This window comes from Canis lupus, chromosome X (genome assembly GCF_003254725.2).
Source record: "Canis lupus dingo isolate Sandy chromosome X, ASM325472v2, whole genome shotgun sequence".
Taxonomy (NCBI): Eukaryota; Metazoa; Chordata; class Mammalia; order Carnivora; family Canidae; genus Canis; species Canis lupus.
The window spans coordinates 29,807,075-29,879,163 of record NC_064281.1 but is presented as its reverse complement, the minus strand read 5'-3'; the positions used below and the strand labels follow the sequence as shown (position 1 = coordinate 29,879,163).

Genomic DNA, 72,089 nt, shown 5'->3' with positions numbered 1-72,089 from the left:
AACAAAGTACTCCTTTAAGGCTAAAAACTCTCCATGGTTTGTCCTTGGAAGAATGCTGGTCCATCAATACAGAAGAAAAAGTTTTGTTGCAAAAAAATTGTTGCAATCAGGCCCAATGAATTTCAAACATACTCCCTTAGGATATTAATGTCAGGAATGCAGCTCCTTGTGGAGACCATGGAGACCACAGTTAAGGCATGGAAGACAAAGGGAAATTGTAGGAAAGCACACTGGCAAACCATGAGGAATGTAGCATTGTTTGGTGGCAGGAGGAATATATTCTCAGGGAGTAGAATATTATGACATGCATTATTATTTCATTGAGCAAAGACAAGACTGAGTTGTCTAGAAGATAAAAACAGCAATTGGGAAGTAGGAGGAATATACAAGTATCTTTCCTAATACAAATCAAACAATAGAATTTCTTAATATGGCCTAAAATAAGGCTCACACATTACTCTTAGATTGTGAACTAATGACTATGCTCATAAGCTTATCACAGACTCATAATGATAAGACAGTAAGCCATCAAAGGTTACTTCGAACATCCTCTCAATCTGGGCAGTCATAACTTTTAATGGATAACCATGAAGATTAAGTTAAGAAAATTTCCAGAGACGGGAATAAGTGACTTATCTGGAAAGGCAGTGTAGCTTAGTGGTAAAGAGCATGTTTTCTAGAGCTAGACTGTCTGGATTCAAACTGTAATTCTGTTACTTGCAGGCCATGTGATCTTTGAGCAAGTCACTTAAACTTTCTGAGCCTCCAGCTCCTCATCTGTGAAAAGGATAACAATTTCGTCAACTGTGAGGATTGTTGTGATAATTCTTAGTTACTACAAGGCTTAGCTCAGTGTAAAATCTCGGTAAACTGACTAAAAACAATCATCAGAAAGATCTTCATTACACCAGTTTTCAAAGTATATGTGTTTCTTTAACCGATTATTCCTAGTAATGAAATCTGAAGCAACCTAAACTATTTCAGTAATTCCTTCCTCCTATGACCTCCTACCGCTTTTCTGGGCTGTTTTTGGTTGAATTTACACAATTACAACATGAATTGTAATTGTTACATGTATTTCTTAAAAAGAGCACCCCCTTCTTATTCATGATTGCTCCCTTCACAGCTCCATACTTGCTGTGGGATATTTGCTCAAGGACTGTATATTGAATGACTGGCAACGCTTCCCATTTTTTTAATGATAACTCCATTTTTTTAAGATTATTTATTTATTTATTCATGAGACACACACACACACACAGAGAGAGAGAGAGAGAGGCAGAGACACAGACAGAGGGAGAAGCAGGCTCCATGCAGGGAGTCCAATGTGGGACTCGATCCTGGGGCTCCAGGATCACACCCTGGGCCGAAGGCAGGCGCTAAACCGCTAAGCCACCCAGGGATCCCCCAACACTTCCCATTTTTAAAGACAATTCTTATGTGCCTTCTATGTGTTCTGCTCTTCAAGCTAAACATTTCCAAAATTTTCACTAGTTCCTCACATGTCATCATTTCAAACTCCCACTCAGCTTCCTTTGATCATATTCCAGTCTTTCAAAGATCCTCATAAAATGTGGCAGCCAGGACTGAACCCAACATGCCACATTTGACCTGACAAATACTGAATATTCTGGAATTATCAGTTCCTTAATGTGGACATTATTCTTCTATAAATACAACAAAGAACAAAATATGTTCTGAAGAGTAGCTGATTTATTAGTATTCCACCATGAATGTGTTATCTCAACAGATATAGTTCATATGAAAAAGCATTCATCATTGACACTCAAAATGTACCGCATAGCTTTTTCTTTTTTTTTTTTTTTTTAAAGGATTGAGGTTGACTTGATATCTAAATATCTACATGCTTCTAATTCACCTTGCTAAGGTCACTTAGAGAGTCATATGATCATGAATCACTATTAAAGTATCTATAACTATGAGCTGTGCCTGTCTTGAGGGCATATTTTCTGCCACTAAACATACATATGTAATAGATTATATAATCTATTGAAAAATTGAGCTATACTCAATATTAGCTCGTGAGTTGCACAGGCTAAGATATTAATCAGACAAGTTAAGGTCTCTTCATTTCTTTATTTTTTTCAGCTTTGCTAAACTATAAGAGACAAATAAAGCTATATATATATATTTAAGATGTACAACATGATGATTTGATATATATTATGAAATGATTACCACATGATCGCATGACTCTCTAGGTGACCTTATCAAGGTGATTTAGAAGCATGTAGATATTTCTTTATGTATTAAGATACTTTAAAAGTTTGTGAATATAGAAATCCTACCATGTGAATTTCTTTTGTGAGAAATCAGAGCTTGGACCAGCACCAATGAGATCAAAAGTGTCCTTAGGAGAGTAGTAAGCACAGGCTGAGATAATGCTCTCATTATAATGCAGAGAGTTTTCTATTATTTTAATTTGATCACTATTAGAAGATATCCATTTTATCAGTTAGAAGATGGATATATATAAATTATATATATCATATATATATGAAGAACAAACTCAAAATCCCTCTGGGACAATCATGTATAGTGACAAAACAGAATAGAAACATTACTTTTCAAACAGGCTTATGAGGATATTATTGAAGTGAAATCTCGTGTTAAAATTTCTCCTGGACAGAGAAACATGAAATGCTATAATCAGAAAATGACATAAGTGAAAAACATTACATTTATGGGCCTTAAGCCAGGGTTTTGAAAGTAGACATTATAGGGGGGAAAAACATAAAAGTGGAAATTAAAGTATCAATGCCTTTGGCATCCATTTAGGGCACCATTCATGGAATAGTGTGATTGTATAATGATTTAGGTCATTCTTCCATAGGATACCATTAGGTAAAATGACAGTATTTTCCCCATGTCACTGATGAAGAGATTTGAGAAGCATTTCAACAGCCTCACTTCAACTAGCAGAAAACACAATCCTGCTTCTGGTAGCCGTGTGCTGAATGGTGCCAATGCCCCTTCTACTCCAGGAACGTGAAAATCCTGGACAAAAGCATTAATTCATAGCTTAGCTATACAGGGAGAAAAAGTGATCTCCAGTTTCCAGAAGCAGAAAAGAAGTCAAAACCAGAGTGTTAACTCTACAGGCTGATATCATGGTGCTTTAGGAGGTTATCAAATCTGAAAATATTCCCTGGTAGCATGAGGCTAAGGTTGTAATGTCCACAGAGGGTGTGGCATTGTGCCCATATGAAGTCTGATATGAAAAAATGGAACTGAAATCTCTACATCAACCCCTGAACTAAATGGAACTGGAAAAACTACACTTTCTGGAGTAGAGAGGCAGCAAGGCAAATGGTCATCTGCCCAGTCTTCTGGCTGGGAAATAAGAGTTCTCTGAGAAATCAAAAATCCTAGACTCTGCCACACATGTGCGGAGATTCAAATTATTGTCTCCCGTGAGACAGAGGAATGCCATGGTTGGACATTAATATCTAACATGAAACCCCTGAGGTCCTGTCGGAAGACAAGACATATACTCACAAATCCAGAAACTCTTTCAAGAAAAACAAGTGTTCTTAAAAACAAAACAAAACAAAAAGTAATTTCTCCAATATATTTTCTAAAGCTAGGGTAATTTTGATTTCCTAATCACTAAAAGATAATAAGGGAAAACAAAATCATTATACCAATATCATTTAGGAATATAATGTTAAACCCTAAATGGCATATTAGGAAACTGAATGTATCATCCTATTAAACAAATCAAAGATTCCATTTTCATTAGTATGTTGAACAACCCTACCACAGAAAGCCAAACCAATGAGTGATATTTGTGTTTCTCAATTATCACTGAGCTAAGAAAAAAGGAATAAATCATCAAATGCCAAACACAAATTGAAAGAAGTACCACAGAGAGGTGGGTAACCTCATAAGGCAGTTTTTAGATGGAGGCCTGGCGCTGAACGTTCGCTTGTTGGAAAAGGAAAAAATAGCCCCCTTGGAATTTCTAAACACACACTGATTCTAAATAGTTGAGTTTACAGCTGAATTTCACACTACTCACAAGGAAACAACAAATCTCCCCACTTTACTCCAAGCCTAAGGCATACCCACACAAATACAAAGTCGCAAACAGTATATGCATATAACAAAAATTCATAAGATGCTACACTTGGAAATGAGGCACCATGATCAAGCCAGAAAAAAAGTTAGAATCAGATACACAAAAATTTCATAGGTAAGAATCACTGGATATGTAATATAAAACAATTATGTTTAAAATATCTAAAGGCATAAAAGAAGGAATTTAAAATACCAGCAAAAGTAACTAAACAAATTATTTAAAAAAACAATCAACTGGAATAAGTAGAAATTAAAAATACTAAAAATTTGAACTTTAAATGCTCAGGATAAGCTAAACAATATATTCAATAGAGATGAGGAAAAACTAACAATAGATATGAAGAAATTATCCAAAATGTATAATAATAAAGGAAAAGGGTAGTGAATATATTGGAAATTAAGAGAAATGGAAGATAGAATAAGGCCTAGTATCTCTGAATAATGCTATTCCATTTTCTCTATGCTCTCCATCTTGAAATCCAGTTCTAGATATATTAAAAGAGAATTTTCCAGAATTGTTGAAATATACCAAACCTCAGAGTCATTCAGTTATACATAAAACCTTCTTTAATGGCTGTACATTTTATCATGAAGCAAATAAAAATTTTAATAAATTGTACTCATACGCAATATGTTCTCTGACACAAAGTAAAAATCAGCAATAAATGCTAAGTAGTAAAGCCTTGTATGTTTATAAATTATAAAACATATTTCAAACAACTCATGAATGAATGAATTAACCATGCTGGAAAGACAGTTAGATGATAGGTACATGGGAAAAATACTTAAAATGTTCTAAGTCAAGCAGCAGTACTGAGAAATAGCAAGGCTGAAATTTATGATCCGAACATACGACTGAAAAGGTTTGAAAACAAACAACAGAATCTAAGGAAGATAATATGAAGACATAATACAGGTACAAACACAACTTAATAAATTAGAAACAAATAAAACAATAAAATAGAGGAAATCAACAGTATTATTTGAAAAGATTAATAAAAGTGGCAAAAAGATAGGAAAATCAAATTAAAGCTAATTAAAAAGAGGAACATAAAAAATGTTACAGAAAATAAGAAGTTGAGAAGATGAAATTAACAACTACACATCAATAAACACAAAACTTAGCTCATATAAGCTCACTTATACAAATATTATTAAACAATACTGACACAAAAAGATATGGGAAATATGGTCTTTCAAAATAGCTAAATAGTCAAAGAAACTGTATCAGAGTTTTAAAATTTTCCTACAAATAGGGCAGCCCTGGTAGCCCAGTGATTTAGCACCACCTTCAGCCCAGGGTGTGATCCTGGAGACCCAGGATCGAGTCCTATGTTGGGCTCTCTGCGTGGAGCCTGCTTCTCCCTCTGCCTGTGTCTCTGCCTCTCACTCTCTCTGTGTCTGTCATGAATAAATAAATAAAATCTTTAAAAAAAATACCTACAAATAAGATTCCATGCTCAGAAAGTTCACATTCAAAAAATGTGAAATAAGAGGGAACATTCCTCGACATCTTAAAAGCCATCTATGAAAAGCCCACAGCAAATATCATTCTCAATGGGGAAGCACTAGGAGCCTTTCCCCTAAGATCAGGAACAAGACAGGGATGTCCACTCTCACCACTGCTGTTCAACATAGTACTGGAAGTCCTAGCCTCAGCAATCAGACAACAAAAAGACATTAAAGGCATTCAAATTGGCAAAGAAGAAGTCAAACTCTCCCTCTTCGCCGGTGACATGATACTCTACATAGAAAACCCAAAATCCTCCACCCCAAGATTGCTAGAACTCATACAGCAATTCGGTAGCGTGGCAGGATACAAAATCAATGCCCAGAAGTCAGTGACATTTCTATACACTAACAATGAGACTGAAGAAAGAGAAATTAAGGAGTCAATCCCATTTACAATTGCACCCAAAAGCATAAGATACCTAGGAATAAACCTAACCAAAGATGTAAAGGATCTATACCCTCAAAACTATAGAACACTTCTGAAAGAAATTGAGGAAGACACAAAGAGATGGAAAAATATTCCATGCTCATGGATTGGCAGAATTAATATTGTGAAAATGTCAATGTTACCCAGGGCAATATACACGTTTAATGCAATCCCTATCAAAATACCATGGACTTTCTTCAGAGAGTTAGAACAAATTATTTTAAGATTTGTGTGGAATCAGAAAAGACCCCGAATAGCCAGGGGAATTTTAAAAAAGAAAACCATATCTGGGGGCATCACAATGCCAGATTTCAGGTTGTACTACAAAGCTGTGGTCATCAAGACAGTGTGGTACTGGCACAAAAACAGACACATAGATCAGTGGAACAGAATAGAGAATCCAGAAGTGGACCCTGAACTTTATGGGCAACTAATATTCGATAAAGGAGGAAAGACTATCCATTGGAAGAAAGACAGTCAGTCTTTCAATAAATGGTGCTGGGAAAATTGGACATCCACATGCAGAAGAATGAAACTAGACCACTCTCTTTCACCATACACAAAGATAAACTCAAAATGGATGAAAGATCTAAATGTGAGACAAGATTCCATCAAAATCCTAGAGAAGAACACAGGCAACACCCTTTTTGAACTCGGCCATAGTAACTTCTTGCAAGATACATCCACGAAGGCAAAAGAAACAAAAGCAAAAATGAACTATTGGGACTTCATCAAGATAAGAAGCTTTTGCACAGCAAAGGATACAGTCAACAAAACTCAAAGACAACCTACAGAATGGGAGAAGATATTTGCAAATGACATATCAGATAAAGGGCTAGTTTCCAAGATCTATAAAGAACTTATTAAACTCAACACCAAAGAAACAAACAATCCAATCATGAAATGGGCAAAAGACATGAAGAGAAATCTCACAGAGGAAGACATAGACATGGCCAACTTGCACATGAGAAAATGCTCTGCATCACTTGCCATCAGGGAAATACAAATCAAAACTACAATGAGATACCACCTCACACCAGTGAGAATGGGGAAAATTAACAAGGCAGGAAACAACAAATGTTGGAGAGGATGCGGAGAAAAGGGAACCCTCTTACACTGTTGGTGGGAATGTGAACTGGTGCAGCCACTCTGGAAAACTGTGTGGAGGTTCCTCAAACAGTTAAAAATAGACCTGCCCTACGACCCAGCAATTGCACTGTTGGGGATTTACCCCAAAGATACAAATGCAATGAAACGCCGGGACACCTGCACCCCGATGTTTCTAGCAGCAATGGCCACTATAGCCAAACTGTGGAAGGAGCCTCGGTGTCCAACGAAAGATGAATGGATAAAGAAGATGTGGTTTATGTATACAATGGAATATTACTCAGCCATTAGAAATGACAAATACCCACCATTTGCTTCAACGTGGATGGAACTGGAGGGTATTATGCTGAGTGAAGTAAGTCAGTCGGAGAAGGACAAACATTATATGTTCTCATTCATCTGGGGAATATAAATAATAGTGAAAGGGAATATAAGGGAAGGGAGAAGAAATGTGTGGGAAATATCAGAAAGGGAGACAGAACGTAAAGACTGCTAACTCTGGGAAACGAACTAGGGGTGGTAGAAGGGGAGGAGGGCGGGGGGTGGGAATGAATGGGTGACGGGCACTGGGTGTTATTCTGTATGTTAGTAAATTGAACACCAATAAAAAATAAATTTAAAAAAATGTGAAATAGTCTACTTGGTTATAATAATCAAAATTATTATAAACTTGATACCATAAAGCAAACCAACAAACAAAAGAAAGTGTTTTTAAAAATGACCAATCTCAATATCAAGCTAGATAAAGAGTTTGAGATCTTTTTCTGTAAAGGACCACATGGAAAATAATTGAGGCTTTGTGAGCCAAACAGTCTCCAATACAACTACTCAAGTATACACTTGTAGCACAAAAGCAGCCCAAAACAATATGTAAATGAGCGAGCAGAGCTTTGTTTCAGTAAAACTTTATTTACAAAAACACAATGTGGCCATGCCCAGCCATCCACATGCCCTGCACATACCCGTGCTGCTGTACTGGGAGTAACCCATGATGAACTGATATATTACAAAAGCTCAGCCCACTTGTCTCCAAGCAGAAAGCCTCTGGAGTGGTACCCTGAGAACTAACTTTACCAGAGACTACATCGTTGCTTGGTTCTGTCCCTTTCCCTCCCATAGAGCACTCTCTCAATAATTTATTTGCAATCAAAGTCAGTCTGCTTTTAGTTTCCTGAACTAAGACACAACTGCATCAAGCAATGTGAAAAAGCATAAAATATAGTTAAATTAGGCTTGTTCAGGGATATAACCCACCCATGACAGAATTAAAGAGAAAATAATATGAATTTCAGTAGCATTTAAATACATTTACTTTTCTTAAAACCTACTAGCAAATTTGGTACATAAAGGAACTTCTTTAAAAGCAAACAGCAAATTCAAGGCAAAATGAAGGAAATATTCCTTTTAAAATAATGAGTAGGATAAGAACGCCCGTTATCACCACTTTTCTTTAGCACTATAATGGAGGATGTAGCTAGTACCACATAGAAGGAAAAACAAATTAAACATCGAATAATAGGAAGACAACACACAAAATTATCATTATTCACTTAAGAAAATTGTCTATATAGAAACTCAAAAGCAATTATAGTTAAATCTACATAATTAATAGGAGAATTTAGCAAGTTTGTTGGGAAATAATATACAAAAACTATACCTCAACTTATACATACATAAATCTTATAGTTTTTTTTAACTTTACAATGGCAACAAAAATAAAGCTAAGAATAAATCTAACAAAAGTTGTACAAAGTCTTTTTAGAGGTAATTCCAAAGCTTATTATTAAAGAAAACCTAAATGAATAGAAGTCTGATTTGGAAGACATAATATCATAAATATGGAATATATCCCATTATTTTATAATCCCAATTTAATTTCAATGAAAATTCCACCTGGTATGAAAGAACAGTACAATATTTATTCATGTCATTAAGGTTATTTCACCATTACCAGATAAAACCAAAGGGGAATATGTTCAAGTGTATGGATTTGGCAATTAGTGGGCCAGGGTTAAAAGCCCAGCTCCACCACTGACTGACTATAAGACTTCAATAAAGTTATTTAACCTGTCTGTATTTCAATTTCTTCATATATAAAATGAATATTAAAGTATTTATCTCAGGGATGTTGTGAGGATTTAGTTAATAGGTGTAAACCACTGTGATAGTTAATTTTATGTCAATTTGACTGAGCCAAGTGATGACCAGGTAGCTGGATAAATGTTAATTTCTGGGTCAATCTGTGAAGCTGCTTCTGGAAGAGATTAGCATTTGAATTGGTGGATTTAGTAAAACAGATGGCCCTCCCCACTGTGGGTGGACATCTTTCATTATGCTGAAAGTCTGAATACAAGAAAAAGGTGAAAGAAGGTTGAATTTGCTCTCTGCCTGACTGAGCTGGTTTCTCAGCCTTCTGACCCAGACTAGAATCTACACCATCTGGCTCTCAGCCTTGAAACTATACCACTAGCTTTCCTGTGTCTCCAGTTTAAGGGCAGATCATGGGATTTCTCAGTCTTCATAATTGTGTGACCTGATACCTATATATGCTATTGGTTCTGCTTTTCTGGAGAATCCTGATTAATAATAAAAAAAAAAAAGAGTCTTGTATAACTCCCGTTAGCCCCAAGATCTATTCTGGATCCTTCTATAATCTGTGCCCCATGAGGCTATTCTTTATGGACTGAATCCATAGCTTCCCTAGTGCGCAGGCTTTCAGTTGGGCTCAGCCAATGAGAGATGGATGAAAAGATGGCAAGAAAATGGAGGGAAAAAGCAGCGTGAGGGCAGAGTACTGTTTTCCCTGGCGCAACCCCCAACCTCACCCCCCCAGACCTCTGTGGATTGCCTGATTTTCTCTATGGAAGTCCACAGCTCCTCTCAAGCAGGTATATCCATATCCTTCAGGCCTGTGGCAATATAAGCTCTCCACAGAAGTACGGCACTATCATATGTTGATTTGCCTAAAGCATATTCACAACTTTGCAAGCAACCAATTGCTGTTCTATAGCATTAGAAAATGCACACAAGCAATTAGATCTATTATTTTTTTGTTTAAGATTTTATTTTTAAGTAATCTCTATACCCAACATGGGGCCTGAACCCAAACCCTGAGATCAAGAGTCGCCTACTCTACCAACTGAGCCAGCCAGGCACCCCTAGACCTATTATTTAAAAAGAAAACATTGACAATATTTAAAAGACATCTAGGAATATATCTAATAAAAGATGTCAGGCATAATGGGAAAATTAATAAAAGTTCATTGATACAGACAGACATAGTAAACGCTAACATTTTTAGATGGGTAGATTATGTGCATGGATAGAAAGACCATATATTGTAAAGTTTTCTTAATCTATGAGTTCAATGCATTTCAAACAAATAATATTTTTGCGGGAATTAAGAAACTGATCCAAAAATGTATATGGAAATTTAAAAGGGCCATAATGACAAGATAATTCTGAAGAACTAGGAGGATTACTCTGTATAAGACATATGGCTTATTAAAAGCAATATAGCAATTTTTAAATTGTGATGTTGGCAAAAATTTAGCAATAATCAATAAAACAATGGGAAAAATCTATAGGTGCGTTAATATGCATTTACACATATGCATACACACTAAGAATTTGGTATAAGACAGATTACATTATGAATGCATGGTGGGGAGAATGTGCTATTTGATTTATAAAGGACACCGATACATCTGGCCATTCATACAGAAAAACACTTTTTTTTTTTTTTTTACTGCTTATACTCTGCAAATCTAATATAATTCAAAACCTGATGAGATGAATTAAAACATAAAAATATTAAAAGATAATATAGGAAATATGTTAATGACATTGAGGGAGTAAAGGAGAAGACACAAAGACCAAAAAAAAAAAAAAAAAAGGAATTGAAAATGAAGAGGGGCACCTGGGTGGCTCAGTGGTTGAGCTCAGGTTGACCTGCCTTTGGCTCAGATCCTGATCCTGGGGTCCTGGGATCGAGTCCTGCATCAGCCTCCCCAAGGGGAGCCTGCTTCTCCCTCTGCCTATGTCTCTGTCTTTCTCTATATATCTCTCATGAATAAACAAATAAAATCTCTTAAAAAAAGAGAAGAAATAGAAATTATGAATTTATCTTTGGCAATATTAAAATCCTCTTTCAAAAGCTGCCATTAATAAAGTTTAAATATATGCCACAGTGTGAGAAAAGATGCTTGGAATGATCCTAATTCTTAGGAGTTTAGTATTAGTATATAAAATACAGATAAAAATATATATAGATAAAAGTATTTACTGTATGTATGTGCATATGCATCTGTGTGTGTATTGAAAAGAAGAACAATCCTAAATGACCAATGGCATAAAAAAGTTACTCTACTTCCTCACCAGCCAGAAAATTAATAATTTTAAGAAAATTTTGATGTCATTGTATATCAACAATCTGATCCACATCTACTTAAAGTTTCTGATATTACTAAGTGTTGACAGGCAAATGCAGTAACAGACACTTTTACACACTATTTTGGAACACGTAAAATGGTTGTTTTATAAAATTGATAGCCCGAACTTAGGGAAGATCTTCTTCCTTCTGACTCATAAGTTAAATCTCAGGTTCTTATAAGGCAGTGAATACAAGTTTCATAATTCTAAGATACAGATACCAATCAGAAAGATTTACAAATATATTTCTTGTTTGTTATTCAACATAACATTAGGTAGTATTATGATTTTACACTTTGAGCTTTCTCTTGACATGGTCCTTTCCCTTAGTAATTTTATACTTGTGAATAGTCGAGTTGTTTAGACTTCACTTTTTAAATCAAATTACCTGATATTTATAATCAGGTGATATTTATTTATGATAACCTCATATTTATAATGTGGCAAAAACATAAAATACCATTAAATGTTGTGGACACATAAAATTTACAATAATAATGCACAAGTTGGGATGGAATATAATTAGGTCCTAAAACAAAATAAGTGCTTAAGCCTGCTTTCTATCTACAAAATTATTCTGCCTTTCAATGCTGATATGATGGTAGTAATTTCATAAGCCTGGTTGAAAAACTAATCTGAATTTGAAAGAAATTTCCATTACTTTTCTTTTAGCTCCAGAATGCAGTACATAAATTGGAAATATTCACTTGTCAAAAATACCATTTCCCGTTTTCAGTTCTGTTCTAATTTCCATCCTAAAAGTCAATCTATGTGTGTGATACCATAGCAGGACTTCGAGTTGTGCAGCCTGACATTAACAGAAATAAAAGATATCAAACTTGACAAAGAAGGAAGCTCTCCCTGGCACAGAGGCATTTCTAAAAATTGTAGGACTCCTCCATATATAGTGTCATTTAAATAATCCTTTTAATAAATGTCAATATCTAGCACTCTACATAATATTTTCACCTGCTTTTATTTCCCTAGTCCCAGCAACAAATTACAAAGAAGCAATAAAATCAACAAAATCCACTATAGTCCACTTACCCAGCTTGAATAAATTCTCAAGACAGTTAAGAGGTTTGTAGATGTACTTCAAGATGTCAAATTGTTTCAAAAAGCTTTTTAAATGTTCAAACAAAACAAATGTAAATGGAGTAAAAATATAAAATCTCCCTTCCTTCACAGTACCAATGCAGCGTTTTGGTCAAAATGGTTACTATAGCAATCCCGTGATGAATATCAATAAAACAGCCTATGTATCACCAAGCACACTGTGATTTTCTTTGAGTTTCTTTTTTAAGTAGGCCTCATGCCCAATGTGGGGCTTGAACTCACCACCCCGAAATCAAGAGTCACATGCTCCTGCCTTGTTAATTTTTCCCATTCTCACTGGTGTGAGGTGGTATCTCATTGTGGTTTTGATTTGTATTTCCCTGATGGCAAGTGATGCAGAGCATTTTCTCATGTGCATGTTGGCCATGTCTATGTCTTCTTCTGTGAGATTTCTGTTCATGTCTTTTGCCCATTTCATGATTGGATTGTTTGTTTCTTTGGTGTTGAGTTTAATAAGTTCTTTATAGATCTTGGAAACTAGCCCTTTATCTGATATGTCATTTGCAAATATCTTCTCCCATTCTGTAGGTTGTCTTTGAGTTTTGTTGACTGTATCCTTTGCTGTGCAAAAGCTTCTTATCTTGATGAAACTGGAGGGTATTATGCTGAGTGAAGTAAGTCAGTCGGAGAAGGACAAACATTATATGTTCTCATTCATTTGGGGAATATAAATAATAGTGAAAGGGAAAATAAGGGAAGGGAGAAGAAATGTGTGGGAAATATCAGAAAGGGAGACAGAACATAAAGACTGCTAACTCTGGGAAACGAACTAGGGGTGGTGGAAGGGGAGGAGGGCGGGGGGTGGGAGTGAATGGGTGACGGGCACTGGGTGTTATTCTGTATGTTAGTAAATTGAACACCAATAAAAAAAAAAAAAATTAAAAAAAAAAAAAAAAAAGAGTCACATGCTCTACTGACTGAGCCAGGTAGGCAACCACTGTTACTGATTTTTTTTTAAATTTTTTTTAATTTTTCTTTTATTTATTTTTGATAGTCACACAGAGAGAGAGAGAGAGGCAGAGACACAGGCAGAGGGAGAAGCAGGCTCCATGCACCAGGAGCCCGACGTGGGATTCGATCCTGGGTATCCACGATCGCGCCCTGGGCCAAAGGCAGGCGCCAAACCGCTGCGCCACCCAGGGATCCCACTGTGATTTTTAAGGTAAATTTCCAGAACTGAAATTACTGAATCAATGCAAACACATTTAAAGCTTAAGGAAATTTTGGCAAAGTCCCACACAGGGTTTGTACCAAGATATACTCAAATCAACAGTGTATAAGAATCAGTATATGTTTGCCCCTTTGCCTCTACTGTCAATTTTTAAAAACTCTTTACTGTGTGACAAACATAAATATGCATTCTTGGGCTTATAAGTGATGTTGAAGATCTATCAAGAGATGCACCAGCCCTTTAAAAACTCCTGCTCTCTTCCTGATCATATGCTTCAACCAATTGACTATTGTAACTTATGGAACTGAAATGAATCTTACTGCTTTCCCTAGTGTGATTCAATAATGTCTCAATAACATTATGAATGTTTATCCTTTCCTGAATATGCGACAAATATTTTCGTTCATTTTACGTGTAATTTTTAATTTGGTGTTTGCTTTGATCAGACAAAAATAGTTCCTTTTAATAGAATTAAATTTAAATCTTTGTTTTCCTTATATCTTTGAGATTTGGAGTGTCACTTAAGAAATCAAATTCAGAGGCACCTGGGTAGTTCAGCTGGTTAAGCATCTGACTCTTGGCTTCAGCTCAGGTCATGTATGATCTTATGGCCCATGGGATCAGATGGAGCCCTGAATCGGGCTCCATGCTCAGTGGGAGTCTGCTTGGATATTCTCTCCCTCTGCCCCTTCCCCTGCTCACATATGCACACTCTCCTTCCCTTTCTCTCATATAAATAAATAAATCTTAAAAAAAAGAAATTGAATTCAAGAATAGTAAAAATAATGTCCCATATTTTCATCTAACCATAATAAAAATTATGTAAGCTTAGAATCCACCTAAAATGTATTCTCATTCATGAGGTGAAGTAGACAATTAACACTACCTTTCCAAGAGTATGGCCAAATTATTACACCACTGACTGACTATACCCTCCTTTGCCCACTGATAAAAAAATAGCATCTGAAACACTTAATTAAAATTTATATATACACATATACATAAAATACATGTATATATGTATATGTGTCTTTCCAAGTGGTTGGCCAAATTATTATACCATATAATGATATATATATAGTGACATACATGTATACATATATTATGTATATACAAATGTATGTATGGGTATATATGTGTGTATGTGTGTGTGTGTATGTAGGAATTGGTATCTGAATTTTCTACTCTGTTTCACTGCCCTATTTTTTATACATTTAGTACTATAAAATGTTTAATGTTTCTTTATAAAATCTTTGTATATAGTAGAGAAATCTTCATTTGTTTTTTCATTATATATAATTAGTTAGCTTTATGTAACCTTTCTTCAAGATAATTTGATAATCCTATCAAGTTGTATACAACATTCTTTTGTAAAAATTGCATTTAATTTTACACTGATTCAATTGTTTGATTTCCATTTCATTTTAAAAAGAATCATGATGTTTGCAGCACATTTAAGCCACAGAGCTTGAATTTTGCCATGGTTTTAACAGTGGGTAAGACAACTTTCTCCTATATATAAGGCTATGTTTTCCCTTTTTTTTTTAATAAATTTATTTTTTATTGGTGTTCAATTTACCAACATACAGAATAACACCCAGTGCTCATCCCATCAAGTGCCCCCCTCAGTGCCCGTCACCCATTCACCCCCACCCTCCGCCCTCCTCCCCTTCCACCACCCCTAGTTCGTTTCCTGGAGTTAGGAGTCTTTATGTTCTGTCTCCCTTTCTGATATTTCCCACACATTTCTTCTCCCTTCCCTTATATTCCCTTTCACTATTATTTATATTCCCCAAATGAATGAGAACATATAATGTTTGTCTTTCTCCGATTGACTTACTTCACTCAGCATAATACCCTCCAGTTCCATCCACGTTGAAGCAAATGGTGGGTATTTGTCGTTTCTAATGGCTGAGTATGTTTTCCCTTTTTAAGTTTTTTCTTTACACCCACCAATAGGGCTTTATCCATATATCTATAAATGTCTTCCATAAGTTTGGTCAATTTATTTTTATGTACATCATATTTATTACTTAATTCCAAATTGCATTTTAAAATGATCATTGGTGCTAGTATATAGGAAAAGATGTTCTGTATATTTGTCTTGTACACAGGCACCTAGTACATTTTTATAAGATTTCTGATCTTTTTTTTTTTCATTTAATTCCTTTGGATATCATACCTAGAAAATCATACCATCTGCAAAGGATGATACTTCTCTCTTCCTTTTAACATATATGTGCCCTATTTTCCTTATTTTATTTCCAGGAGTTGTGTATATAATATTTGATAATAGGAATCAACTTCATTTTGTTCCTGATTTTTAAGAGTAATCACTCTTTATTTAAAAATGTGATATTTGATCAAATTTGGTAGATATGATTGATCAGATTAAGAAAGTTTCCTTTGTTCCTAATTTGTCCTTTTAAAAAAAATAGAAATAAGGGATATTTTCATGAGATGCTTTTTCACATTTGTTTTTCCTTCTCTTTTAGTTTCAAAATGTAGCAGTGCACATTGATGGATTTCTCAATATTGAGTCAATCTTTTATTCCAATAACAATTTTTTAATCTTACTACAGAAAGGATTCAGTGTGTTAGTATTTTATTTATAATTTTTTGCCTTTATTGATATTGTCTGAATGGTGCATCTGTCCAAATGTATGCATTTGCGTTTATGTGTGCGTTATATGTGATCTGTCCTTATCAATTTGTTGTTTCAGTCATAGGTAAGCCTCAAAGAATATGTGTGAAAAATGTATCCTTTTCTATGCTCTGAAAAAAAATTATGTATCACTCTCATTAAATAATTAGTAGGACTGACATTGACTTTAAACATTGACTTGGGGATCCCTGGGTGGCGCAGTGGTTTAGCGCCTGCCTTTGGCCCAGGGCGCGATCCTGGAGACCCGGGATCGAATCCCACGTCAGGCTCCCGGTGCATGGAGTCTGCTTCTCCCTCTGCCTGTGTCTCTGCCTCTCTCTCTCTCTCTGTGACTATCATAAATAAATAAAAATTAAAAAAAAAATTTTAAACATTGACTTGGTTTGGTATCTATTTAGGGAAGAAATTTTACCAACTTTTCCATTTACTGCCTGGTTACTTATATATCCAAGTTTTCTATTGCTTCAGCCTAATCTGAGTGACAATATTTTCTTAGAAAAAAAATAATTTCTCTAAATTTTCACATGCCTTGATGATGTAATAGAAAGAACTGTTTTTTGAAAACATTATAGTATATTCCACACACCTGGTTATGAGTCATTTCTCATTCTGTGTGCATTCCCCCAACCCCTCTCTTTCTCTGTTCATCCAAAACTCAAAATAAACTTAATAAAACAACAATTCTACTGCTCTTTCCAAAGAAATAACTTTTGGTTTCCCTATCATTTTTTCCCCAATAATTCACTTACTGATCTTTTTACCATTTTTTTTAAGTTTCATTCTGCTTATATATCTTATATATTTGAAATATACTTTAATATGTGTTGAAGCTATACTTTAAAAAAAATAATTTATTTATTCATGAAAGATACAGAGAGAGAGAGAGAGGCAGAGACACAGACAGAAGGAGAAGCAGGCTCCATGCAGGGAGCCTGATGTGGGACTCGATTCGGGACTCCAGGATCACACCCTGGGCCGAAGGCAGCACTAAACCCCTGAGCCACCCAGGCTGCCCAAAGCTATACTTTTTTTAAACAAAAATGTCTGAGGCTATAAATGTTTTCCCTGAATTCCTCTTCAGCTTTACTTTGTTTTGATATGAAAAAAAAATGATATTCTCACTTTCCTTTATTTTTATATTTATAATTTCCATTATGAATAATTTTAATTTATATATTATATATTAACCTTCATTAAAGGACAGTTTGGAGTTTAGAGCTATCCTGTTGCATTTTCCATTTTTATTGCATTATATTAAGTGAATGTAACTTTTAGAGGTTTTTCCTTTTCTTTTTCCTTTTTTCTAATTTTCTGAGATTGTTTTGAGTTATTGCAGAGTTGACTTTTCCAAACATGTTTGAAAAACTTTTATTCTCTGTACTCATCTTTCTTACTTAAACCCTCGATACCATTATTTTTGGTCTACTTAATCTATCACATTTTAATGCACACTAATGTCCTACTAAAATGGTAGCTTGGTTCATTTGTCTTTAAAATTATTATTCATATTTTGCCTTAAGTATTTTATTTTTTTTTTGGTAGGTTCTATGCCAACATGGGGCTTGAACTCACAACCCCTAGATCAAGAGTCATATGCTCTATCGATTGAGTCACAAAAGATTCAAGGCCACTGTGTTTGTTTTCTCGGACTGAAATTTTTATCAATATGAAATTGATGTCTACTTAATGCATTCACCATGAGTTCTAACTTGTCTGAGATCAATACTGCACTATCCATTTTCCTTTTGTAAGCAATACTAAATATCTTGTGATTCTTTTATATTTATCAACTTTAATTTATTCCATTATAAGCTCTTTATGTTGAAATTATTATATCCTATTTTCTTTTAGTAATTACTTATTGTTCCATTGTACTGATTTGTCTCATTTTTAAATTAACATATTTTCATTTTAAAGTATGCAAAAATTTAAATACACATGAAATTATACAACAGATTACCATTTAACAACCAATTAGATTTAACGGCCATTTATAGAATAAATCACCCTGCATCAGCAGAATACACATCCTTTTCATGGTCAAATGGAATAAACACCAAGATAGATCATGCCTTAAGCCATAAGACAAATCTTAACCGTTTTATAAGGATTGCAATCATCCAAAGTATGTCCTCTGACCATAATAGAATTAACTAAAAGTTTTTAGGATTTTAGGAAATGATCAGAGAGGAAACCACAAGGAAAATCAGTAAATATTTTAATGGAACAAAAAATACTTTATTCTTAATTACGAGGAATTGGAAACAGCTTAAATGTCTGTACATTAATGGTGAATAAACTACTCAGCCATAGAAGAAATGAACTTCAAATGTACACAACTTCTGGTCTACACAATAACATGCTGAATCTCGAGGGAAAAATGCCAGAGTAAAAAGGCTACATACTATGTAACTCCATTTATATGACATTCTGGGCAAGGTAAGTAGATATGTAGAAACATAAAAACATCCAGTTTTCCAGGGGTTGGTGGGGAAGTGATTTTAAAAAGGCAGCACAAGGGATATCATGGGGTTAATGTAACTCTGGTTACTGGTCATTTCTGGTGATTGTCATGCAACTGTATTCATGTGTCAAATTCCTAGAAAACCCCAAGAAGTGTGACTTTCTGTCTATAAATTTTAAAAATGAATAAAATGTAAAGATATATATGGGTGGCAAAAATATCCTCAAGTTGTCTGGGCAAAAGCATTTTAAATTCCTTTTCACTATTTTTCACTCTCTCTTCTTCAGGAAATTGAAGCCAACAACTCCAGAAAAAAAAAACAAAACAAAAAACAAGAACTGAGAAAGAATTATCACACCTTCATGATCATTCCAAAGGTGAAAAGAAGAAGGAGGAGGAGGAAGAGGAAGAGAAATAATAATATGGCAGCAGAATAAATCACTGCAATTCTCTTAAGGTCCTCTTTCTGCCCTATTTTATTGTGGGGAATCTCTTACTTCAGCGCCACCTTAGCAACACTCAGTGAGAAATGACCTACTTGTTTATGATGGAGCTAGAACCCCCTCTCTTCCCAGTTGGTTCTTTGAGTTTTCCCCCCCAGTTCTGAGTAGCTACTCACTCTGCTGTTCTGCTTAGCCATGAGAATTCCTTTCATCTTTACCATCACCCTTATCCCAGCTGACACGCCAGCACCTTCTTTGGATGAATTACTCCAGCCTGAGGTGGACCAGCTCTCGTTCTGGGACTCAGCTGTTCATTCCCATCTAATAGGCACGAACAAGTTTCTTTGATCCCTACAGCCGCCTGTGGTAACCCCAGCAGCTGGAGCATGAAATCTTGGATTACAGACTAGAGTCTTCAGCCCCAGCACCCCCTCACTGAAACAGTGGACAGAGACCAAAAGTACCAACTCAGGTAGCAAAGAAATTAAGTAACAAGAGAGGCAGGGCAATTTGTTTTAAATAGAGGGGAGTTGCTATCTTCAGGAACCAAATGCGTATCAGTGTTGCTTTAAAAATGGTTTCAATCATTTTAAAATGTAACTGTGCTAAATTTTCTAGGTGTTACTGCTACAGAAAAAAGAATATAGGTTAGAATCAAACAGAGCAAAGCTTGTCCGAGATCCCTCCAATAGAAGCCTTCCTCCTCCTGGCCCACTGTCCGCCCCCTACTGCTTAAATGACAAGGGTGCAGTGAGCCAGCTGTGATCTGTAACTGCCCAGTAAGTGCTCAGTGGTGCTCTAAGAGATGGTCCTGTACCTGTCACATAGTTACCCTCTTCCTTCTCCCTCAGATTCTTACTGAATGTTAACTCTAGGAGCTAACAGCTCTGTAGAACATAGGGTAGGAGGCTGTGAGTCATATTTTAGTCATACTTCAAAAGTGTAAAAAATAAATCACACTATAGTTCCCCTCTCGTGTTATTCTTTTGCCTTTGATGAACCCATTAACCAGTTCCTTTGTAGTTAGAGTATATCAAGTCACAGATGTAAATACTAGATTTTCATATTCAGTTCAGTGAAATGCTTAAGCTTCTTTTCTGTTTACATGGAAAATTTATAACATTCTGGCAGATAACATGAAATACAGAGTTAGCTGAGGATATGTGAGAAAATGTTTGTGTGGCAATACAGAGACCATAATAAATATTTTGCTTATTATTCACATTTTATGTTTTCTCTTCCACATATTTTCCAAAGGAAATATCAAGGAAGAAAGCTTCCATAGTGGAAAAGCATGACATTGTTGCCATATGTGGAGCCCTTAAAACTTATGTCTCATCTGCAAAAATATGGCTGAAATATGAACAATGAGGGGGGAGAAGGGTTGCATGGGTTCATGCCATGAAGGAATGAGAAGTGCCTCAAGCTCCTTCATCATTTGCTCATATTAAAGATAACATACAGGTAGACAGGCTTTGGTTTGGGAATCACCTACATTAGAGGCACCTGGGTGGCTCAGTCGAGCTTGAGCTCCACATCAGGCTCCCTGCTGAGTGGGGAGCCTGCTTCTCCCTCTCCCCCTCCCCCTGATCCTTCTTTCTCTCTCACTTGCTCACTCTCTCTTAAATAAATAAGTAAAATCTTAAATAAAAAACAGAAATCTCCTACACTAAAGCTATTGGGTAGACTTTAGAAACAAATAAAATTCATGTGGTGAAATATCACTGCAAAAATTTTTCATCCTTATCTCTGCCTAAATTCTGCACATCACTCACCCTACCAAAAACTTCACCATGTCAGAAAAGACATGCTAAGAAAAAGGAAGAAAGGAAGAAGAAGCAAACTATGCTGTAGGAATCAGCCATGGAATAGTCACTGAGAGCTTTGCTACAAATATGACAATACAAATGCCCTGCAGTCTGAGTACAGTAGTGCCCTCTTATCTGCAGGGGATATGTTACAGGGCCCCCAGTGGATGCCTAAAACCACAGATAGTACCAAACCCTATAAATACTATGATTTTTCCCATACATACATATGATAAAGTACGTACAGACTAAGTACAGTAAGAGATTAATAGTAAATAGAACAATTATAACAATATATTGTAATGAAAGTTATATGAATGTGGTCTCTCTCTCAAAATAATTATACTGTATTCATCCTTTTTGTGCTGATGTGAGATGATAAAATGCTTACATGATGAGCTAAAGTGAGGTAAATGATGTAGGCATTGTGACTTAGTGTTAGGTCGGCCGCTATGGACCTTCTGAAGATAAGTCAGGGGATCACCTGCATCCAGCACAAATGACTGCAGGTAACGGACCATGGAAAGCAAAATGGCAGATCAAGGAGGGATTACTAAAATCATATTGGTGGGGTTCAAGGCAGGCTGCTCCAAAACAGGCTACTTCAGTATGTTGATTATTTTGAACTACAGCTATTTAAGAAGCAGCTGGTGCAAGGACAATCTGTCTTGTCAATTTAATTATTAGACCAGCCAAAGACTCTAGAAGGGAAGAAGGGAAAAGTTTACCTCCCTATAGCATTATATGGAGAAGAAAAATGAACAAAACTCTCCTTTTATCAGCCAAACCCACTGCCTGAGGGGCATATACACTGACTAATATTAGGATTTAAAAATGAAACCAATATGGCTTTTCATTTTGTGCAAGCAGAAAATGAATGAGGGGGAGGCGCCTGGGTGGTCACTTAAGTGTTCAATTTGTCATTTTATTTTTTTTTTAATTTATTTATGATAGTCATATAGAGGGAGAGAGAGAGGCAGAGACATAGGCAGAGGGAGAAGCAGGCTCCATGCACCGGGAGCCTGACATGGGATTCGATCCCGGGTCTCCAGGATCGCGCCCTGGGCCAAAGGCAGGCGCCAAACCTCTGTGCCACCCAGGGATCCCTCAATTTGTCATTTTAGCTCAGGCCATGATCCCAGGGTGGTGAGATCGAGTCCCACATCAGGCTCGCACTCAGTGGGGAGTTGGCTTGGAATATTCTCTCTCTTTCTCTCTCTGCCCTTTCTCCCCACTTGTGTGCTCTCTCCTTCTTCTCTCTCTCTCTCCAAAATAAATAAATCTTGAAGAAGAAGAAGAAGAAGAAGAAGAAGAAGAAGAAGAAGAAGAAGAAGAAGAAGAAGGAGAAGAAGAAGAACAGCAGGAGGAGGAGGAGGAGGAGGAACAGGAGGAGGAGGAGAAAGAAAATGAATGAGGCAGGGAGAGAGAGGGGGACAGGAATAATTAGATGTTACTAAAAGACTGGTGGCTGCAGTGGGGAGTGTATTGCGCTAGAAAATGGATTTTTCCAAGAATTCCATGATTTTGCAGTGGAAGGCTCATTCCCGCCCTCCTCACCACAGTTCCCTGTGTTCGTGCGAAATGATGTCACAGTCCTCTGGAGAGACCAGATCCTCTCCCCTGACTTACTGCTGTTTCGGTATGGCTGTTTGGAAATATGTTCCTGTTGCTGCCATGATCTCAAGACGCATTGGGAATATTTTTTTTAATTCTTATTTATTTATGATAGTCACACACACACACACACACACACACACACACAGAGAGAGAGAGAGAGAGAGAGGCAGAGACACAGGCAGAGGGAGAAGCAGGCTCCATGCACCGGAAGCCCGACATGGGATTCGATCCCGGGTCTCCAGGATCGCGCCCTGGGCCAAAGGCAGGTGCCAAACTGCTGCGCCACCCAGGGATCCCTGCATTGGGAATATTGATTTTTCATTGTGTTCTTTCAAACTGGCCATTTCTCTGGCAGTCTATTTCAGTGGATGTAGTAGAACAGATTGTATTATCCAAACACAGGGAAATAAAATCACAGCTGGGCGGACTCTCAGCAGCAGGTATCTCATCGTGAGTACTCCGTACTGTCTCGCTGATTGTGCCCTAAGCTATCAGAATGCCGAGAAACTTCTGTCACAGATCCCACTGTGAACTGGAATGACAGGACTTCTGTGATCTCAAATGAGAAGACTCGGAGATTAGTCTCTGCACGGCCCTTGAAGCCTCCTTTCCTCAACCTAACCTTGCTCAGAGTTTGAGTTGGTGACATGTTTACCTTTATTCTCTTCCCTTAGGAAATAGTGACATTCTCCTCCCTCACTACTGTGAAAACACCGGTGCCCAGGGGGTTTATTGGCTCCCTAGTCAGACACATATGCAGCACTGTAGCATGCAGGTGGTTATGCTGTTTTTCTTTTAAAAAGAAAAGATTTTATTTATTTATTCATGAGAGACACACAGAGAGAGGCAGAGACACAGGCAGAGGGAGAAGCAGGCTCCCTGTGGTGAGCCCAGTGTGGGACTCGATCCCAGGACACAGGGATCACGCCCTGAGCCAAGGGCAGATGCTCAACCACTGAGCCACCCAGGCAGCCCTATGCTGTTTGTTCTGAAAACAGTTTAGTAATAGAACATCTTGGGCCTGACTTAGGAGTTCAGCTTGGTGAGTACGGTAAAGACATGAGTGAAAGTCTGGAAGTAGGCATGACAGAAAGAAGGGCAATCACATCTTGCTAGGGTGGCAAACCCACTCAGATAACTGTTACATTTGCTATTTTCATAATGTCACCCACCCTCACTATGGCATATCTTGCTCTACAACTTGAGCTCCTGTTCAAAATGTGTGATGCTCTTGGTCTCCAGCAAGAGAGCATGTTTGCCATTTAGTCAGGCTCACATTACTCATAAGATTGGATTTATGGAGGGGAAAATATATCACAATTTTAACACTGCCACTTTACTCTGTCCAACTGTCTTACTACATTCCATTCATTAGATTAAAATAAAATAGAGACATTTATTTGGGCAAAAGAGAATCTGTCTGCCTTTCTCAAAACAATAAAGGTTTCTAGGTTTTGTTTAAAATCATTTTCTGCAGTAATCTCTGTCCATAGAGAGCTATGGATTGTGGGGACTTAGAAGAAAACAGAGGTTTCCAAAGAAGTGGAGCCCATGAGCTAGTCCACATTGCCTCTACTTACCCACAGAATTTCTAGACTCCAAATCTGGTCCACAGCCTGGCTTGTGCCCAAGGGTCCATTAAGAGAATGAAGGAATGAAGAAACTTTACTTCTTTCCTATTCATTTAGACTCATTTGAAAGAGACCATACCGCCTATAAGATTCACAATTCATTATATCCTCTCTGGCCACCCAGCCCTACAGCCCTCCTGACAAGGGGTGAGACAGCTGTACCCAACACTCCCAAGTTCTGCCACACTTACAGTGATTGCTGATCATGAGATCAAACCCAGACTTCCTGGCTCTTTGAATGCTCCAAATCCTAACAACCCTCATTCACTCAACTCTCCTCTTCAATCTGACATCCTGTCAAGTATGCAGCTTTCTATCATCACTATTTGTCTCTACACTTTTCTCATGATGTATGACTCACCTGAAGCCAACATCTTCAGCCAGTTGTATATCACTCCCAGCCTGAACCCTTTCTCCCGGCTAGATCTCCTACAAACTTCACGGTACAGATCAAGATTGACTTTTCATTAGACTGTTTTTTAGAGGAGTGTTAGGTTCATCAAGACTGGCTTTTTATCCCCTTCTCCATTACTGTTTCTGTGACTATTCTAGCTATCATGAAACATTCTGAGAACTCTATACCACACTGTTTAGCACTCTGTTATCAAATCTTTTATTGCTCCCTCAACATTTCACACATTGAATCTTTTCTCCAAAATATGATACTCTCCTCTCTTTCATTCCTTCAATAAATATCTGTTACCATCCTGCCATGGGACAGGTACTGTACCAAGAACTATACACCATATAAAATATAAAAGGTATGATCCCTGCTTTCAAGGAGATCACAAACTATCAGTCAAGGGTAGGCACATGCAGAAATAACTAACAGGAGGTATTAAGTACTATGTCATGATGAGTAACCGGAGAGGCAGGTGTCATTCCTTAAATTTCTTAAAATCACCCCATGGTGATTTTGTTTCAGAATTGTAGGCAATCCCTAACTTAATTTCTAATTTTAAAATTGACAATTTATTCTAAGTTTATAACAAGGTATATTAAAATTGTCATTCTAAAATCTTTTGTATTTCTCTAACTTTATACATTAGCCTTTCTCTTATCTTTAGATAAATCCATTTTAAGACACCTCTCTGCACCATAGAAAGAGTCTTAGTATGGATTATTATTATTATTACAATGGTTATCAAATTTGGCTTATGGCCATATAATCTGGGCAGTTAATAAAATTAACATTCAACTTACTGAGGCCATACTCCCAAGTATTTGGATTCAATAGATCTTGGTTACAGACAGATAAACCACATTTTTGGAAAACTCTGCAGATGACGTGGTGTCAGCGATCTCTGGAAAACATTATGAGAAACACGGATCTAATTGTATACAACAATTCTTGAAATACTAGTTCTCCTCTGTAAATATAATTAAGTAAACTAATTTTCCTAGTTGGTGAAACTCCTATCTGCAGAGAAAACTTCTTTCGTTACTGCTTTTCCTAACATTACAGAATAAAAGGCCAACTTTGGCCCATGGTTAAGGGTGAGCCTCTTTTTCTGGCTCATGTAGACATGGGTCTTAGAAGCTCGAAGTCAGGGGTGCCTGGGTGGCTCAGTCGGTTAAGCATCTGCCTTCAGCTCAGGTCATGATCTCAGGGTCCTGGGTCGAGCCCCTCTTCGTCTTGGCAGACTCCCTGCTAAGGGGGCGTCTGATTCTCCCTCTCTCCTTGTCCCTCTCCCCTGCTTGTGTGCACTCTCTCTCAAATAAATAAATAAAATCTTTAAAAAAAGAAGCTCAAAGCCAGAACTTAAAACAGTGAATATCACAGAAACAAATAAGATAAATGGACAGAATTTCAGACAGGCTAAATGGATATATATTTTCAACAAAATTTATTTTGATGAATTCTGCTACAATGAAAAAATATTGACACTTATTAGAGTTGATTTGAATGAGATTTTCACTTCTAATCTTTGAATTTTCAGAAATGCAGCCGTGTATCAGCTCCTCAGGTCTTTATAATATCAAAATCGTATTCTTTAAACTGAAGTTCTACAAAGGCAAACAACAACTAGAAACTCTTCAGTGCTGGAGATACTATATGACAAAAAAGCCCTAGCCTAAAATTGAACAAAATCTGATTTAAATTTAGTAATCATGTCATACATATAAAAATAATAGAAGCATTTATTAAGCATCCATTATGGGCCAGGTACTATTCTACACAGGAAAGGGTATTAGTTGGTTTCCTGGCAGGAAGCAGCAGTCAGACCTAAAGATGCATAATTGAGGATATTTAATCAAGGGAATATACACAGGAGAGTTAAGAGAAACCAGTAAGGGATGGTAAAGGAGCTCAAGGATTGTAACCAGAGAGCACAAATAGCAGCAAGGTCTGAAGAGGCAATTGGAGTCAGCCACTAGGTCACCAAGAAAGCCTATAGGTGTAGGTGAGGAACATCCACCAGGAACTGAAGTCCTTGGTAGAGGAAGCAGCCATTGCCAATTCTTGGCCCATGAGGGAGGAGGCTGAGAGAATAAACACCCTGATCTGGTATCTCTCTTTGCCAGAAAGCAACAGATCCTAACTGATGCAGTCCACAAAGGTCAGCCCCTGGGAGCACAGAACCTGGTGGGGGAAAGAGGAGAATGGATCTGGAGGGACAAATGGAAAGTATCCAACACAGTGGCCCAAATGAATAAGGCATTCTCTGCCCCCTTCCTTGAAATGGGGCATGGAAATGTGTGACCGCTTATGCAAATACCAAATTGCTCAGTTGGGGGATTCCTCATAGAATGTACAAGGGACAATACAGTGTTCCTCACGATTATTTGATTGTCTTCTCATTTATTACCTTACTTTTATACCAAAAAAAGGATAAACTGTTTTAAGACAACATCTATTATATTTTTTCTTACTTCTGGGTTTTGTTGTTGGGGACACTGCTGACTAGGCTTTCCAAATTGTGTTCCAAAGCCGCTACTGCACCTGTGGCAGAGTGGGCTAGGCTTGAATAATATGCATTCCCAGAATTACTGGTGTTCAAACTGAAAGGTGGCTTTCTCTTCCCTTTGGATCAGGCTCAGCCAGATCCAAATCAATCTCAAAATAGATCCAAATCAATCATCTAGTCCCTCTAGCCTATTTTCCAAAGAAATTCTTACCTCCCCTGTCATCAGCATTAAACTTTCCTAATAGGCGTGAGATTGCAAACTCCTTTGTAACAACATCTGTTAGTCATATCTCACAGGATGATTAAACTATCTCTGATCCACTGTTGCTGCCAGGTAGGACCAGGGTTTTTACTGGTCTGGAGTTGGCCGAAATGTGTAAAGTTCCTTGTCATGCCTCCTCCTCCAACAACAACGACGACGACGACGACGACGACGACAACAACAAAATGTGTCTATCCTCACAGAGGATGATTAGTTCATGGGGAACTTGGAGCTGGGTTAGTCCCAAAACTCTAGATCTTCAAGTAGCCTCAGACACTACTAGCTTTTAAAAAAAAATCAGGACAGAGATTAACTTGGGTTTGAAAACTCATGGTCACCTTCTGAGGCAGAAACAATTTGGCCCTATGCCTGCCACACTTCTATCTCTGGGAGTTGGCCAAAATTGGCAATCAGGCTCCAGTGACTCCAGAGAGATGGAGTGGTGTTCACAGGGATAATCTCTGAACTTATCTTAAAGGGAACCAGAATGGAGAATGTGTCCCTACAATAAATGGATATTTTACTGCTGCCTCCTCCTTGATCTTGCCATTACCAGCAGAATAAGTCCTCAGGCACTAGAGTGCTAATTGAACAAAAAATCCAGCTTAAAAGCATGGCTTTACATCCAAACACCTTCAGCTCTTGAAAATTCATTTCTGTTTAAGACTTCCTATCCATTTTACAGAGAGGGAGGGAGGGTGGGCGGAGGGGGAGAGGGAGGGAGAGAGAGAGAGAGAGAGAGAGAGAGAAGAGAGAGAATACAAACACATACACAAGAAATGCTCAAAAAAAAGAGATCATATTGAAGTTGATAATACAAACTTGGAGTTCTAAATCTTCCCACTGGTCTAGGTAGCCTGGATGCTTGGTCCTTTCCTTATGGTTTCATAAATCTCTTGGAATCTGTGCATGTGTATAAGTCACTAATATTAATGGATGTCTAGGTGGCTCAGTGGGTTAAGCATCTCCTTTCAGCTCAAGTCTTGAACCTGAAGTCCTGGGATCCAGCCTAAAGTTGGTCTCCCTGCTCAGCAGGGAGTCTGCTTCTCCCTCTCCCTCTGCCACTTCCGCTGCTCTCTCTCTCTCTCTCTCATAAATAAAATCTTTAAAAAAATATTAAGACAACATGCCTCTGTTCAAAGTAGTGCTGTGTTTGGGGCATCTAGACATTTGGAATGGCCTGGGAAGCAGAAAATATTGTGACCTAAATGGTTGATGGTTATCCCCCAGCAGAAAGGGAGATGGCAGTCTCAGCACCTCTCTCTGTGTGGGACAGCATGTGCCCTGTCTGAGCCCATCCAGAGGCCTCCAAACCCTCAGGAGTGAAGCTAATACAGGAGCAGGGCTGGGGGACTCTACTCTGACACACATTTGTCAGGAAATTTGGAGCTTCATTCCATGTTGTATAGTCCCCTTCCTTTATAGAACAGATTCTATGATCTCTTTTCAAGTTTTTAATTATTTTTTTTAAGTAATCTCTCCACTTAACGTGGGGCTTGAACTCACAACCCTGAGTTCAAGCGTCACACACTCTACCAACTAAGCCAACAGATAACTCAGATTCTATGAGCTCTTAAGTGACACAAAAAACCACAACTATGACAACAATGTCACCTCTTCAGCAAAATAATAATTGTAATCACAAGAAATAGCATTTGTTGGACATCTGCTATATGTTTGTATAGGCTATATTACTTAATCCTCAATACAGTTCATAAAGTACTATTACACACACCCCCTTTCACAAATAAGGAATGTGAGGCATAGAGCGTGGAAGTACTTTCTCCAAAAAGTACCTGTGTTATTAAGGCAGTAAACCTTGAGACTCCTAGAGTACATCAAACTGGCTATCACTGCTATCACTGAGTATCACTGGTTGTCAGACCAGGATGGGCAGAGCTTTTTAGGAGTCATCTCGAAGAAATTGATGCTAAAAGAGATTAAGTTAAATAAGCTCTGAAAGAACACGCAGCCTTTAGTGTCTAAACCGGGATTCAAAGTCCGGGTTTTCTAAACCTCTTTATACTATGCCATACTGGTTCACCTCACAACTTCCTCTAGGGGGCCCTATGTATGACTATTTTTCGTTTCGTTCAAAAATACTCCTTTTGAAAGAATGAAACACTCAAAGGAATGTAACTTAAAAAATATTTTATTAATTTATTCATGAAAGACAGAGAGAGGGGTAGACTAGAAGCAGGCTCCCTGCGGGGAGCCCGATGCAGGACTTGATCCCAGGGCCCCGGGATCATGACCTGAGCCAAAGGCAGATGCTCAACCACTGAGACACCCAGGCGCCCGAGGAATGTAACTGCTAATGCTCAGCTGCACACGTGTAACGGTTGGAAGAGGGATAAAGAGGACCTAATGATAATGGCGCAACTCAGCAAGTGCCAGAGACATCACAAGGTGTTCAACATGAGGTGTTCTCTAATTCTGATAATATTTCAGCATCATCTGTCAGTAAAACACTATCAGTCAACTGAAAATTACAGAAAACTCAAGCTTCTGTTGTTATGCTGTCCTCTGGGCACTTCCTGCTGCAAGGGAGCCCGAAGAAGCAGGGGTTTTAGTAGCAGTCTAACACTGCTACCCTAGTTCTAGGATTATTTGTCCTTTTTTTTCTCCCATGACAAAATGCTTTAGGGTCGCCTCCTACATCCCCAGATATGTCATCCGATATTTCTACAAGAAGAACTCATTTTAATTTTTTTTTTTTTGGTCTCTCTCTCAATCCCTCCCTCCCCATCTCTCTCTCTTTCTCTCTCTCTCTGGCTTCTGTTTCCATGGACTTTGCTTTTTATTTATTTCCTCTCTGTCTCTTGCTGTGCTTTCTGTGGTGGCTGCTCTTCAATGTGCTACTTGTAATTTAGTCTTCATTTAGAATTTTGTTTTCTATTCAACGATTTAGGCTGATACACATTTCATATCCTGTTTTCAGGCCGTCACTTCCTGTTATCTGGTCACCTGTTCTTTGGGATCTTCTATTTGTGCTTTGTAGAGTCCCTGCACAACTAAGACAGCTCTTTCAAGGATCTGTTAGTTTGCTGATGACTCTTTTTAGTTCTTTCTGCAATGTTGTAATTCTCATCTGCTTTGTGGTAACCATTTGCAGATAAATATTTCTACGATCCATAGGAATTGATGTTGTTCTCATTTATGGTTTATTCTATAGCATCCCTGTGTGTAGGCAGAGCTTCCTCATAGGATGGATTTTCCTAGACTTCTAGTAAGAAATGGGGCAGGGGATATAGGGATGTGTCAATATATCATTTCTAGCTTTACAGCTCACAACTCCCTCCTCTGTTACCACAGTGAATGTCTCAAATACAGTCATCTCTGCAGCTAGCCCTGCTCTCTCAGAGCCCAGCCTGGTTCTGGTGACTTCTCCCACCAGCCCTGGGTTTCCTAGTCCCCTTCACAGCCCTTTCTTCTGCCACAATGCACTTTCAGATACTATTTTTTAAAAGATGCTAGTTATTCGAGAGAGAAAGCAGAGAGCACAAGCAGAGAGTGGTGGGGGGAAGAGGGGCAGAGGGAGAGGAAGAGGCAGACTCCCCACTGAACAGGGAGCCTGATGTGGGGCTCGATCCCAAGACTCCGAGAATATGACCTGAGGGGAAGGCAGATGCTTAACCAACTGAGCCACCCAGGCGCCCCTCTGACACTATTTCTTGATGGGTGCATCTGCCACCTCTTGGCTCCTGAACACTTTCTGAACCTGGTCTCTCTCTTTCTTCCCAGGTGCTCTTGAGGTGCTCAGTCTCAGAAATCCTCACAGCAGTGCCTGTTCATTTGGGAAGCAGCTGTCTGCTGGAGAGGTCTGAGATATTCTAGCCCTCAGAAACCTCTTTGCTTGCCCTGCCCTGCCTTGCCCTCCCCTCCCGTCCCCGTCTTTATGGTCCTCAGCTTCTATATGACCTCACCTTTGTTGTAATCCATATGCAGATGGGAGTTTTCTCTGTCTCCCAGTTGCAGTGAAAATCTAGTTTAAGGTTTGTTTTTAATTTCTCCTCCCCACCCCCATAAGGTTTCCATCACAAAGGAGATATTCCAAAGTGAGTTGCCTGGTTATAAAACTCTTGGTTCTAAAGTTTGATTTCCAAACTTTTCCACACAGTTGTAAGAGTAGATATAACTTACCAAGTGCTGCCAAGGGCCAGGCTCAGTGCCCCATACTAGAGATAGAATGACTCAGTAGAATGAACCTGAGAGCTAATTGCTGTCATTATCTCAGTGTCAGATGGAGTAACTGAGGTTCAGGAAGGCTAAGTAATTTGCTTAACCTGCTACAGAGAGGATAAGTTAGAAGAACTGGGATTTAAAACCAATTTGTTCTAAATCCAGAGCCCGAATTCTGAGTGCATGAAATGACTTGCCACTTTTTCTGCAGATATTAATCTTTCAGCATTAAAATTATTTATATACCTTTCCTACAGTGTGTACAATACAATACTGCATCCTGTCATGACTTACTATGGACCAAACATAAAGACTTCACTTCAAAAACTTCACTAAGTCTGGCTCCCTGAGAGCTTCACTTATTTTTCATTTAGCCTTGAAAGTGGAAATCTGATCTCTCATTTCAATATGAAAAGATAACTATGGCCTACATTGCCGCTACACACCTGATTTGAAATCTTTGAGATAATAGGAGAAGTTTAAGAACACCACCACTGGTAACACAGATAATCTCACAATTTTAAGAACATCAACACTACAAATGGAGTTAACTATATATTGTGCAAGTCTTTTAACAAATGTAGGCATATGCTTTGGTATTTTGATATTTTATCCTCTGGTATAAACTTTTATTATGTACATCCTTAAGATAACAGGTAAATGTAAACATGAGGCATCATTCAAATATTTATTTGTCATGAAATACGAATTCTTTCTTGAATAAAATTTAAAGAACACTAATTACAACATTAGGTAAATCTCCAAAGATTACTGACATCCCTACTAATAGTCAATTTCAGGAGCTATCCTTCATGACCGGTGGGAGTACAACTTCAGAAGACAGGCAGTTTCTTCAAAACTAAACATACTCTGAGATCCAGCAATCGCACTCCTTGGTATTTACCCAAATGAATTGAAAACTTATGTCCACACAAAAACCTGCACATGGACATTTATAGCAGCTTTATTCCCGAGTGCCGAACCTTAGAAGCAACCAAGGTGTCCTTCAGTACATTAATGGATAAATACACTGTGCCACATCCAGACAACTGAATGTCACTCGGTGCTAAAAGAATCAGCTAGTAAGTCATGAAAAGACATGGTGGAACCTTAAACACATATTGCTAGGGAGAAGAAATAGGAAAAGGCTATATACCATATGATTCCAACTGTAGAACATTCTGGAAAAGGCTATGGAGACAGTAAAAAGATCAATGGTTGCCAGGGGTTGAAGGAAGGGAGAGAAGAATAGGCAGAGCACAGAGGATTTTTAGGGCAGGGACACTCTTCTGTATGATACTGTAATAGTGGATACACATCATCACACATTTGTCAAAACCCATACGATGGACAACACCAAAAGCGAACCCTAATGTAAACTAAGGACTGTAGGTGATAATGATATGTCAGCACAGGTGCAGGATGTTGCTAGTTAAGGAGGCTGCGTGTGTGAGGGAAGGAGCAGGGATGTCTGGGAACTCTGTACTTTCCCCTCAGTTTTGCTATAACCTCAAACTGCTCTTTGTAAACAGTCCGGTGTTATTTTTTTCAAGACTTGTACACTTATTTGAGAGAGAGAGAGAAAGAGAGAGAGAGAGAGAATGAGCAAGGGGAGAGGGAGAGAGAGAGGGGAGAAAAGCAGACGCCCCACTGAGCAGAGAGCAACATACTCATCCGATGACCTGAGATCATGACCTGAGCCACAATCAAGGGTCAGAGTCTTAACTGACTGAGCCCCCCCAGGTGCCCCCAACAAAGCCTATTTTTTAAAAATTCAATGTCGAGCAGCCCGGGTGGCTTGGCGGTTTAGCGCCACCTTCAGCCCAGGGCGTGATCCTGGAGACCCGGGATTGAGTCCCATGTTGGGCTCCCTGCATGGAGCCTGCTTCTCCCTTTGCCTCTCTCTCTCATTCTCAAAAAAAAAAAAAAAAAAAAAAAGGAAAAAAAAATTCAATGATACCTGTAGAAGAGGTCTATTCACTAATTCGGCTACAAGTTTGGAGTGTATCACTCCTCTTCTACTGTAAAATTAACCCTGGGATATGTAAGAACATTCAAGCATGTGTCTGACAGTGGTGAGTAAATGATATATTTGAAAATTCCTAGCAGTATCTGACTACAGTAAGTACTCAACAGATGTGAATTGAAAGGTCATTAAGGCATCGGTATGAATTATTTGGGATGCTTATTAATATCCTGATTCAGCAAATCTGGGATGGGGTCTGAGAGTCTGCATTTCATACAGTTTCTCAGGTAATGCTGATGTTGCTGGTTCTTCAGACCACACTTTGCATGGTAAGAATTGCTTTACAAACTGGTAGGACTCTGAAGGGTATTCCTGCTTAATGGTGGTTGGCAAAGGAAAAATTTGCCTAATGAAATTGGTCTGGACAATGATGAATATATGGCCACCTTCTTGGAGAACCTGATATACATGGAAACTTCAAAAGCTCTGGTGAAAGTGACTGTTGAACATGGCATAACCCAGCATTCTCCAATCATATAGGACCATAGCACCTTATAACCTCTCTGAGTAAAAGCTACAAATCATCTTAATATTTCACAGTACACATTTCACAGGATGCTGATTTATACAGGTTAAGAAAATCAAAAGCACACAATTTTAGCATAAGGGTGACTTAATTCCTATGAAAATATTTTAAGCCTAAATTACTCAGCCTCCTTTACCTGATTCTCTTTAAGTGAAGGAAAGGACTGCTCTTAAGTGGCTGGTTAAGCCTAGACAACCGTGAGTTACCTAACTATCCACCAGGAGGGGAACTTCAGGGGACAAAAGTAGATTCCAGAATCTCAGACAGTATGCCTGCTGCAGAGTGAAGATACAATATTCCAGATTGGGTGCCCAGGTGCATGTCAGAGATGATTAGTGAAGGAAAAAAAGGGAACAAAGTCGTTCACTTTCTTGACATCAACTGTCAGGTAAAGGAGAATAAGATCACCTGTTTCCTGCTGACTCTAGAGTGTTCTTGGCCATATATCTCTTCCTCCAAGCAAAGGTACTAGTCTGTATTTTCTTAAGGTTACAAGTCAACGAGGTATGGGCTGCCTGCCCCTCTTCCACCTTGGGTGGAGGTGGGAGATACTTTTGGTTTTTCTAACTATGTGTATCTGAAAGAGTCAGTGCACAATTCCATCACTTTACATACTGTGAAGCAGGCGTAGCTAGGCCAATCATCTCTTCAGATATCACAATCTGACAATTACACTGGCATCCTACCTTCCCACCTAAGGCTAAGAGGGACAGTCAGCTATGAGGAGAGCCCTCAAAGCTGTTCCCAGTAGACTGCAAGAGTGAACTTGAGATTGACACATACATATTCTTAGTTTCTAGAGCTCTATGCCTTCCTTTTGAAAAAAGTTAATGGAGTAAAAGAGTATTTGAGAAAACAGAGTGAGCAAACAAAAAAAATACAGGGTGACATCTCTTTTAAAAATAATGTTTTGTACTTATTTTAAAAATACATAACAGAAAATACTGATGAAAAGTTAAACAAAATGAATTACAAAATTCTTTCAACTTTACGTTTGAAAATTTTCAGGATAAAATTTGGGGAAAACAAAAGATAATCACAACCATTAAACTGAACATAATTTCTCATCCTGTGACTCAAGAGACAACCACTATTAATATTTTGGCATATTTCCTGTCAGAGATTCTTTTTCTCTGCCTTACACATTATTTCCTTTATAGACTTGGACTCCTGCTGTGTAAGTAACATTTTGTGACTTAAATATTTTCTTTTTTTTAAAACTTATTTATGATAGACATAGAAAGAGAGAGAGAGAGAGGCAGAGACACAGGAGGAGGGAGAAGCAGGCTCCATGACGGGAGCCTGATGTGGGATTCGATCTCGGGACTCCAGGATCGCGCCCTGGGCCAAAGGCAGGCGCTAAACCGCTGAGCCACCCAGGGATCCCCAATATTTTCTGTTATTAAATAGATATTTAGAATATAATTCTATGCCAGGTAGTATGTATAAAATAATTTATTTAACCATCACATGACAGTTTTCACACAGAGTTTCAGTTTCATAAACAATTAAATCCTTCCCCTAATGGCCAGGAGAATAAAAAATGGTTATTTTAATATTTTTGACCTTGCAGGTGTTTTCAGATAGCAGCTAATTTTACAGAAGAATCATAGTATCGACAATAGATACTCTGTATGGTTTTTTTCACCACTTATTCTTCTCATATTGCTACACAGAAGGAAGAGAGTGGCTTGTAGTGATCAGGATCCAGGCTTTCTTTAGAATCAAGGAAAACATTATTTCATTTCTAGATTTGTCACTTACTCTATGATTTCAGGGGAGATGTTACTATACCTAGGCCTCAGTTTTCCCATGTGCAAACTCTGAATACTACTACGATATTCCCCACGGAGGTGTCGAGCTGATGCAATGAAATCGGCTTTTACGCAGGCACCACTGTGTACCCGGTGCTGCTTGCTAGGCTTCCCCAGCTCTTTTCTGAAGAAGCCAGGCAGGTTCAGTCCAGCTGGGTACAGATCAGTGTCCGAGTCTTCAGCTTACAAGAACGACCTTACAAGGATAAAATGCTTTGTGATAATGATTCAATCTGTCACTTGATTTGGGAGCTACATAAATAATCAAACATCTCATAAAACGATGTATGCCCGCAAAAGACACACAAGTGGGGTTCCAGTCTCAAAATGCACGTTTCCCTCTGTGAGGATGAGGTGATAACCCTTAAGCCACGTGGAGAGAGACTAATCTCTGGACTGCTTGGCTAGATTTCTCTCTTTTGAAGTCCTCTTTTTCCTACGTTTCCCATTTCATTTGTGAGTCACAGAAGTTTTTTTCTGAAATGCTACTATCCTGGCTGAGGGCTCTACTCACTGTACACACAGAGTCTCTCCCTATTCTCATGGCAAGTGTCCATGACAGGGCCTACAAGGACGGTCTTCAGCCTTTGTTTCCTACTGCAACACACTCCATCCAGACACTGTGCAAAATGCAGGTAGTGTACCCGTCGTCCAGGTAGCCAAGGCAAATTTCTGCTTTAGCTCTTGCTCTTGATCCATCCTGGAGCCACCTCTGCATCCGAAAACTGTATTTTCTAGCTTCTTGCACCGCATATTTTACTTCACTTTTAATTTTTAAAAGATCGTAAATAAATAAAATTAAAATCAATTCCTGATTAGAATCTGAATCTGCCGCATAAATGCCACCAAATCTTCTGTGAACCTGCCCTGAACATCCCTTTTAGGCAGCAGCCACTCCAGGAATGTTCCCATGGAAACAATCATGTTCAATATTACCTCAAGTACATTAGTGCTATGTCTAGTCTCAAAGTCAATTATGTTTAGCTGAGGATAATCTGCCTTAACGCCCATTAAATTAACTCCTTTTACTAATAATGTTATTATTTATAGTATCTGCCTTTTTTATATTTGCAGTTTTTCTAAACTACAGAGCCAGAGTTTATATTTAAAAAGCGAACAGATCCATTTTTTGACGATTCATAGTTCCTATTCTTTTTGATGATCTGTTATTAGATTCTAAGAATATTCCCATACATTTTGATGAATTTGAGTGCGTCATTTACAAAATGACATGACCTCTCAGTATCTCAAAGAATCACTTGTTCCCACTACTTTAGAAAGTAATATACTCAGTTCAGCTTTAACACGTAAGAGATGCAGACTCTAGAATAGTCCAACAGAACTTTCTGCAATAATATAACTGTTCTCTACCTCTTCTGTCCAATATAGTAGCCACAAAGAGCCCTTGAAATGTGACCGGTGCAACTAAGAGTTGGAATGCTTAAATTAATTTAAATAGCCACACATGGCTAGTTACCACCATACCATGCTGCACAGCTTCCAGAAAACTTCGGAAGGAAATGTCTAGCATTAAATACACTCTGTTTAATATCTTATGCTGTAACAAGCAATATTTCCTTTTGGCTCCTTGCAGCTCTTTTCTTCTTTGTTCAGAGTGCACATTCAGCCAGTCACACTCTGCCACCTCATTATCTCCTATGCATTGGAGTCATTTATAAGTATCCACATCTTCTCCAAGAGGTTAGAAACTCCTCGAGTACAGGAACATCTTTCTCAATTCCGTATGCCTCACTGACCATACTACAGTACGTGGCATATCAGAAGTACTCAGAGTTTGCGAATAAAATGATAACCCTTTCTCACTTCAGTTTTGAGAACATATTCTGAGGGCATGCTTCCTTTAGTACTGACTGCTCTGTGACCTGGTGCAGCTGAACTCCTCCAGAGTTTCAGCTTTGTTCTCTGTGTTGTCCTAGAAGCCTCCCAGAGAGCGCATTTTATTGCTCCGGGAACAATCTAAATCAGAACTCTAGAAGAATACCAAAATTTATATCTTTGCTGTCATATGTTTTGAAAGAACTAGAGTCGACATTTTTTTTTTTTTTTGCAACACTGCATCAAGAAAAAGCTCTGGTGCTGAACTAGAGGTTTGCAACCAGAGAATTAAAAAAAAAAAAAAAAAACTAGTTCATTAAATGCACCCTTCCTTTCCCTAGCTTTGTCTGGAGGCATTGTTTCATTGATCTTTTGTGACAAACACAAAAGAGAACACTAGCTGGGGGGACAACACACCACTCAGTACAAGGGCATACTCATACCAATTCACAAGGGAAGGAGGCAAGGGGCAGAAATCTACTATTCATCCATTTTACTATGATACATTTTAAAATAACTTCACTATAGACAATTAGAAAGCTCATGGTTTAGGACTAAGGGACAGTAGCTTGAATCATTGATTGTTCCAAATGTTTGGTACCAAGGTGAAGAAAATAAGATTTTAAAGTTTAAAATAAAATCTATAGATAACAGGGGATCCCTGAGTGGCTCAGCGGTCTAGCGCCTGCCTTTGGCCCAGGGCGTGATCCGAGTCCTGGGATCGAGTCCTGCGTCGGGCTCCCTGCATGGAGCCTGCTTCTCCCTCTGCCTGTGTCTGCCTCTCTCTCTCTCTCTGTGTCTATCATGAATAAAAAAAAATCTACAGATAACATTGTACAGTCTAAAAATGATGATAATGAATCTGCTCAAGTATTCTGTTTTACAAAAAGCTAGCTTTATACACAGTTCTGTTTAGGGGAGGAGGGAAGTAAGAATATAGACTGTTAAAAGATACACCGTGTCTGGCTGATTAAATTTTATATAAAATTTCATTTTTCATTTTATTTTTTACTCTGTGGACAAAATGTGTGGGAACTTGATGGCAATTTTGTCTCATCTATAGAGTCTTGTAGAGTTACATGAGAATAAGGGTCTTCTACAGCCTAGAAATCAGGGGCACAGCTAATAAAATCAAGCATTAATTCAAAAGAGTTTGATTATGCTTTCTAGTCTATTCTCTTTTTTTAGATATCAAGTTGTATAGCTAGGTTAATCAACAAACTCTAGGTTGGCTTCTGGTTGAAAAGAATTTGTGCCTCCCTTAGCATAGGAAGACTATAAAATCAGAACAGGTATCAAAATTATGCATCCTGCCATTAAATTCATGAATTAGGGTTCCAGTCTTTGCATTTCTCATGTCTTTTATCGTTTGCAATTACAAGGTAAAGGAGATTTGGTTAGTGGGTGAACAAATTTTTTTTACTAAAAGGATTTCTTCACACTGATACCCCCCAAAATACAGTTTTCTGACCACATAAAAACACACTACAACGGACCTTTGAACACCACAGATCTGAATAGGTGGGTTCATTTATATGCAGATTGTTTCAATAAATATATTGGAAAACTTTTTGGAGATCCATAACAATTTCAAAAACCTTGCAGACAAACTGCATGGCCTAGAAATACCAAAAAAAAAAAAATTAAGAAAAAGGTACATCATGAATGCACAAAATATACGTAGATACTATTTTATCATTTACTACCATAAAATATAAAGTTTATCCAAACTTACACACCCATTCACAGACTGTAAATGGCACCATTCATCGTGGAGAGAAATGTAAACAAATGTAAAGATGTAGTATTAAGTCATATGTGCATAAAATGAACTGTAGTACATACCACACTACTGCAGTAGTTTCGCAGCCACCTCCAGTAGCTACTGCGGTGAGCTCAAGTGTTGCTAGTATCTACTTAGAAAGCCACGTGATGCTAATCATCTCTGCGGCAAATTGCCTATCATGGGAAAAAAGTGATCTCTCATGGTTCTCACATTTTTTTCATCGTGTTTAGTACAATACCGTAAACCTTGAATAACAGTATGGGACCATACGAAGTGCCACTAGCGATGCTGGAAGTGCTCCCAAGAAGCAGAGAAAAGTCATGATATTGCAAGAAAACGTTGAATTTCTTGATATGTACCACAGATTGAGGTCTGCAGCTGCAGGTGCCCACCATTTCAAGATAAATGAATCCAGCTGAAGGACCATTGTAAAAAAAGGAAAAGAAAATTCATGAAGCCACTGATGCAGCTATGCCAGCAGGCATGAAAACCTTGCACTTTTTGCAAAATACTTTTTATCTCATTTTGAAAATGCAGCTATTATGTGAATACAGGATTGCTATAAGGAAAGCATGCCTATAAACTCTAATGTGATTCAAGAAAAGAAAGAAGTCATTATAAGACCACTTAAAGCAAAAGGAAGGTGAAGGATCTAAAATTAGAGAATTTAATACCAGCAAAGGATAGTTTGATTTTAAAAAGCGGTCTGGCTTTAAACAAATGCCAAGATAACAGAAGTAGCTTCTGTCGACCAAGAGGCAGCAAAGTTCCCAGATACCATTAAGAAAATCATTGAGGAGAAAGCATATCTCCCTGAACAGGTTTTAATGAAGACAAAAGTGCTCTATTCTGGAAAAAAAAAAAAGCCACAAAGGACGTTTATTAGTAAAGAAGAGAAGTGAACACCAGGATTTAAGGCAGGAAGGGATAGGCTAACTACTGTTTTGTGCGAATGTAACAGCACTCCAACCTGTCTTAACATTTGAAATGGTTAACTTGTTTCAGGTTGACTTGCTTGCTGACCTAAGTAAGGCCCTTGACCTGTAACAGAACCAATTTACTTTCTTTGAGATTTGCAGACCACTGGCCTTGGGGAATGAAGGACCAGAATTTTCCCAGGCCACAGAGGCCAACGAGTCTGTTTGAAGTTGGCTCAGCTTTCTGATTAGCCCAGCAACCTTTTAGCAAAATGTTTTTCTTTTTTAAGGTCACACAAATGACTTTTCCTGACCTCCCTTTGTGCATCCATAGACCTTGGCTTCCTTTGCAGAAAGAACAGAGTATTCTTGCACAACCTTGGGCACTAAGGAACCCCCTTGCACAACCTCCAAATACTGAGATAACGTCTGTAGCTGGTACCACTGAGGCTGAACGTAATCAAGAAGTGTTACGGACCACTACACTCCCTTTGCTGATTAACTACCCTTATCCCTTAGGCCAGGTAAAAACCAGGGAGTTGGCTTTTGGACTAGAGTCTGCCTTCTCCCCAGGTTGCTGGCCTCCTGAATAAAGATCAAATTCCTTTCCAATCAAAACTTGTCTCTCAAGTGTTGGCCTTTCCAGTGATAAGCAGTCAAATGGGTTTGGTAACACAAATGCAGTGGAGTTTATGATTGAGACTGCCCTTATCTATAAAGCTGCTAACCCCCCAGCCTTGAAGGGAAGAGATGAACACCAGCTGCCTATCTTGGGGTTGTACAAAAAGGCCTGGACAATAAGAAGACTCTTTCTGGATTAGTTCCATCAATGTTTATCCCTGAAGTCAGGATGTACCCTGCCAGTATGGTACTTCCTTTTAAAATTCTTTTGACATTGGACAGTGCCCCATGGCTACCTAGAATCCCATGAGTTCAACACCAAAGTCTAGAAGGATTACACAGTTGAAGACGCTATTGTTGTTATAGGAAAAGCCATGAAAGGCATCAGTCTGAAATAATAAATTCCTGCTGAAGAAAACTGTGCCCAGATGCTTTGCATGACTTCCCAGGATTTATACAGAGCCAATTAAGGAAATCATGAAAGAAATTGTGGCTATGGTAAAAAAAAAAGTGGGATATGAAGGATTTCAAGATATGGGTCTTAGAGAAGTTCAAGAGCTAACAGACACCACACCAGACGAATTAACAGAAGGCAACTTGATGGAGATAAGCGCTCCCCAACCAGTGTCAGACAATGGAGAAGAAGACCTAGAGGTCACAGTGCCAGAAAACAAATTGACATTAGACAGCCTGGCAGAAAGGCTTCAATTATTCAAGACTGCTTTTGACTTATTTTACAACATGGAACCTTCTGTGATATGGGCACTGCAACCAAAGCACACAGTGGAAGGACAGGTACCATATAGAAACATTTTTAGAAAAATGAAATAACAAAAAAGACAGAAATTACAATGTATTTCTATAAAGTTACACTGAGTGTGCTTGCCTCTCTTGCTTCTCATTTCACTCCACCTTTCCTGCCTTGGCCACCCTGGAGACAGCAAGACCAATCCCTCTGCTTCCTCCTCCTCCTCAGCCCACTCAACATGAAAAGACAAAGATGAAGACCTTTATGATGGTCCACTTCCACTTAATGGGTAGCAAATAATCATCATGCCATCCAGTTAAATAAGTTTATCTGTTGTATATGTGTATGAGTGCCCTCATGTGAAAATCCAACTGTACGACAAGAAATGTATGAGATGTTTTTGTGTCTTCATCGTCATCATCATCACTTAAGTATTCATTGTGTAGAACGTAGCATGCAAGTCTCGTATGGAAGTTGTTAGCCTAAGGTGAGTGATATTTAATATAAAATTAGTAATGTGTTAGTTTTACTATTTTTTAACTTTGCTTTCAAAGAATTACGTGAACATATAGTATGCCTCTCTCTTGTAATTAGAAAAACTGTATATCAGACTATCATCATAGGTAAATGTTTAAAGTGTAACAATATTTCCAATACTGTATTATGAATATGACTGTAATACTATATGTCATAAAATTTTTATAATGATCCATTCATTAATGTATAGGGTGCACTACTGTGAAGCAATATTGTCAATTATACTAGGCTACCAATTCTATTGCTACTTCTTTGTTAATGCATGAATTGTAATACCTATAAATAGACATAAATCTTTTTCACATTATCTTTTTATTTTTGATACCTCATGTTAGCGATAAGTACAACATCTACAGTGTTTTGTGTCATATAAGGCAATATTGCTATAGGTACTGACAGTTCCATCTTTAGAACAGACAATGTAAACTTACAGTATTGATAAATACAGTACTGTAAACATATTTTTTCTTCCTTATGCTTTTCGTAATGATATTTTATTTTCTCTAGCTTACGTTAAGAATGCAGTATGTGATACATATAGCATACAAAATAGGTGTTAATCGACTGTTTACGTTATTGGTAAGGTTTCCAGTCAACAGCTATTAGTTAAGTTTTGGGGGAGTCAAAAGCTATACACACATTTTTAACCCATGCTGTTCAAGGGTCAACAGTAGTTTCAAATCAAAATGAAGCATATAATAGAGCATTTCCTCTCAAGGAATGAAGATCCCTATCAGTTTATTATTTTCCAAATATGGTTTGGCACTTTAGTAGCCTTGGAATTAAAGAAAATGGCCAATGATTTGAAACCAACCATAAAGTTCAAGCCTCTGCTTGGCTGTCCTGAGTAAAAAAACGGGGGCCAGTTGGTGAAAATGATTATGAGTCAGTCTATTCACTACATATGTAGGTAATGGAATATGATAACTCTATTAGCTGCAGTATTTGCAGTTTTTGACTTTTGTTTTTTTCATTCAATAAAACATTAAGTTTTTTTAATTTAAATTTTGTTAGTTAACATATAGTGCAATATTGGTTTTTGGGATAAACTTCAGTGTTTCATCACTTACATACAACACCCAGTGCTGTATCACATTAAGTGCCCTTCTTAATACCCATCACCCATCTAGCCCATCCCCCACCTACTTCTCTCCATCAACCCTCAGTTTGTTCTCTAAGAGTCACTTATGGTTTGCTTCCCTCCATTTTTTCTCTCCTTCCCATATGTTCATCTGTTTTCTTTCTTACATTCCACATATAGGTGAGAACATATGGTATTTGTCTTTCTCTGACCAACTTATTTCACTTAACATAATACACTCTAGCTCTGGGGTTCCTGGGTGGCTAAGTGACTAAGCATCTGCCTTCAGCTCAGGTGATGATCCCAGTGTCCTGGAATCAAGTTCTGCATCAGGCTCCCTGCAGGGAGCCTGCTTCTCCCTCTGCCTATGTCTGTCTGTCTTTCTCTGTCAGCATTCTCTCTCTCTCTCTCATGAATAAATAAAATCTTTAAAAATACACTCTAGTTCCATCCACACCATTGCAAATGGCAAGATTTCATTCTTTTTAGTGGCTGAGTAATATTCCATTGTATGTATACACCACAGCTTCTCTTTCCATTCATCAGTCGATAGACATTTGGGCTCTCTAAATAATTTGGCTATTTTTGACAATGCTGCTATAAACATTGAGGTTGCATGTACTGCTTGGAATCTGTATTTTTGTATCCTTTGGGTAAATACCTAGTAGTGCAATTGCTGAATTATGGGGCAGTTCTATTTTTAACTTTTTGAGGGAACCTCCAATCTGTTCTCTAGAGTGGCTGCACCAGTCTCCATAGTATATTTTTGAAAGTGATATAATTGATATTTACTATCATAAAGGAAAGTATTAAAAATAAAAGCTTAAGATTTTTCCAAGACAGAAGTCCTAATTCTAGGATAACCAAATATGAATCAAACTGTGAAGATAAATGACCTGTTTATTTAATGTTCAAAAAGGTGACTTGTATTTGGATATTTTATTCATTTTAAGTAAGCCAGTTCTATTGTTAAATCTGGGTATATGCTTTGATTCTGTGAAAAAGGCAAACAAAAAAGAGCAAGAAAGCTTAAGTATAGCAACAAGTATTTTATTCTAACAAAAACTACTAGACACTTAAGATCACAGTTCTCCATCCTTATCCCTACAATGATATACTGCCTTTTCACAGCTCATATTTATAATGAGCCTAGCACTGTTTAGAATAATTTTTAGTAATGGACCCAGCAGGAAGAGCATGTAGGCTTTAGAAACTAATGTGAATAAAAACAACAAAATTGCATTAAAAGGGTGTCCATTTACTACAATTTAGTATTATAAGACATTTGAGGGGAGCATTTCCACCTTATTATGTTTTTAATTTTATACTGAACAATGTTAAAGTGTGTACTTTAGCTATATACTGTTTTGAAGCCTACTGATCAGATTTACATTTTACTTTACATATTGAAATGCCAGCACCAATTACTAGTAATATAATAGAGAACAATCATTCTCACTTTATGGCTAAAGCAAATCATCACACTGTCAAAGGTCAGTTAATTTTTTAGAACGTATTTTTGATTCTGTTTAGAAATAAATTCTGTTGATTTTTTTCCCTTCACATTTGGGTAGCATTCAAATCTCACCTGCAGGAGTGACATCACCAAAATATGGTGATGTAGAACACATCAGCCTCCTCTCCACGTCTCCCTATAAATATCAACAACTAGACAGCCATCCACAAACAAAAACAGTTCTGGGAGAGTCCTAGAGTCCTATTAAGAAATTTCCACCACACAGTGGAACAAAAATACCTGAGAATAACTGCAAAAGAAGAGATGGAAGACAGCTTCATTTGGCCTGCACCATCCTGTCCCAGAAGCCAGCATTGTTCAGTGCCAAGAGGGAGTTTCCCAGACAGAGAGTTCCCCTCTCCAGGAAAGGATGAGTTGGGTAAACAATCAGCTTGCCCATCATTTCAGGGCACCGAACAATGGTTAACCCCACCCACAACAGAAAGCAGAGATGTACTGAGAAGGCTGGAACAAGGAAGAGAAGCAGGGGTTATTATCGCAGCTACACAGCAGGAGCAATTATAGTTCACAGTGACCTGCTCTGCACAGAGACCCAGCAGATTTCACCACTGATGAAACCAACAACCAGCACAACACTGTGGACCACCTGCAGATGTCATCAGCTTTCACCCCACAGGTGTTCATATTCACTGATGCCAGCCACCTGAGTCACCCCCGGCTCTCTCCCCCGCAGTCCCTGCCAGAACCAAGGAACAACCCTAGCAGCTGACTCAGGCCTCTGCAGCTGTGAGATTGCATGATGCCAGCCTACATCCCCTCAGCTGGCCCCCTTGCCCTGCAAGTGCTTAGGGATAGTCCCTTCAGCTGTGTATTCACACACCCTTGGCCCAAGCCCCCGTCACCAGCCTCTACTGCAGTGTGTACACCCAGCGAAATAGTGTGTAACCATGGGGAGCATGTAACTGCCAGGGCCCCCATAGCTGCTTGTGGGCTCAGATCAGGCCCTGCCTTCTATCACTGGCCTGCACCACCATGCTCATCTGTAGTCAGCCCCCTCCAGATGTGCACCTGCACACCCTCCATATAGACCCCCATCCAAGTTTCCACTGCAAGGTGCTGGAGGAGAGTCTGTAGTCATTGGAGACCATGCTGGTGGTCAGGGTCCCTGTAGCTGCTAGTGAGCTATTAGTTGGCCCAGGTCTTTGCTGCTGGCCTTGGACTTGACCACTGTGTGTGCATCTGCAACCAGCCCCTGCCTCTATATAGGCAACTGCAGCTTGTCACCACAGCTGAGAGCGTGAATACCAACAGCTCAGGCCACCACCAATGTTTTCCCTGCTACCTAGCAGCTGATGTTGGAAGGGCCACTGAAGACCTCACTAGTGCCTATAGCCACTGAGGACCCCTGACAATATTCACCAAGAGCCACATAGTTGTCAATAATGTGGAACCAAACAACCTGAGCCAGAGAGACATCATGCTTCCCCAGACCCAGTGCTACCACATGCCCCTACCCTAGGTGTCCTGCACCACCAGACCCAGAATCCCAGCTTGATCTAGTGCCTACCCGCTCACAGGTGAAAGTCTAGTCTTCCCTTATCAATGTCAGTCCGTAAAGTCTGGCAGAGGTGACCGCTTCTTCAAATGTGCAGATACCTACACAAGGCTATGATATCATGAAGAATCAGGAAAATATGACTCCATCAAGGCATACAGTAAACCTGCAGTAACTGGCCCCAAAGAAATGGAGGTACAGGAATTGCCTAACAAAGATAAGTAATTAATGATACCAAGAAAACAATACAAGAACAAAATGAGTAGTTTAACAGAGAGAGAAAACATTAAAAAGAACCAAACAAATTCTACAGGTAAAGAGTTAAATAACTGATATGAACAATTCAATAGAGATCTCTACAGCATACCTAACAAAGTAGAAGAATCAATGATCTAGAAGCCAATGCAATAGTTTTACCCAATAAGAGGAACAAAAGGGGGTAGAAAGCTTACTTAAAGAAATATTGGCTGAGAATGTCCCAAACCTGGGGAGAGATTTGGACATCTAAGTTCATGAAGCTAATGGTTTGTCCCAAGGGTCCAATCCAAAATGATCTTCACTGGGACACATTGTAAGATAATGGGATGATTTACTCGAAGGACTGAAAAAAAAATAAACTGCCAACCAAGACTACATTACCAGCAAGCTGCCTTTCAGAGATATGAAGGCAAGATAAAGATGCTCCCTAATAAAGAACAGCTAAGGGAATTCATCACCACTAATCCTACCTTATAAGAAATGCTGAAAGAAGTTCTTCAGGCTGAGATGAGAGGATGCTAATTAGTAACATGAAAACATATGAAAATATACAACACACTGGTAAAGACAAACATATAGTCAGATTCAGAATACAGCAATGTAGTGTTCTAGTTAACTCTAGAGTAAAGGATAAAAGGTAAAAATGTATTAAAAATAACTACAGCTACAACAATCTATTAATGGATACACAATATAAAAAGATGTAAACTGTGACATCACAAACATAAGAAAGGAGGATTGACAGGGTAGCATTTTGTATGTAATTGAAGTTAAATTCTTACCAACATAAAATGGACTTTTATTTTTAAAGATAAGGCATAACAATCACAAATATGTATGCAACCAACATCAGAGCACCTAAATACATTAAGCAAATACTAACAAATCTGAAGGTAGAAATAGACAACAGTATAGTGATATTAGGGATCTTTAATACTCTGCTTTTGGTAATCCAGAACAGACAGAAAAATCAACACAAAACATTGGACTTCCATCACACTTTAGAGCAAATGGATCTAACACATATATAGACCATTCTGTTAAGTGGCAACAGAATATACATTCTTCTTAAGCACGCACAGAATATTCTAAATCATAAATCATATGATAATTCACAAAATAAGCCTTAGCAAATTAAAAACATTTGAAATCATAACAAGTATCTTTTTTGACCACAATGGTCTGAAACTAAAAATCAATAACAGGAGGAAAACTGGAAAATTCATGAATATGGATATTAAACACTATATTCCTGAATTATCAATGGATCAAAGAAGAAATCAAAATTGAAATTAAAAAATATCCTACCACCGAGGGGGGCACTTGATGGGATGAGCACTGGGTGTTATTCTATTTGTTGGCAAATTGAACACCAATAAAAAATAAATTTATAAAAAAAATTTAAAAAAATATCCTAAAACAGGGGTGCTGAGTGACTCAGTTGGTTAAGCGTCTGCCTTCAGCTCAGGTCATGATCCCAGGGTCTTGGGATCAAGCCCCACATTGGGCTCCCTGTTCAGACTGAGTCATGAAGAAATAGAAAATCTAAACAGACCAATAAAGGATAAGGAAATTGAGTCAGTAATCAAAAATCTCCCAACAAAGAAAAGCCCAGGACTATATGGTTTTCCTGATGAATTCTGCCAAACATTTAAAGAAGAATTAATGCCAATTCTTCTCAAACTCTTCCAAAACTTGAAGAGGAAGGAACACACCAAAACTCACTTTTTGAGGCTGGCACCACCCTAATACCAAAGGACATTCCCAGAAAACCATAGATGTATATCTCTGATAAATATACATGCAAAAATTCTCAACCAAATATTAGCAAAACAAATTCTACAGCACATTAAAAGGATCACATACCACGATCAAGTGAGATTTATACCTGGGATACAAAGATAGTTCAACATACAAAAATCAGTAAATGTGCTATACCACATTAGTGGAATGAAAGATAAAAGTCATATGACCATCTCAATAGATGAAGAAAAAAACATTTGAAAAAAACGCACCATCCTTTCATGGTAAAAACCCTCAACAAAATGGGTCCAGAAAGAACATACCTCATGGCAATAAAGGCCATCCACATATGACAAACCCACAGCCAACATTATACTAAATGGTGAAACTTTGAAAGGTTTTCTTCTGATACCAGGAACTAGACAAGGGTACCCACTCTCACCACTCTTTTTTTTATATAAAGATTTTATATATTTATTCATGAGTGACACAGAGAGAGGCAGAGACACAGGCAGAGGGAGAAGCAGACCCTGCGGGGAGTTCGATGTGGAACTTGATCCCAGAACCCTAGGATCATGCCCTGAGCCGAAGATAGACACTCAACCACTAAGCCACCCAGGCATCCCCACTCTCACTATTCTTATTGAACACAGTACTAGGAGTCCTAGCCAGAGCAACCAGGCAGTAAAAAGAAACAAATGGTATCTAAATTGGACAGGAAGAAATAAAATTGTCTTTGTTTATTGATCATATGATCCTATATATATAAAATCCTAAACACTCCACTAGAGAACTGTTAAATCAATAAATTTGGTCAAATTGCAGGATACAAAATCAACACATGGAAATCAACAAGACGTGAAAAAGAAAGAATTGCATTTACAATAGCATCAAAAACGACAAAATGTTTAGGAATAAATTTCATAAATTTAATCAAGGATGTGAAAGATCTATACACTGAAAACTATAAGACATTGATGAAAGAAACTGAAGAAGACACAAACAAATGTAAAGATACCCTGCATCCATCGATCAGAAGAACTAATATCGTTAAAAGATCCATACTGCCCAAAGCCATCTACAGATTCAATGCATTCCTTATCAAAATTCCAACAGCATTTCTCACTGAAATAGAACAAACATTCCATAATTCTGTATGGAATTACAAAAAATACTGAATAGCCAAAACAATCCTGAGAAAGAAGAAACAAGCTGGTGACATCACCCTTCCTGATTTTCAAATTATACTACAACACTACAGTAATCCGAACAATATGGTACTGCCATAGACACGGACACAGACCAATGGGAAGGAATCAAGGGCCCAGAAATAAACCTTCACATATACCTCCAACTAATATTTGGCAAGGGTGCCAGAATAGTCAATTGAGAAAAGATAGCCCATTCAATAAATGATGCTGGGAAAACTGGATGCTTACACACAGAAGAATAAAGCAGCATCTCATCATACACCACATACAAATTAACTCAGAATGGATTAAAGGCTTCAATGTAAGGACTGAAACCATAACGACAAAGAAGAAACCTTAGGGGAAAAGCTCCTTGACATTGGTCTTGGCTATAACTTTTTGGATATTATAGCAACAATTCAAGCATCAAGAGCAAAAATAAACAAGTGGGACTACAAAATAAAAAGCTGCATAGGGGCACCTGGGTGGCTTAGTCAGTTAAGCATTTGACTTTGGTTCAGGTCATGATCTCAGAGTCCTGGGATCACACCCCCATGCCAGGCTCCTCACTCAGCAGGGAGTCTACTTATCCCTCTGCCCCTCCCTCCCCTGTACACACACTCTTTCTCTCTCTCTCTCTCTCTCAAATAAATAAATAAAATCTTTCTTTTAAAAAGTTGCATAGCAAAAGAAATCAACAAAATAAACAGGCAACCTAATAAATGGGAGAAAATACTTGGAAATCATGTATCTGATAAGATGTTAATATCCAAAATATATAAAGAACTCACACAACTTAATAGCAAAAAAGAAAAAATCTGATTTTTAAAATGCACAGAGAATCAGAATAGACATTTCTCCAAAGACATCCAGACGGCCAACAGGTATATGAAAAGGTGCTTAACATCACTCATCATCAGGAAAATGTAAATCAAAACCAAATGATCTATCACTTCACACCTGTTCAAATAGCTACTACCAAAAAGTCAAGAGGCACTAAGTGTTGGCAAGGATGTGGAGAAAAGGAAACCTCTGTACACTGTTGATGGGAGTGTAAATTGGCACAGCCACTTTGGAAAACAGTATGGAGGTTCCTAAAAAACTAAAAATGAAATGACCATATGATCCAGCAATTTCACTTCTGAGTATATATGCAAAGGAAATGAAAACTGGATTTCAAATGATATTTGCACTTCCATGTTCACTGCAGTATTATTCATAATAGCCAAGACAAGGAAACAACCTAAGTACATGCCAACAGATGAATGAATAAAAATGTGGTATATATTAACAATGGAATGCTATTCACCCAGTAATAATACAAAAGAACCTCGAGAACATCATGCCAAGCAAATTAAGTTAGAGAAAGACAAATACTCTATAATCTCACTTATATGTGAAATCTAAAAAAAAAATGATCTCATAGAAACAAAGTACAGTAGTGGTCACCAGGGGCTGGGGTGTGGGGGAAATGGGGAGATGTTGTTTAAAGATTACAAATGTCCACTTATAAACAAATTCTAAGGATCTAAAGTACAGTATGGTAATTATAATTAATAATACTGTATTAAATACTTGAAAGTTGCTAAGAGAGTAGATTTAAATGTTCTCACCACAAACAAGAAATGATAATTAAGTGACATGATGGCAGTGTTTGTTAACACTATAGTGGCGATCACTTTGCAGTATATATTAAATCAACATGTTAATAAATAAATAAATAAATAAATAAATAAATAAATAAATAAATAAATAAACATGTTGTATACCTTAAACTTACAAAATGTTCTATGTCAATCACATCTCAATAAAACTGGAAAAAATGAAAAAACCCAAATCTAATCTGTAATATATAAAAAATTTCCGAGTCTGAAATATAAGAAAAATTGAACTCTTTTCCTGTAATAGGATAAAATTTTAAAGAACAAAAATACATTGAATAGATTAACAATGTACTTTCTGCCATTTATGTCCTTTATTACAATAATGCATGAATGATGATTGCAATGAAACCTTTGTGGAAATATATATATGACATTCACATTAATATCTAATGAATCCATTATGATTGGTGTTATTTTGATGAATACTAATTCACTTCAGAAGACTAAGCTACTCAATTTCATAGTATGTTTAATTAATGCCAAGCTACAGTGGAATTCTCATGACATTAACTATGATAGTTACATGATATCAATTATATTAATATTGATCAGTGCCTTGACATTGAAAATGAATAGGTAAAATTTTTATGATCAAGTATCAAAAAGTCAGTAAGAAGTCTTCACAGTATATTTCAAATTTTTACAAATCCATGATAATATCAATAAATATAGAATAAATCAACATTTTACACAATTTAGCAATCCAAATTCACATTCCCCTTTATAACAACAATCATGATGGTCATGATGATGTCGAATTATAGTTAACATCATTGACTGCATACTTTATGTCAGGAGCTATTCTATGCTCTAAGCACTTTATATGAATCAATTCATTTATAAGAAAGATTTCTAGAACTCTCTATATAATTTGCATACAATTAAGAAAACTATAGTGATGCTCTTATGCAAGAAAGAGAGACCATTAACTACTTATGAGCAGATATTTCACAGCTTTGTTGGGATTGAAGACTCCTTGGTATCATCTTTAAAGCCATCAAAATAGATGTATGTTTGTCCTCATTCAGAAAACTGTGTATTTTAACTGTGTATTTTAAGAACTGTGAATTTTAAGAAATACCAAGACTGATATTTTATATTTCTTATCATTCAAAGAAAAAGCATCTTTATAAATTACAACAGTGATAGACTTTACATTTAAATGCAATTTTTTATTTGTGCATTTTTATAAACTTAAATGTAAGTAAATATACATCACTTGTTAAAGCGTAGGTCAGGAGGAAAAGGTGTCAACATAGTAGTGATCATAATCCTATCACCTTTGTTAGCCAAGTCCTTTCCCTCCCTATTTTGCACCAAATCCAAACAGATGATTTTATTTCTAACATTACTGAGATTTTAACTATTTAACATGTGCTTTCTCACCTCTACTCCATCCACCTCCCTCTCCTCTCTTTCTTTTCTCTTATGTTTCCTTCTTGGGTGAGAAGATGGGACATGTATATTTCTTTCTAGGGCTAACACAGTCACCTTGCACTTTGATGCTTGGGGCTTTACTCTGAATTACCCATACTCCCTTCTAAAGTTTTTGTTTCTTCCTCTAAAATTTATTTTGCTTGATTTGGGGTTATGACTCATTTTTTTCTCTTCTTAAACATTTCTTTTCTCAACCCTGCTACTTTATAAAGATACTATCCTTCCACATCCTTCTAAGTTCTTCCAAGCGCCAATCCACACCTCCACAGTTACAATTTTTCTTTTGATAATCAAAAGCTTTATCTCTTCACCCTCTTCAAATCCTCTGCAGTACTTAAACCGATGATTAACTTCTCCAACTCTTTATTCCCTTAGCTCTCATGATGTTATAGCCCATGGAGGTTTGCTCCTATTTCTCTAATCTTTGGTTTTCCCATGTTGTTAGTTCTCACACCACCTTTTAAAGTAACATATCCTAAGATTCCACAGTAGCCTCTTATTTCTTACCTCACGATTCCTAGTTAATATGCATATCTACCTCCACAATCTCATCTTTTCCTCAGGGCAGAATTTTCGATCCTTGAACTTTAGCCCTGATTTCTCTCTCAAATTCCATATCCTTATGTACAAATGATTCTTAGACATCTCTACATGAATATTTCCCAAGCCCCTTAAACAACATATCCAGAATTAAAAGGATTATTTTTCCCAACTTCAAATCTACCAATTACACTAAAAGGAAAACAACAATATCCACTATTTTCTGTCTTCTTTCTTTTTCTTGATGCCATTAACATTCTTTCCATTAACCAAGGCCTAACATCTGAAAATCATATTTAGCCCTTCCTTCTCCCTTAACCACCCCTTCTATTCAGTTACCAAATCATTTGACTTTTAGCCTTAATTCAATCAAATAAATAGCCCACCTAAAAAAAAAAATCTTCTGTGGCTTTCCATTTCCTAAAGTCCGTGTGAATTGTTTAGGGTTCTCCACAACCTGACTTGTACCTCCTTTTCTAGAACCATCTCTTGCTACTCCTCTCCAAGAACCTTTCAACCAAATATGGTCTTCTCCCAAATAGGGTAACTTTTTCTTGTTTCCATGACATTGTTTATAATACTTCTTTGGCCTGAAATCCCTCTCCTTATATTCATACACACATTCATCAATTCATTCAGTGAGTACCTGCCTGCTACATACTACATACTGTTCTAGATGCTAGAGATGCGATGGTGAAGAAAACAATATCCCTCCCTATGTTAAAGGGGCCTGTATTCAATGAGAAGATTAAGTAAATAAGTATTAAGTAAGGGAACATAATAAAATGTCAGGTATGAAAAATAAAACAAAATAAGGGGATAGAGGTTACTACCTAAATTCTAGCACTCAGGGAAGCACTCCCTGACAGGAGTGACATTTGAACAGTAATCTGAATGATGTAAGAGAGCTGGACACATTATATTGGGATTTGTGTAATGGTAGGTACAAAGGACCTTGACAGGATTATGTGAAGTGGTAAGAGGAATAGCAAGGAAACCAGGGTGGCTGATATACCTTGAGTGAGGGGTTTCAAAAAAAAGAAGGTAAGAAACAAGGTCAGAATAACCAGAAGCCAATCCTCTAACGCTACAGACTGTAGTAAAGCTACAGGATTTATTCTCAGTGCCATATAAAGTATTTAGAGGTTGGAGAAGAGGGGAGTGATATGATTTTATTTATTTTTCAGAAAGATCACTTTGCAGGTGTACAGAGACTGTGGGGGTGGTGGAAAAAGTGAACATAGGACAGGAGTTAGGAGACTATGGGACCAATCCAAGTAAGAGATGATTGTGGCTTAGGCTGGGGAAATTGGCATGGAGGTGGTAAGAAATGAGAAAATTAAAGATTAATATGAAATCAGAAACAAAGATTTGCTAACAATTGGACATGAGAAATCAAAGAATGGGAAGAATCCTGGATGACTCCTAAATTTGGGCCCTAAGCAGTGGGCTGAATTATGACATGTGCCATCTTCGGAGATAAGAAACACTGACTGGACAAGGAGCAGATTTAGTTGGGGAATCAAAAGGTCGATTTTTGACTTGCTAACCTTGAAAATGGGCATTAGACAGCAAAGTGGAAATATCTAGTCAATCCTTTAATTATGAGTCTGGAGTTCAAGGGACAGCTCAAGGATGGAGATTTCCATTTGAATAACCAGATTTTTTGTGTGTCATTTGGGGTCATTGAACTGCATGAGTTCACTCCATTCAGCCATTCTCAACCCTGGTACAATTTCAATTAACTGGGGAAGCTTTAAAATAAAATACTGATCCCCTCTCCCATCTCCAGAGCAACTGAATCCGAATCTCTGCGGGGAAACCAGAGTATTGGTGAATTTTTAAAACTCCTCTAATGTACAACTAGGTTGAAGAACTCCTGACCTACTGAAATGAGAGATGTCTGAGTACTCACCTCTGTGGCACACCGAAATTTAGAGATCTATAAAAGTAGGTCACAGAAAGGAAGCCAGAATCAAGCTTGGCCAGCAAGGCACAGAGGAAATCAAGAGAACAGGGCAGTATCCCAAAAGCCAAGAAAAGACACTGTTTCAAGAAGAATAAATGAATTCAGTCAAATGCCATTAAGAGTTCAGTCAAAGTGAGGACTGATTTTAGAGCAGAGGACTTGATCATGGGAAGGTAGCTGTAACAAGTGGTTTAGACAGTAGACCTGGACCAAAGACTTATGTCATGCATTCAAAAGAGTAGAAGATGAAGTACAGAGAAGAATCAACACAGGCTCCTGGCCCATACGCATCTATCAGTGTTCTGCCCATTTCCAAGGCCAGTTGAAAGGTGCTGAAGCCTCTGCTAATCTCACCAACTAGAGGCAATTTCTCTGCTGTGCAATTTTGACTTGCTCTTTCCTTTAAGATGCCAACTTGAACTCTAGTTATTTGTGCTCTTGGTGGAGAAGGATCAAATTTAGTTAATCTTTCTATGCCCCACAGTGAAGGAGAAGTAGGTTCTTAGGAACTGTTGGCACAGAATTTAGGAAAGAAAAAGCTTTGAAATGAGGCACCTGGGTGGCTCAGTTGGTTAAATGTCTGCCTTCAGCTCAGGTCATAATCCTGGGGTCCTGGGTCAAGTTCTTTGTTGTCTTGACAGGCTCCCTGCTTAGCGGGGAGTCTGCTTCTCCCTCTCCTTCTGACCTCCCCCACCCTCACCTCCCCACCCCTGCTTGTGCAGGTGCATACCCTCTCCCCCAAAAATAAAACTTAAAAAAAAAGCTTTGAAATATGCTGCAAAGTAATGAGGATTACTGCAGTGCTAAGTGAGCAGAACTCTCATCTCACATACCAGAAAGGGAAGATGTTGAAATTCACTCAGGCATTTCAAGTAAATGTGAAGTATTGGGAGATTTTTTAAAAAAGGCAAAAATACTCAAAGAGCTGAAAAAAAGTTTCAGTAATTATCTCTAATGCTATCTTCGTTCCTGAGCACTGTGAGGCCCTAAATTGTAGTTATGTGACAAGCTAGTGACCCATGTATAGATGACAACAAACCGTTCATCCTCCTCTTAACTCACACAGAACCGCCAGCCCTCACCTGAACCTCCAAATCTGCCTATAACAAGGTGATCAGCCGGAAAATGCTAAAGTCGTTGTAAAGGAGATTCATGGTCATAATTTGTTTGTTTTAATTTTTTTAGTAATACAAATTTTACGACACAGAACATTTTTGCAAAATCTGCCTATATAAGTTGGCAAAAAAAAAAAAAAAGCAACCTGGAGGGAGTGGAGATCATTTAATAGGTATATATCCAGTGGTGAGTGTCAGATTTTTCAGTGGCTTTGAACATCCCTGAAGTGCTTAGTATTTACATAATTTCCTCTTTTAGTGGATCTTTAGACACATTCACTCTATCTGGTAATGATTTTTGGTTTAAATGCTTTGTAAATTGAATTTATTTCAAAATATGAACCATACATAGCCAAAGGCCTTGGGTATATTTTGATTTTTAAAAGTCTTTACAGGGTTTGATTGCCTCTTTTGAACCCCCAAGGCACTAAGTGCCCCCATAAACTTGAGTACAATCGCTTCAGCTGCCATCTTTGAACCTTTTGCCCCCAAATCAATAACCTTCCCTCAAACTGATGAATAACCCCCAATGTTGGAGCAAAGATGATTTTGTCTATCTTTCTTTTAAAAATGAGATACAAGAAAACTGAGTCACAAAAAAAAAAAGAAAGAAAAACTTCCCTCACCTCCCCTTGGAAAAAAAATTAAGAATACATTTCTTATGAAAGAGCTCCATGAATAAAAAAGCACTGCTTAATAAAATTAGAAATGAAATTTGAACTTTCTCTCTCTAAAGCAAGAAAATATATAGTACATATTTCAACATATGTTTACTTGGAAGAATATGTTGAATCTGGTTCATGATTAAGGACTACAGTTTCTGAATCAGAGCCATGAATTTGACTTCTGGTATTTCTCTGAATATAGATAAAATTATGTATTACAGAATACAGTGTTTTTATAACTAGTGAAGAATAAAGGAGAAATTATTACTAATTAGAAATAATTTTCAATGCTTAGACATACATCTATTATAAAGGACATAGCTTTTCTAACAACAGAAAATACCCACAAAACAAACAGAGATACTACTTTTAAGCACTTTTTTTCTGGTAAATCTTAACATGAAAAGAAAATCTTAGGTTGCTGTGAAAAACTACAATATAAATCAGTGCCTCATAAAGACCTGAAATTTCTTTGCTTTTATTAAATCTGTGATTTTTAAAAAATAATATCAAGAGTCACTAGTATATCTGAGAAAGCACTTACTTTTTATCTAGCCCAGCTCCAAAATCAATAAGGAATCCCCCAGAAGCAACCTTAAATGGTGGTGTTCATACAGCACCTTCTGGAACTTTCCCAGCAACATGAAGTTCATTACTTTGTCAGGCAGGCTGATCCACTATTAAAAACTCTAATTGTTAGAAGCTTCTACCATAAATATCCAAATTATGAGCCTGAGTTACAACTGAGGAAGTCAGCCCAGACAGCATTAGCCTTCATCCTTTAATATGCTCCTCACGCTGAGAAAATGTCCTTAAGTCCTTTGCTGTTAAGAAAGTGAAAGAAGGAGGTCCTGGGGTATAAAAATTTCTTTTTTCTAAAGATTTTATTTATTCATGAGAGGCACAGAGAGAGAGGCAGAGACACAGGCAGAGGGAGAAACAGGCTCCATGCAGGGAGCCCCATGTGGGACCCGATCCCGGGACTCTAGGATCAGCCCTGGGCGGAAGGCAGACGCTCAACCGCTGAGCCACTGGGGCTGCCCTAAAAATTTCTTTTTTTTTTTAATTTCTTTTAAAAGAAAGAAATTAAATTAAATGTACCCAATGCTGAACCATTTTAATGTTGCCACGTGATGGAAGAATGATTTACTAGAACAAATTCCATAAAAAATCACATGAAATAACCATTTTCTGAAAGATATCTATAAGAATACCTGAAGACAAACCTACAAAAGTGTTTCCGAGAAGCCAGACAAATAAGTTACGGATCACAAGTTGAAGACTAGAGGGGAGAAGAACAAGAATTTGTGAATTAAGAAGAAACTACAGAGCAATCACACGGAAAGGGAGGGTGTAGAGGAAGGAGAAAGGCCACTGCTTGGTTTCAGGGGACAGGCTGTAGGCAACTGTGCAGGGCATGCCCACAGCAGAGGTGGGAGCACTATATGATTAGTACCTCCTTCTCCTCCTCCATATGTACACAGCAGGCTCCCCGGGTGAGACCAAGTGGGGACCCCACTGCCACTTACATAAATATGGGGGTGCACAGGCACGCAAGACACACGCACTCCACTCCATATCAGCTAAATGTAAACACAGAGAAACTCATCACCCTCTGCTGGCCCCAGAACAGCACCCCCAGCACCCTGGCCCTAGCCACAATAACCTCTCCCCCAACACTCAGCCCTGTTCCCTAATCCACACCGGCGCAGATGCAGAATTTGGCAACAAGGGCACCTGGGTGGCTAAGTCGCTGAGCATCTGCCTTCGGCTCAGGTCATGATCAGCCCAACGTCCGGCTACCCTTCAGGGGGAGTCTGCTTCTCCCTCTCCCTCTGCCGCTCGCTCTGCTTGTGCTCTCTTGGACTTTCTCTCTATGCATCAAATAAACAAAGAAAAAAATCTATAAATAAATTAAAATAAAAGTGATAGTTAAGTTTTTGAGGTTGCAAATAATAAAATAATGAGATTTTAAAGTCTATATAGAAATCAAGTGAGGGACACCGGGGTGGCTCAGCGGTTGGGCGTCTGCCTTCGGCTCAAGGCATGATCCTGGGGTCCCGGGATTGAGACCCTCATCTGGCTCCCTGCATGGAGCCTGCTTCTCCCTCTGCCTGTGTCTCTGCCTCTCGCTCCCTGTGTGTCTCTCATGAATAAATAAAATATTTTTAAAAAGAGAAATCAAGTGTTTTCATTTCTGACTTGAATAAATTAAACATGGGTGTTGAAAAACAAAACTAACCTAATACATATTCTCTTCAGAATATAAAGACCACCTTCAGAATTCATGCTCAGACATGCACATACATATAAACACAGCCTCATATTTTATATCTCATTAGTAGGATAGTTTAGAGGCAGTAACTATTTCTTCTTTGACTTCATACCCTTAGTTTCTAGCCCACTATCTTCCTGCTTGATGTTTGGTATCTTCCTTCTTGTTGATGCTAAATGAATGAAGCTCCCAAGATACTGGCTGGCAAGCTTTTCTGAACAGTGCTACTACAGTCTACACAGCTATTTGTCCTCTCCCTGCTCTGATTCTGTGTTGTGAAGAGTAACGTATGTCTTTACTTTTCCTTACGTCAACGGGAACACTGTTCTTCCCAGTATGTAAAGCATAGGCCTTATGCATCCTACTTTATGCAATGTTGCATTTCCAGTATCTGAGGACTTTAACAATCACCCATAAATTTTAGCCAAAAATCCACAGTAAATTGGGCCTGATCATCTACCATGTTACCTCAGAGTGTATTGTGGTTAGTATAAAGATTTATTGTGGCACTGGGCCATACATCTAGTAAGTTAATCTCTCCATTATTTATTGCTAAAATAGAACTAACTAAATCAAATTGTTTTCTCCATAAGAGCTCTAAGATTTTGGAACGAATACAACTGATGTCCCCTGGAGTCTACACTCTTGGCTAAAAAAATCAAAAGAATTCTGTTTCCATGCTTTACATTGTTGCTCTGGGTCACTTCCCTTGAGCTACACTTAGGATGAATTAAGAAAAGTAGTTTCTGATCAATACAGTAGGACTCTCCCCTTCTGTAAACTAGATACTATTTCTTTTTCTTTTTTTTTTTTTTTTAATGATAGTCACACACACAGAGAGAGAGAGGGAAAGAGAGGCAGAAGCAGGCTTCATGCACCGGGAACCCGATGTGGGATTCGATCCTGGGTCTCCAGGATCACGTCCTGGGCCAAAGGAAGGCGCTAACCCGCTGCGCCACCCAGGAATCCCCGATATTATTTCTTTTAATGCAGCCTAAGATGGCAGCAGTGGGATGTGGCGTTAAACACTGCCAGATGTTTCATGGTTTTTATTCTGAGAGCCATCACTGCAACTCATGTAATGCTAAACAGAAGTGTAGGTCACAGTTGCTATGTGTCCTTACAGTTCTCTATTTTCACCCAAAATCATTGCCAGTCATGGCACTTAACTGCCTGGTCTATATCATAGGTCTGAGAAAATACCTTTGCTTTCCCTCATATTAAATAGTGATCATTTCTTACCTTATACCTTCTAAAATTATCTATTTTCCCGTATACACATGACTTTAGCTGGGTACTATTTTTAGATGAGCCAATGCCTTTTTCTAAATATGTTATCTAAAAGATGTACTCTTTTTCTAAATTATTTTCACATTTTTAAAATTTAAATTCAATTAATTAACATATGGTGTATTATTAGTTTCAGAGGAAGAGTTCCATGATTCCTCATTCTTTTATAATACCCAGTGCTCAGGGCACCTGGGTGGCTCAGTGGTTGAGCATCTGCCTTTGGCTCAGATGGTGATTCCAGAGTACTGGGATCATTTCCTGTACGGGGCTCCCTCCCAGGAGCCTGCTTCTCCCTCTGCCTATGTCTCTGCCTCTCTCTGTGTGTCTCTCATGAATAAATAAATCTTTTTAAAAAATCTCTGTGCTTATAATACCCAGTGCTCATTACATCACTCAGTTACCCCATCCCTCCACCTCCCACCCCTCCAGCAACCCTCACTTCGTTTATGATTAAGAGTCTCTTAGGATTTGTCTCCCTCTCTGATTTTGTCTTGTTTTATTTTTTCCTCCTTTCCCCATGGTCCTCTTTTTTTGTTTCTTAAATTCCACATACGAATGAGATCATAGGATAATTGTCTTTTGCTGATTGACTTATTTCGCTTAGCATAATACCATCTAGTTCCATCCATGTCATTGCAAATGGCAAGATTTCTTTTTTTGATGGCTGAGTAGTATTCCATTGTGCATATATACCACATCTTCTTCTTAATGGGCGATGCCTCTTAAGAGGGCACTAGTTATGATAAGCACTGGGTGCTATATATAAGTGATAAATCACTAGATTCTACTGCTGAAAAAAAATAAATAAAAGATGTTTTCTTAGGACAAATGCCCTTGGGAAAAACAGCCATATTTATTCTTTAAAACAACAATCTCTTTAGCTCTATCCAAAGTAAAAATTACTAATTTTACTTAGTTGTAAATTACATTAATATCCAATTGGTTGGAAAGGCAAAAAGCCACCTTAAAATTACACATTAGCTGTATTAACTATGTATCTGATAGTTTCAAAATGATGTCTGAAAACTTGTTAGAGAGTCTTTCATAAAGTTAATTATCATAAATTACTAAAAATGCTGGCAAGAGGTATGCTTTAATTCATCTCCTAACTACCTTCTACCCCTCTGCTATAAAGCAGAATGGTGATTGTCTTAGTACTGTTGAAAAAATGCAGAGTATAGACATTATATGATTCTAATAATAACATCAAATAGTCTGAGTAACTTTTTTAGATAATAATATTTTCCAATCTTTATGTAATTGTACTCAGTTAAAATATGAGATTCATTTTCCTACAAGGTCAATTAAATATGCAATTAAAAGCTACTCCCGCATGTCTTCCTCCCATGGCTGTCAGTGCAAATTCCCCAGGGTACCGATTTGTACATTTTACAGAATCATTCATGTGAACTGTATTCCAAATGGCTTTAAAATATTAAAAGTTCCATTTTACAATTTCTTCTGCTCAGTGATCAGTATGGTGAATCTCCTTCATCTTGATAAAGGTCATAAAGTTTTTGTCTTCTTCCAAGTGCCTGATTTTGCAAGTTGTAGCATGAAGAAAGAGTGAAGAGAGAACAGGTCATGAAAAAGAAAGAGAATGGAGTCAGCATCAGGAAAGAGATGATATTTAAGAAGAATGAAACAAAGTTCCCTCATTCTGGATATTTCTTTCTTCCTTTTGTAACTTATTCAGTCAGATGGCCATTGGTCATGACTCAACAGAAGTGGAAAGAAGCGAACCTAAAAATAATAAAATTCTGTCTTTATAATTTCAAACATCTAGGTTCAGAGGAATAGAGATAATTTTTATCCAGAAGCAATATATTTACGAGATGTTTTGATCAGTAGAAAAAATTTAATAGTTTCCCACTACCTTTCCATCCCCCCAAAGTGTATGATCCTTTTGCACTGTTGGTTGGAATGCAAACTGGTGCAGCCACTCTAGAAAACAATATGGAGTTTCCTCAAAAAGTTAAAAATACAGCTACGCTACAACCCAACAATTGCACTACTAGACATTTATAGAAAGAATACAAATATAGTGATTCAAAGAGGCACATGCACCCCAGTGTTTATAGCAACACTATCCACAATAGCCAAAATATGGAAAATGCCCAAATGTTCATCAATTGATGAGTGAATACAAAAGATGTGGCATATATATATATATATATATATATATATATATATATATATAATGTAATATTACTCAGCCATCAAAAAGAATGAAATCTTGCCATGTGCAACAACATGGAAGGAACTAGAGTCCATGACGCTAAGTGAAATAAGTCAGAGAAAGACAAATACCATATGATTTCACTCAGATATGGAATTTAAGAAACAAAACAGATGAACATAGGGGAAGGGAAGAAAAAATAAAATAAGATGAAAATAGAAAGAGAGGCAAACCAAAAAGGACTCTTAGCTATAGAGTTGCTGGAAGAGAGGTGGGTAGGAGGGTTGCTGGAAGACAGGTGGGTAGGAGGATGGGGTAATTGGGTAATGGGCATTAAGGAGGGCACTTGTTGTGATGAGCACTGGGTATTGTATGCAAGTGATAAATCACTAAATTCCACCCCTGAAACTAATGCTACACTATACATTAACTAACTTGACTTTAAATAAAATCTCCAAAAAAAGGAGAGAGAGAGAATGAAGATGTGAATAAACATCAGCAGTGAAAAATGGGTACCTAATTATTAAGTAACCAACCACTTAAGATTAAATACCATACCTATGACCCAGGAATCCCACTTCTGAGTATTTATCCAAAAGAAACTAAATCAGTATTTTGAAGAGATATTTGCACTCCCATGTTCATTGCAACACTATTCACAAGATATGGAAACAAGCTAAATGTTCATCAATGGATGAATGGTTAAAGAAAATGATATGTGTATATTTAAAGGAATAGTATTCAGCCATAAAAAGAAGGAAATCCTGCTGCTGTGACAATATGGATAAATCTGGAGTACTTATGCTAAATGAAATAATGTAGACATGGAAAGATGAATACCATATGTACTCACTCATATATAGAATCTAAACAAAACAAAACAAAAGCCAAACTCATAGAAAAAGATAGTAGAATGGTGGTCACCACAATCTAGATAGAGGCAAAAATGGGAGATGCTGATCAAAGAAGGGGTCAAACTTTCCATTATAAGGTGAATAAGTTCTCATGCTCTCTTCAGCAGCACATACACTTAAACTGGAATGATACAGAGGAGATTAGCATGGCCCCTGTGTGAGGATGACATGCAAATTAGTGAGTGTTCCATATCATATTTTTCCTCACACCATACACAAAAATACATTCAAAATGGATAAAACAGCTAACTGTGAGACAGGAGACCATCAAAATCTCAGAGAAGAACATAGGCAGCAACCTCTTTGACATCAGCAATAGCAACTTACTAGACACGTCTCTGGAGGCAAGGGAAACAAGAGCAAAAATGAACTATTGGGACTTCATTGAGATAGAAAGATTCTGCACAGGGAAGGAAATAATCAACAAAACTAAAAGGCAATTGATGGAATGGAAGAAGATGTTTGCAGATGAAATATCTGAAAAAGGGTTAGAATCAAAAATCTATAAGGAACTTGTCAAACTTAACATCCTAAAAACCAAATAATCCAGTTAAGAAATAGGCAGAAGACATGCATTGACATTTTTCCAAAGAAGACATCCAGATGATTAACAGACACATGAAAAGATGCTCATCATGATTCATCATCAGAGAAATACAAATCAAAACTACAATGAGATATCATCTCATATCTATCAGAATAGCTAAAATTAACAATGCAGGAAATAACGGATGTTGGGAAGGATGGAGAGAAAGGGAAACCCTCTTACACTGTTGGTGGGAATGCAACCTGGTGCAGCCACTCTGGAAAACAGTATGAGGGTCTCTCAAAAGATAGAACTACCCTACAATCCAGCAATTGTACTACTAGTTATTTACCCAAAGGATACAAAAATACTGATTCAAAGGGACACATGCACCCCAACATTGACCATTATCAATAACAGGTACATTATGGAAAGAGCGCCACTGTCCATTGACTGATGAATGGATGAAGAGGTGATACATATATACAATGGAATATTACTCAGGCATCAAAGAGAATGAAGTCTTGCCATTTGCAGCAACATAGAGCTACTGTATATTATGCTAAGGGAAGTAAGTCAGTCAGAGACAAATACCATATGATTTCACTCATGTGTGGAATTTCAGAAATGAAACAGATGAACATGGGGGCAGGGGGAAGAGAGAGAGGCAAACCATAAAACAGACTCTTAATTTTAGAGAACAAACTGAGGGTTGCTGGAAGTGGGCAGGGGAATGGGTTAAATAGGTGATGGGTATTTAAAGAGGGCACTTATTGTGATGAGCACTGGGGAAGATACATAAGTGATTAATCACTAAATTCTACTCCTGAAACTAATATTACACTATATGTTAATCAACTGGAATTTAAATAAAAACTTGAAACCAAACGAAAATATAAGATGCATAAGTTATTGGGACCTAACATACAACATAGTGACTATGTTAATCATACTGTATAGTCGACTTGAAATTTGCTGAGTATAGGGGATCCTAAGCACTCTCACTATGCACACACAGAATAAAAAGTAACTATATATAATGAAGGATATGTTAATTAACTTGATTGTGGTAATCATTTAATAATATATACGTATCAAATCATCACATTGTATACTTTAAATACCTACGATTTTATTCAGCATTATATTGCAATAAAGCTGTAAAAAAGCATTAAATAAAGGTACAAATAACAAAATACAGTGACCAACATAGCAGAAATAAATATGAAAACCTAGATAACATGAAAAAAAATTCTAGGGAAATATAAACCAGCAAAGTGGCCCATCATGAAGAAAATCATAAAATCAAAGAAAGAGTAGAAAAATTTTTAGAACCACAAAGATATCAGACCTACTAAACTTTTTTAAAAAGCCAATTTCAACTATAAAAATATTCCAATATATAGGACAGAAAATAGACAATTTCTCACTTTCTAAGCTTAGTAATGTCTGTGGCCCCCAAGGCAGAAAAGCACAAGAAAGCAAAAACATATATTAAAAAAACTTATAAACACAGAAGCAAAATCCAAACAGAGTATCAGCAATTCACAATCAATACTTCATTGTAATGAACTCATGACCAATGATTTAATCTCAACATTACAAGGATAGCACAATTTAAGAAAATTTCCCAAGTTAATTCACTAAAATAAAGTACCTAAATGAGAAAAAAACATGACTAAACATAGGCCAATATATCACTGAATGATATCCAGCAAACATTCATGAAAAAAAAAAACCTTGGCAAACAACTTTCATAAATGTATCTACCAAATATAGCAAATACAGTATAAGATGCAAATTAAGTTCAGAAATTTAAAAAGTTATCTCTTATCACCACTACTAATCAACACTGTCCTAAAGGTTCTAGCCACTGCAAAAGATGAGAGAGAAAAAATAAGTGGCAAATGGATGCAACAGTTGGATGGATTTTCTGTTGGAAAATAGGAAATAAAATATTTTCAGTGGTTATGATCATCTATATAATCAATCTAAATAACCAACTGACAAACAGAACTAAAGAGGGAATTCAGCAGTGCCTAAATACAAGATCTACATACACACACACAAAAACTAACTAATAGCTACCCTGTAGACCAACAATGAATCATTAAAAAAATTACTCAGGACTATGAAATCTGGAATGGAGACATTTGGATGGTTTTGAATGAATCTGAGAACTATGAACTTTAACATTACCTGAAGTCACGTTTCCCAAATGAAACTTCCTTTCCTCTTTCCAATCTAAGAAAGCCAGCCCCTCCTTCACTAAAATATATATATATACATATACATATATATATGAATATATGTATATAAGGCCACCTCTGGGCGGGACTTCTAGCCTCCACTCATTGGACCATGCTCCATTCTATTTCATTTTGGTTCATCAGAGAAACAGCCAGAAGCACTAGGCAGAGGCTGTGTCTCCATCGTTTTTTCCATGACCTAACGGGAGCCATTTTTGAGGTTGAGGCCTACGTCTCTGCTTTGTTAGCCCAGCTTTAGTTTTGTGTGTTGTCCCTTTGTGTGGCGATTTGGTGTTCCTGACCATGGTGTGGACGATCTTGGGCCTTGTACTTCCTCACATCTGCTGAGGCCGCCCTTTCAGGGCCTTGATACTATAGCCATGGCGGAGGCTGGTGCGCAGTCGGATGCAGCCCACAACCTTATAACCTTTGAGGATGTTTGTATATACTTCACCCAAGAGGAGTGGGAGCTACTTGATGCTCAGAAACGTCTATACTGTACTGTGATTCTGGAGAACTTTCTACTGGTGACCTCAGTGGGATTTGCAATTTCCCCAATTCCCCAACCACGGCCAGTGAGAGAGCCTATAGTTTCTGAAAATGTGGCGATAGGTCCAGCCGAGGCAAGGATGGTCCAGGGGAGACTTTGCCCTTGTCATAAAGTAGAAAATGAAGATGAATCTTTTGAGCACGGTGTTTCTATAAAAGACTCACAGGTGAGAATTCTCAGAGTGAGTCCTTCTATCCCAAAGAGCCACTTGTGTAATATGTGTGACCCGATCTTGAAAGACATTTTGTGTCTGTCTGGGCATCAGGGCACATCCCTTGGGCATCAGCCACACCCATGTAGATCATGTGGAAGAACCTTCTGGGTCACTGTCAACATTGACCAAATCCTGAGGCAGCACAGTGGAGAGGCAGTCCCTAGAAAAGAAAATGACCAAGCCTCCTTTGTGAAGAGCTGCAGAAGCCACATGTCAGAGAAGGTCTTCACTTGAAAGAAGGATGAGGAGGACTCCTTGGCCAGCTCTGGACTTGTCCAGCCCCATGTGACTCAAGATGAGGAGAAGCCATGCACCAGGAGCCAGTGTGAGGAAGCCTTTCATGTTGGACAAAAAGATTGCAAGTGCAGTGAATGTGGGAAAACTTTTAGCAACAAAGACAAATGTGTCCAACACCAGAAAATCCACACTGGAGAAAAGCCTTACAAGTACAATGATTGTGGGGATGTTTTTGTCTGCAACTCCAGCCGCCAAGAACACCAGAGAGTTCACATGGGATCAAGGTCTAATGACTGTGCTGAATGTGGGAAATCTTTTATCAGAAAATCCCATCTTATTCAGCACCAGAGAATTCACACTGGAGCAAAACCTTTTGAATGCAGTGAATGTGGGAAAGCCTTTGGCCGCAAAGATACACTTACGCAGCACCAGAAAACTCACAGTGGAGAAAGGCCTTTTATGTGCAGCAGATGTGGGAAAGCCTTTCTCCACAAAGATGCGCTTGCTGAGCACCAGAAAAGCCACACTGGAGAAAAGTCCTACAAGTGCGATAGATGTGGGAAATTCTTTAGCCACAGCTCCTACGTAAAAGTACATAAGAGAATTCACAGTGGAACAAGGCCTTATGTGTGCAGTGAATGTGGGAAAGCCTACATCAGCCATCCCCACCTTATTCAACACAAGAAAAGTCACACCACAGCAAAGCGTATGGATGAAAAGAATGAGGAAAATTCTTTCATGACAAGTCCAGCGTCAGTATGCACTGGAGACACAACACCAGAGCAAAGCCGCATGTGTTCAGCGAATGTGGGAGGGCTGATGGGAGATACTCCCACCTGGCTTGGCACATAAAATTTCATACCAATGAAAGGCTTCTCGAGCCTCGGTGTCCATGGAAAGATGAATGGATAAAGAAGATGTGGTCTATGTATACAATGGAATATTCCTCAGCCATTAGAAACGACAAATACCCACCATTTGCTTCAACGTGGATGGAACTGGAGGGTATTATTCTGAGTGAAATAAGTCAATCGGAGAAGGACAAACATTATATGGTCTCATTCATTTGGGGAATATAAATAATAGTGAAAGGGAATAGAGGGGAAGGGAGAAGAAATGGGTAGGAAATATCAGAAAGGGAGACAGAACATGAAGACTCCTAACTCTGGGAAACGAACTAGGGGTGGGGGAAGGGGAGATGGGTGGGGGGTGGGGGCAACTGGGTGACGGGCACTGAGGGGGGCACTTGATGGGATGAGCACTGGGTGTTATTCTATATGTTGGCAAACTGAACACCAATAAAAAATAAATTTACAAAAAAAGAATTATTTCAAAAAAAAAAAAAGAAAGGCTTCCCATGTGTGTGAGTTTTGGTGATCCTTCAGCTTCATCTTTTAAGTTCATTTAGCACCAGGAACCTTACACTGAGGGAGGCCTTAAGAGAGCAGGGAACGTGCTTTCTCCTTGCTCCACACAGCATGACTCACAAAAGAGAAAATCTCTGCAAGGTGGCCTTTGAGATGGAGTCAACACCCTGAAGTTGAACTTCGTACATCTAGCTCTCCACGCTGGGGAGAAAACTGTAAGTGCCAGGTGTGTGTGTGGGGGGCGGGGTTCAGGACCTACTTTACATTTTCTAATCTTCCCAGGGCCTTCACTTGATCTGAGCAATGCCATTGCCTGCATCTGTTGCGGAGACCACTGCACTTCTGCCGGCAGTCAGGACCCCACAGTATGTGTCTGTCCCCCCAGTGTGCTCAGGTAAGGCACACCTTTACCCTCTCTCCTATTTCCTGGAGGGAGTCATGAGTGATGTGAACCCATTAGGGATCATCATTTCCTGACCTACAGATGGTTTCAGTGTGGACATGACTCAGCACCCAGATCTGAGCTGGAACCTGCTGCTGTTTTCCAGAGGTTTCTGTTTTCCATGGACAGTATTGACTCTACATGAGATGGCTGAGATGAATTTCTCCAGCCTCCAAATCACCCGTCCTTGGAACTGCCTGCCCCACACTGATCTGATTTGTGCAATGAAAATGCCTTATTGTTAAAGCCTTTGTTCTGTTCACTGTGTGGGTTTGATTGAGAAAAGAAATGGGCTTTCAAGAAGCAGGTCATGACTGACTGAGCTCATTGCTTCCCTTCACACCTGTATACAAGGGTGTTGATTGCTTTCCACAGGAAGAAAACTAGGACTGTGGGCTAAATAGAGTTGTGCTGTCCAATACAATAGGCACTAGCCACATATGACTATTGAATGCTTGAAATGTGGCTGGTGTGAGCTATGTTATAAAATGCACACTAGATTTCTAAAACATAGTATGAGAAAAAGAGTGAGAAAGAATGCAAAACATCTTATCTTTATACTGACTACATATTAAAATGATAATATTCAGGGCATATTGGGCTAAATAAAATATTAGTTTTTTAAAGAAAAGAGAGAGCGAGATATGGGCTTTGCCAGCATGATGGGAAGAGGGAGCCCCAAACTTTTTGTGCATCAGAGAAAATGGCAGGAGGGTAGAGAACAGTTCTCAGTCTAATTTGGCCTAATTGTCAATGCTGCCCAAGCCTTCTTAGGAAAATTTATTCAGCCTTGTAGGACTGATCTTAAAACTTAGATGTCATGATCTCCTATGAGCCCTCAGCTCACCCTGATGAAGGGTAAGTGGTATGACAACCTCTAGTTCTTTTGGGAACAGTAGGATTTAAGTCCCTTTTTCCTAGAGGATGTCTTACATTCCCCAACACTGTTGAGGTGCAGCTGTCTCCCAAGACCAACCCAGAAGTTACAACCCCTGTGAAATCCAAAATTCAGGAGGCAGATCAGACCTTCAGGGGCTAAGTAGGAAACATAGTTGATATATTTCTTGTTCTGATGCAGAAAAGGTTGTCATTTTCCTGACATTAGAATTTATTAATGGTAAAGATACAAGTGTTGTTTTGTTACTTTCCAAAATTTTAAGCATTAGCACTTAGTAAGTCTAACTCTGGTAAAGATTGTTTTATTTAGATATCCTTAAGTAGGCTTGACTATAACTTATTTAGGAAAACAAACCTTTCGAACATTAAAATTAAGTAAAATACACTTTTAAGATTTAAAAAAACATAATATAAAAGCACTGTGTACAGAAACATAATTAAGGAGTGGTGGAGATTGTGGCAAACTAGAGGTTATGTGTCTGCTCGGAAGGACATACATAAATTTCATGTGACTGTGGTTCTGGGTTAAAGGTGTACAGAAACTCTTAGAACCTACAGACCTTTTTATCTCCTATGGCAGAGGTCAGTGTCAGAGCAACTAATCTAAGGTTTTCTGGATTCCTATACCTTCCTGGGCTGTTGACCTTAGGCCATCACTGCACAGGCAGGTACCCCAGGACAGAGAAGAAAGCTCCTGCATTCTTGGGTGGGTCTTGTGACCCAATCAGTGTTTGGGTGGACATGGTATTAATTATTCTTCAGTTTTTGCTGTCACTGAGGTCGGGCTGACCCTACCAAGATATGAGAAGTGGGAAATAGTTGAGTCAATATAGGGTTGGTTGATATTCCAAGCAAAATGGGAGATCCAGATTTTTATGTTGAAGCATTATATCTCTTAATAGATTTGTTGGTATATAATTAGAATATAATAATAAACTGCTCATATTTAAGTTGTGCCATTTAATGAATTTTGACATATGTAGACATCTGTAATACTATCACCATAATTAAAGTAATGAGCATATCATTACCCCCAAAAGTTTTCTCATGCCCCTTCATAATCTCTTCCTCTTGTCCCTCCCTAACCTCTCATTCTTGTTCAACCATTGATTTGTTTTATTTCACAGTACTATTTGCACTTTCTGGTATTTTATATAATAAATAGTATATAATAATATGTAACAAATAATAAAGCCAGTATAGGCTTCTTTTTTTTAACCTCCTTTCAGTAAGCATAATAGCTTGAAGATTAGTGAAATTATTTCTTTTTGTCACTGAGTAATATTTCACTGTGTGTGGATGTAATACAATTGTTCACCCATCAATTGTCAATGGATATTTAAGTTTTTCTAGATTCTATTAAAAATAAAGCTTATTTGAAGAAAAAAAAATCTTTAATGAATTTACAAAGGCAAAGGAAAGGCCTTGCGAAAGAAAGGCAACTCAAGAAGAAACCCCTCCACTCATATCGTCTCTCCATTGCCCTTGAGGAGTCAGATTCTAGCATGGTCCAGGTAAGATTGAGGGAGGAGATGGCACTTATATCCAATGTACTTGCAAATTGCTGCTAATCTGTATAAGAAATCAGGATGTATTGT

At 38.0% G+C, this 72,089-nt stretch overlaps 1 protein-coding gene and 1 non-coding gene across 2 annotated transcripts; both read left to right on the top strand.

The window, feature by feature from the left end:
* The first annotated feature begins 27,774 nt into the window (after positions 1-27,774).
* On the top strand, positions 27,775-68,637 carry LOC112655411 (zinc finger protein 773-like). The gene is made up of 3 exons (XM_035712284.1): positions 27,775-27,900; positions 67,033-67,500; positions 67,786-68,637. The coding sequence occupies exons 1-3, from the start codon at positions 27,775-27,777 to the stop codon at positions 68,635-68,637; spliced, it is 1,446 nt and encodes a 481-aa protein (XP_035568177.1).
* Positions 64,101-64,211, top strand: LOC112655979 (U6 spliceosomal RNA). Its single transcript, XR_003134001.1, has one exon. It is a non-coding gene; the product is annotated as a U6 spliceosomal RNA (small nuclear RNA).
* Positions 68,638-72,089: the final 3,452 nt, after the last annotated feature.

What these genes read in the sequence shown, in the direction of transcription:
- LOC112655411 (XM_035712284.1), top strand. Translation starts at nt 27,775, where the DNA reads ATGTGTAAAGTTCCTTGTCATGCCTCCTCCTCCAACAACAACGACGAC. An exon ending in CATGGGGAACTTGGAGCTGG is followed by an intron (nt 27,901 to 67,032) that starts GTTAGTCCCAAA and finishes CTGCTTTGTTAG; the next exon opens with CCCAGCTTTAGTTTTGTGTG. An exon ending in TTTCTATAAAAGACTCACAG is followed by an intron (nt 67,501 to 67,785) that starts GTGAGAATTCTC and finishes TTCACTTGAAAG; the next exon opens with AAGGATGAGGAGGACTCCTT.